This window comes from Pavona decussata, unplaced genomic scaffold, assembly GCF_977016875.1.
Source record: "Pavona decussata unplaced genomic scaffold, jaPavDecu1.1 SCAFFOLD_90, whole genome shotgun sequence".
NCBI lineage: Eukaryota > Metazoa > Cnidaria > Anthozoa > Scleractinia > Agariciidae > Pavona > Pavona decussata.
Genome location: NW_028145507.1, coordinates 560001 through 618221, shown reverse-complemented (window position 1 = coordinate 618221; position 58221 = coordinate 560001). Strand labels below are relative to the sequence as shown.

The window sequence follows — 58221 nt, the reverse complement described above, 5'->3', positions numbered from 1 at the left end:
GCTTCTTTGGTAAACTTAGCCTGCGAGCAAGCTCTCTTGGGGAGAGAGCTTCCAAAAGAGCTTGCTCGCAGGTTATGGCAAACTGCCTATACGGGGGCAAGCGATTGACACTACCTAAAGAGTTCGTCACGTGTTAATAATTTTTTTAAGTTATTTATTTACATTTTTTAAAATTTTTTTAAGTTATTTATTTTATTTTTTTACCCACGACTTTTACCCACACCCACGAACCACGACATGCACCCACGACCCACGACCCACGACCCACGACCCACGACCCACGACCCACGACAGATAGTCATACTCTTGCTCGGCTGCTTATAAAAGCATTACCAGGGGCTACGGAATCGAGGACGTGCAACATGTGACTTCACTGGCAGAGCCTGTATGAGACGGAAAGGCATTTCTCAGCAATTGTGAGGATAGAATCGCTATTCTCCCTGAGACCTTATTACCAGTGTTTTAAGCCCCCAAAACCATGTTTCGTGGTGAACATGTACAGGTTGTTTTATGGGTGACACAATAAAATATTGCATGAGTCTGATAACTGTCTTAAGGCAACATGATGGCTAATCACACTATCAGTGTCATTGACTCACTATTAAAGCCTTTAATTTTTTTAATTTTTAATTTTCTTCAAAAAACAAGGTTCATAACTCTTATTTTTCAAACATTATATGTCTGTACATACAGTGAGTTTAGTACCTGCTACTCATATATTGTTGAATTTAAAAGATGGCTCATTTTAGGATAACGCAACACAGACAATGCGCACAGTAAACACAAATAATTAGCAAGTGTCTATGGTCATAAAGAGCTCACAACGGTTTTCAAGAACTTTGCCTGGACTTTTCAACAATATTCAAGACCTTGGTCTTCCTCTGGAATATACATATAGACATCAACATGTACATCTTGCCCCATTTTATGGGGTGATACAGGTTGCAATCTTTAGTTTTGGTATTTAACTTGCATTTGATGACCTGTTATATTTTATTTGAATCATTTTATTACCTTAATTAATAACAATATTATTCATTTTTTTTATACTGCATAAATATTAACATTACTAACTTTTAATGTTATTATGATCAATATGACCATGGGTTTAAATTGGAAGTTAATTAAAGTTGTAAGAGTTCACTCAAACAGTAACAGTTTAATTTATTACAATTTTCGGATAAATCAAGTAGACTATCTTTTGTGTCAATTGTCTCAATGTTCAAAATCCTTTTACTTAAATTAAAGGAAAATGGAGAAAGCAGTGTTGTAAAAATGCCATTGGTATGGCCACTAACCATATTGAGTTAACATGTTGCTAGTGACCACAATTCCAGTCTGGTTGTTGGGTTTTGGTTTTCAGTTTGGTCGAGTAGTTGACTTAAATCAAATAGTGTTGGTCAGTGATTAACCACAATATTGTATGTAGGAGACATATTGTTGTAGTTCACCATGTTGAATGTTCAACAAAAGATCAACTTTTCCAGTTTGATGGGAAACTATATTAACAGATTAACGGTGTGGCAAAAGGATCCCCCTTTGTCCTCTTATGGCAAACACGTTTATGAGCTCCATAAAAGAGAATCTTAAGCGCCAAGACAAAATGCCCTCCTTCTACAAAAGATACTTGGACGACACACTGACAATTGTGTGAGATGTAACGGCCGCAACAGGTTTCCCAGAAATACTTAGCAATTGCAATCCGTCTGTCTGATTCACCATGGAACTGCAGTCTAACAACAAACTACTGTTTCTTGGAATGCAAATATAAAAAAAGAAAGGCTGCAGATTAGAGACAAAAGTCTACAGAAAACCAACCAACACAGGCCTCCTTTAACATGATCAACAGCAGAAAAAAAATCATTAGTGGAAAAAGTGAGTCAAGTCCAAGCAACAACCGTGGACGATAATCCTGCTGGTATACGTTGGATCAGTTATTGATCTGATCGGCTGAACAAAGACAAATGATACAAGAAGCAGAGACCGATACAACGTAGAAATACGGTTTAAAGGTTACTATATTTCGGCTGGCCAAACCAGCCTTCTTCAGGTATAATGAAAATTTACATTGGGACATACGCTTATATAGCTGACAAATATTTGCGCAATAGCGGAACTACGTTAACCTAAATTGATTGACAGTATAAAATATGAAGCAAATGAAATAATAATAACAAAAAATAAAAAATAATAAAAAGAAAAAAGCTAGTACATCTCTTCGCGAATATTAAGGCCATGTGGAGAAAGTGTTCTGCCTTTTGGGATCAAAAAGGCTTCCCTGGCCTTACGTATTGAGTCTCGGTTAGAGTAGACTTTTTCTATGGGGATTAATTGCATGTCGTTAGCGGTGTGGTTAGGAGCGGTGAGGAAGTGCGGCTGTGGTGGGTTTAGATTTAGTGTTAGGGTTATCTATGGTGCGGCGGTGTTCATTAAAGCGGTCTTTTAAGCGTCGTTTAGTCTCTCCTATGTATTGTAAATTACATCGGTTACATTGGATCATGTAGATTAGATTTTTAGTTTCACAGGTCAGGTTAGATTTGATAGGGCGCGTTTCACCAGTGGAAAAGAAGGTGTAGTTAGTGATGTTACACACTCCACAAGCTTAAACTGTAAACGACGTTTTATTACAAGTACAAACTGCGTACTGTCCGATTACATCAGCCATGAGCACATGGTTCGTCTTCGCTCTTCCCGGCATTCTTCACGGTATAGACAATCTCGTGTCACGCACCACTCACACGCGTGTCACACGCTCTACACACTCCCCCTCCAAAACAAATGGACGAACGAAACGCTAGAAAAAAAAATGACAAACTAAACTGAGAGTTAAGGTCAATGTTACATAGTCCCCTCATGCGAAGAAATCATACAAAATCTCTTATTCATAATCCTCAACCTTGGGTCCTGGATGACGCAACTGGTTTTCCCGGAATAGTCAGCAATAGGAAAGTGGTAAATAAGGCACCTGTGGCCAGGTCCAATAGTAGAAAGGTCCATGATAGGGAACAGGTAAAGCTGGTGGCGATGTCCACGGCATCTGAACGTAGTTAACTAATGGATTGACACGCTGGTACTCCGGGTTTCCTAGGGAGTTGTACGTAAAGATCTGTGGTGGCCTACACTGACGTTGTGGTCGGGTTGACACGCTCTCCTCGGTGCTGACATCAAGATCCGAAAATTCCTCGTCAACTGACCTATTCTCACTCCCGATGATGAGGTCCACATCTGTAGTGGGAACAATTTCGGCCTGGTCTAGGGGCTCATTTGGCTTTGAGCATGATGAATTTGATGATCCCGTCTCTTGTGAATATCCCACTAATCTGGTTTCTGTTAGGTCATCACTCTCGTCCTCTGACGACAGCCCATCACTTGTCTTTGGTGGCAATGCGGAGCTCGTGATGGTTCTCCTGGCCTGATGAACAGGTTCAACTACTGAGCTTCCAAGTTCCAGCGCATCACAAGGCAAAAGTAAGTTCCTGTGGAGCACCCTTGCGCGACCACGCCCATTCTCTGGCTTGAGTCTGTAAACCGGACTATCCCCTCCCAATCTTTCAGCAACGACGTGGATGGTCTCTTCCCAGTGTGATCTCAATTTTCCAGGGCCGCCCCGTTCGGCTAAATTTCTAACCAGTACTCGGTCCCCGGGTTGAAGCACTCCGCCTGACACTCTCCTGTCATAGTAATCTTTGCTACGTCTAGCAGCCTTCTTTGCAGTCTTCTGAGCAATCTGATATGCTTCGTCCATGTCTTCCCGCCACTTGCGCACATAGGAATTATAGTCAACTCGACCATTATTGTCCTGATTGAAGTTAAATATAAGATCGATGGGTAGTCTTGGATTACGACCAAACAGAAGATAATATGGCGCGAATCCAGTAGCCTCATGTTTGGTACAGTTATATGCATGAATCATCTTGTTAAGTGATTCGTCCCATTTGCGCTTCTTCAATTCGGGAAGGGTCCTGAGCATTGACAACAACGTGCGATTCATCCTTTCCACTTGTCCATTCCCTTGGGGGTGGTACGGCGTTGTGCGAGACTTGGAGACACCAGTTAACTTGTTTAATTGACGCAGGAGCTGATTTTCAAATTCTCCACCCTGGTCGCTATGGAGGCGAGCTGGAAACCCAAACCTCGGAATGTAGTTATTGAAAAGTTTTTCGGCTACAGTACGTGCTGTCTTGTTTCGAGTAGGGTAAGCCTGAGCATACCTTGTGAAGTGATCAACTACGAGTAAAATATACTCAAATCCTCTTTGGCTCTTTTCCAGGTGAAGAAAATCGATCGAGACCATTTCAAAGGGTGCTGTAGTGGTGATACTTTCCATAGGCGCCCTAACTGATGTACTTGGTTTCTTGTGCCGAATGCAGCTGCACTTGTTTGTAATGAAATAAGTGATGTCCTGTTGCATGCGGGGCCAGTAAGACCTGGACCTAGCTAAATCCAACACTCGGTCAACACCCAGGTGACCCATCTCAGTGTGTAGCTCCCGGTAAACGAGTTGTCTGAACTTTAGGGGAAGAACTAACTGTTGTCGATTCTTGGTTTTGCGCCACAGAGTTCCGTCTGCTGAAATGTGAAGATTATTCCATTCTCTTATATAAAAAAACATCTCATTGTCACTGGTCCTGCCGCCTGTCAACTTAGGGGGATATCCTTGTTGTTTGAATTGCATGATTTGTGAAATGACTGAGTCTTCCCGCTGAGCTCACTGAATTTCTCCCGGTACCAATTGTGTAAGAGTTAAGTCGCTGACAATGGGCTCTTGGTCTGCAATACTAATATTCGCAGAGACTGCAGTTAACCACGGAATCTCTTCCGCTCTCTGGTGTGTTAGTCCCTGGATCGTTGCATCAATGGCTTCCTTGTCCATTCCAGCAGTACAGCTATCCATGTACTCTCGGGGGTCTATCGGTAGGCGAGATAGTATATCTGCATCAATGTTAGTTTTCCCAGGTCTATATCGCAGGCAAAAATTGAAGTCAGCTAGCTCTGCCACCCATCGATGTCCAACAGCAGACAGTTTCGCGGAAGTTAATATGTACGTTAAAGGGTTATTATCTGTATAGACGTCAAATGATGGAGCATAATATAAATAATCCCGAAATTTTTCAGTCACAGCCCATTTAAGAGCCAGAAACTCCAGTTTTCCCGCATGCAAGTGATAGTTTTTCTCTGCTGGGGTTAGGGTCCTTGATGCGTAACCGATAACTTTCAACTTCCTGTCCTGCTCCTGGTATAACACGGCCCCCAGGCCTTCATGAGAGGCATCCGTATGCAGTACAAATGGTTTGGAAAAATCGGGAAAAGCCATCACTGGTGGTCTTGTTACACAGTCAACTAGCAAGTTTAATCTCTCCTGGTGATCGTCTGACCAGTTGATCCTGTGGTTATTTGGTAGCTGTTGTTTTCCCCCGACTGTAGCATTAGATTTACCACCTTGATTAGCACTCTGCGATACGGTCATAAGGTCATAGAGGGGTTTGGCGATGCGTGAGAAATCTGGAATGCACTGTCTGTAGTACCCCAGGAATCCGAGTAACTTGCGGATGTCCCCCACAGTGTTTGGTTTTTTCACTTTTCAACTTCTGAACTGCTTTTGTATCCTCCGGGTCCAAAGAGTAACCATCAGCTGACACGATCCTACCTAAATATCTGACCCTTTGCTGGAAGAAATTGCACTTGGATGGTTTTAATTTAATCCCATGTTCCTGAATTCTGCGCAGTACTCGCTGAACATCTCTGACATGATCTTCAAATGTTCGGCTATAAACTAGAATATCATCGAGGTATGGAATACAGATATCATCACGTAATCCGCGCAAGCATTCCTCCATGCATCGCTGAAAGGCTGCGGGGGCATTCATTAAACCAAATGGGATCCTGTTCCATTGATATAGCCCCCAAGGGGTGACGAATGCGGTAAGGGGTCGACTCTTGTCCGCAACAAAGCCCTGGTGATATGCCTTCCCTTGGTCAAGAACAGTAAACCACTTATTACCCCCCAGCCCATTCAGAATATCCTGTATCCGTGGGATTGGTTGGCGCTCGGGGTAAGTTTTCCTGTTAAGTTCTCGATAGTCAATACATAATCGTAAACTACCATCCTTCTTCCGAACACAAACCATGGGGGAAGAATATGCCGAGTGGGACTTGCTGATCCAGTTGCGATTGATCAAGTCTTCTATATAGTCCTTCACTTCTCCGTAAAGAGGTTTTGGAATGGACACATAGTTCTTTCGCACAGGCTGGTCATCACTTAGATTGATTTCCAATTCCAAATTATCAATGCACCCAACTTCATTCTCATCTCTGGCAAATGCATCAGCCTCTTCCTGTAACATTTGGCGAACAATGGATTGCTGTTCTTCTTCCAAATGGCTAAGGCCAACAGGTGGGTCCCACAATTCCTGTGCTTGTTCCTCTGATGGGGAAACATCAACTGAATCTCCTTCCTGGACGTGCTCCTGGTCTGGCGGCTTCGGAATAGGTAACACTGACTTAACCATTTGAATCTGACCTAGTTCGGTTCTTCGTTTCAGCAGGATGTCCTTATCGATGTTGTTATGTACTAAGATTGTAACCTGGCTGGATGTGCCCGGGGATATCTTACTCAGTTCCTCAGATAATTGAAGTCCCTCCGGGAGATCGCCTTCTTCCTTTGGCTCAAATATTATCGGCAATTCTTCTGCAACAGGCCCGAGGTGGACACGACACTTAACTCTTACTGACTGTCCCTTTGGAACCATAACATCTTTCTTGCCAACCCTGACTACAGACGTGCCAGCATCTTGAGTCCTTGTGCGAACAATATTGACAAATGTCGCCAATTTGGAATAGTGAACTGAGGGGAAAGATTGTCGAATTATATTTTCAGAAACACCTACGGGGTCTCCATTGTGTTTCTTCAAAATCTCCTCTATCACATTGAATCCAATAATGGGTAACTCCTGTTCCTGTTGTCCCACTAGCACTGGTACGGTCAGCTCATCCGAGTCCCCAGGTAGTCTAAATGTCACTTCGATCCAGCCATCGAAGGGAATGTCAGTCCCATTCATAGCCTCCAAACTCAACCCCTGCCCACCTTCTAACAATTCACCAACACTTTTTAATTTTTCCAGGGGAAGGTAAGCCTCCTTCCATGCCCGCGATACCACACAAACTTGGGACCCAGTGTCCCATAATGCCTCCACCTCTATTCCTTGCATACTATATTTCACTATGCACCTCTGTCCTACCAGTTTGGTTAGTCCCGCTTGCTGTTTTGGAGTTAGATGGCAAGCGAATGTCGTGTTCAAAGGTACATTTTTAGCTTCATCTTCCTGTCGCCTTTCCAGTTCTTGTATGGCCTTACAAATAACTTTGTGCTGTGGCCAATGTTCTTCTTGGCACCCCTTGGAACAATATCTGCTGGTCTTACAAGCTGCACAACGATCGAATGATGCGTGGGTACCACCCATTCTACCACAATAAGCACACTGGGACTGGTTGTCCTGTAAGATCACACCCTGTCCCCCGGCGTGACCTCTGTCCATTTCCCTGTAACCCTGTACCCCATTGACGAGATCGCGCCCGACATTCACGTGCATAATGGCCACTCATTCCACCCTTAAAACAATGATCGCAAAACCTTTCAACCCCATTTTGTTGACAAATTCTGCACTGTGGGGGTGACCTCATAGGTTGCTGTGCAAAAGGCTGTCTAGATACTCGTGATGGGGAGGCAACCCTTTCCTTGACAGCAGCAATCTCTGCTTTCAGCTCTCTGACCTCCTTGAGTAGTGCCTGATCCAAACTGGTCACTTTCCCCCCCTCTTTGACTCGATCAGCAGCAGCCTCAGACTCTTGCACTGGATTCACCTTGGGAGTCAGTCGCGAGCCAAGTTTTTGTAATCTTTCCGTCTCGTTGCTGACACAGACATTCGGTGCTTCAAATAGCTCTTCATCACTGATGGTGTCCTTTTGTAAATGGGGCTTCATATCTGACTTTATGTTTTCACTCAAGAGGCCAATGGAAAAACTATGTAAAAACATTCCATGCACTAAAGCTGGGTCATACTTTAACCCTGACTCGGATTCTTGTGATGCAAACAAAACCTTCTGTTTCAAATCCAGTAGGCGGATAAGAAACTCTTGAGGCTTTTCTGTAGCTTTTTGAACGGTTGAACTAAGCTGGTGATATAGTTCTGTTGCTGTTCTCTCTTGATAGTGAGAACGCAAAATTCGCCTCATTTTTGCAAGCGTCAAATCCGACTTTCCCTCTAAATAGCTCCTCAGACTTAAAGCAGGGTTTATGGCTTTTATCACGGCTTCTTTGATTTCATCCTCTTTGTAATCATTTCTTAACCCGTGTTCAATCTGATGTGCCAGCGATGAGAAACTTAGGCGATCTTTCTGCGAGATGTCGCCAATTTGGCCTGAAATTTTGAAGTCTCTCTTTACCTTAGAAATCGATAGGACTGGTTGTTGTTCCGTTTTTGAATCGCTTGCTTCGGAATTCTCGACTGATTCTGTTTTCACCTAGGATTCTGTCGTCTTCTCCTTCATGCCTACATACAACGCCAATTCCTTGAGTTTTGTTTCGTTCAGTTCTTCGATCTCGAGATACTTATTTAGTGCTTGAATAAACACCAGTCTTCCTTTACTTCCCGGCGCCAAAGTTATGTTTACTTTACTACAAACATCTTTCAATTTTTCTTCGCTCAAGCCACAAAACGCCACTTGCAAATTAGTCCAGTCATTTTATGAAGAAAATTCGGTCAACCTGCCACTTATTGCAACAGAAGCTATTCCAACGGTTTTAGACTCAGAAATGTATCCTTAATAACATACCAAAAGTCCCAAAAAATCCCATTTGGGGAAGTTACCAAAAAACGGGATTAATTACGAAGCTCTGAGAACCGTTTTACGACGGCATGGGAACGAGGCTGACTTATGCATTTTTTATAACGCGCGTGTAAAGATCTTAAACTTAATAAAATGCAATGAAATTTCGTGTTTAAATGTTCAATTTAATGTGTTCCTAATACTTTAAGTAACAGAAGATATTGTTTTGGTGAAGAAAAGAAAAGCTGTATTAGCGAAACGCTTAATACATTGGTGAAACTTTTAATTTTACTTTTTTGGGTAGAGTGTTGTTTTGTTTTGTTTTTGTTTTCAAGTTTACACTTGCCGAATTGATTTCGTTTATTTAAAAAAAATTAATTTAATTTAAATATGTTGAACATTATTGTGGGAAAATAAAACGTTGCGGGTTCACTAGAAGTCGGTCTTCAGGTCTTGCAGGAGCTGGCGCCTTCGCGGTTACACATGTACATTTGTGAGTGTTTGTGCTTGCCTTGCACGTTTGTAATATTTCCGTCGAGAAAAATGGCTAGAAGACGTGATTCTGCAATATTCAGTTCTGGTAAGACACACTCAAGAGTACCTACAATATTCTTTAGTTCTTATGACAGTAAATTGAATTAAGTGCACTTTTCGATCAATCCTTCTTCACACTAAACATGTGTCTTCGGAAAGAGTCGACCTGTATGAATAAATAAAACATGCACAAACACCGAGATCATTACAAAGGATACAGATGCGTAAAGCCAATTAATTGCGATTCTTTAGAAAAAGACATTGTACACTTGCGGAATATTTTCAATCAGATTTCTGGTGTTTATGCGGCGGAAAAACATGCAAGAACACATCACGTGTCCAGTGTACGAGATTCTGATGTCAAATATTCTTACAAAGCATTTTCGTAAAAACAAAGTAATTTGATAAACATTTCTCAATTAAGAGTGGCCGTCTGTAATTTTCAACTAATGTGTTTTGGGTGAGAAAAAATAAAATTCCTCAAACTTTCTCAGAAGAAAGGACTAGATAAGTAATTCACATTCTTGTAACTTTCAGGTCAATCAAATAAATATTTTAGCGGTAGGACAAATAATTTGGTTTTTCAGCTCTCGGAAGGCACTCAGGGATCATTTTACCACACATCGGTAACACCTGGATTTGGATATAAAACGTAACTAGAACTAGACGCCAAGTTAGAACTTGAAATCAGAAGACATTTATGATTAATTCAGGATGGTTATTTCCAATTTTAATAATAAGGTGAATATTTTATCGATTTTTTTACTTGTCTCTTTTGGGAGCTATTTCGGCAGGTACAAAAATCGGCTATATTCAAATGAAAATATCGCCAATGGTACATTACTAGACTTCATAAAAGTACACCCCAGTTAAAGAGCAACGTCTTCCCTTCAAATATATGCAATAAAATTTTGGGGCCAACGTACCTACGAAATTTGACAGTTGAAATTACCAAGTGCACTTTTGTAAACAAACGCAATCTTTAATTAGCTCAACAACGACGAGTCAATGACATACGGAAAGAAAAACATTACAAAATCCACTTACGTGCTGAAGATACTCTGACCTTGAGAAAAAGGAATGCTTTCAGTTACCTTCCCAGTGGGATGGCGGAATGGAAACATGTTTCTGCGTAATTTGTGGTGAAGTTTATACAGTCTTCGACAAAGAAGGCAAACTTTGACCATTCTTTGACTGTAACTCCCGCTGTTCGTCACGGAAAAACTGAATGTTTTGCGGTATTCGAAAGATCCAACGACTCTCGAGATCCTTACATTAACTGAGGTCGTCAAGCTAATGTTTCCTTTCCGACAATAGAAGTATCTTTTCTGTGGCGCATGAAGTAGCGAGAGATCTCCTGATCCAGCAGTTGGCAAGGCAAAAAAGATTGCGTTACATACACATTGTCGTCCCCAGGTCACTCGGGTCGGGAATACGTGAGTGCCGAGCCGCGCAAATGATTATCTGATATCAGTTTTAGAGAAAACGTTTTTTCATGTGAAGCTATATCAAATAAGAGGATATCAGATACAGACTACTTAGCTAAACAAGAAAGCAATCAAGCGCCTACTGCTGAAACTGAACATTCTATGTTTCCCCAAACCTGCGTTAATATATCGCCGATTTTCAGTCTGGATGTAGTCCGGCTTCAGCTGGATTTTACTAACTTTATTGGTAGCACCGCCTCGCTTTTTTTCTTTACAGGAGACTGGCAGCACATGTAGCAAGTTTCTTGGAAGGGGGTCTGAGTCATGACAAAAAATTCTGAAACGCCTTTGTTGTCTAATGACAGCCTAGTAGAGATATTCTAGTTCCGGTTCCTACATTCCGCCAACAAGTCTACATCTCTCTACGTAATAACCACGAAAGGAAGTAAAGTACAACTCGAAGGCGTGGAAGACGTGAAAATACATCAAATGCTAACTATTATATACCGTTTTGTTACAAGACTTATGCAAAGATTTTGCAATCATTTTTGGTGAAGTGCACAGCTGCACTCATGCACGAGACACCTTTGTAATTCGATGTACGGTGCCTTACATGCCTTTGAGAAATGGGTGACATCTATTAAATCAAATCAAGATTCACACATTTTGCGGAGCATGATGATCCTAAGCTTTTTGAATCCATTCGACGCGTTTAAGTTAGAGAGGTTAAATGATTCGAAAGTGACTGGATGGGATAACAGACACTGGTCAAGAATAGTTTGGCGAGTTAGTGAATAAGCAGCTTCTACCGCCCTTAGCGGCAATTATGTCTTCTTCAGGGGTGTCTTCTTGGCTGTTCTTTAGCTTGTTGAGGAGTGAGGAAATCATCTACTGTAAACCTTCTATTTCCGCCTTTGTCCTTAGCAAACCTTATGTCACATGCTACGGCTGCTGCACGAAGCTTATGGCCGGTTTCCTGTCCAATGGTAAACTTTTCATCAAGGTAGCATTCTTACTTTCAGTGAAACGTTTAGCCTGCTTTATCGTGCCCAGCCCGGCTTGTGTTTGAATCTCTTCAGCGGGGCCTCGAAGCGTGGATCTTGCCACTAGCTGGTTGAATATCAGAACCACGAAGAAGTTTGTCTCTGTAGGCGATTCTGGCCTTGTCGAATAAGTTCTCCCTTTCGAGGACAATTTCACATTTACCGTCCTGAAAATGGTTCTCTTAAGAGCTGTAACGCTGGAAAAGTTTTACATATCCGTCAACCGGGTAAGTGAAGAGCTTTGTTGGTTGATCATCTTCATCGTGGGAATCGTTTTTCTTCTCTAATTCTACTGAGTGGAGCTTTCCTTAACCTCGGGTATTGCACAGCTACTAGCAAAGATGTCAACGAAGTTGATGAACGAGCGAGGAAGGCTCGCGGGGGAGGGTAGCGAGTTAATGCATGGAGTGCTTAGGGGACCAAAAAGTGCCTACTTTGGTTGTTTTTCTCCTTCCTCTCCAGACATTTTTCGTTCATTTGGAAGGGAAACGACTTTTGCTTTTAAACTTTCCGCGCGCCCCATCATTTTGGAATTTATTGACGTCATAGTAGTTTAAAATTCAGAAAAAATAAATCTTTAGGGCATTACCCTTACAATATTAAAGTAACCATTAAACATAAATCATTTTACTCTGAAATTCGTAGCCTACGTAGCAGTCGGGGAAGGCTCGCGAGGGAATGCACGGAGAGCGCATGGGACCAAAACTTTCCTACTTTAGTTGTTTTTTCGATTCCTCTCCAGGAGTTTGTGTTCACTTCTCCTGCTCGCCTGGTTAAAATTTCCACACCTACCCGGGACACCTAAGACGATGAAACCACAGACCCTCCTCATCTCCCACCTTACCCTTTACCCCTCCCCCGGAGGGAATGGGAGTGCTACGTGAGAAGAAACATAACGCAACTCAAATAGCGGGCTAGTTTTAATCTTAATTTCTTGACCAGGTATTATGTTGGAATTGTCCTTTTTATCAAGCAGACTTGTAAATGTTTTGTTAATTAGGGATAGGAATAGTGTAACTTCAAACTATAAATTTTTTATTACCGCATTACTACTCTGGTTCAGTTGATTACCTGCTCTAGCTAGGAGTAACACTAACTGCGCCTCATTTTGCAAGGAAGCACCACGGACGTAGCATGATTTTAGACGTGCTTTTCTGTCCTTGACACCACTCTCTAGCGCTATACTCCTCACCACTGCAGGATTTGCTATTTTGCTGCACTAAAACTGCATGTTCCACCGACGAAGGTTGAGTAACCGCATGTCGCCATGACCTGTATTAAGTAGTAATTGCTTTGTGAAGGGGCCAATGATTGTCACGAGAAATGAACGCGAAATTACTTGATCATCGATGGACAGACAGGTGGGCGGACAACTTTCTGTGCTTATGTCACGCAATTCAACTTGTTGACAGCTCGTAAATTTTTGCGAGACTCAGTTACGTGCGTTTCACAGATCCTCACCATCTGGCCTCAAAAGTACCATCCACTGCAAAGGTACGTTTCTCGTAGATAGCCTATGGCTCACGTATGGAATAGAAGTCAAATAATTTATCAATTTAGATTGTTTTTGAAGCGCGGAATTTGCTTATCTTTTGAACAGGTGGTGTGACAATTAAACAATACTTTTTCAAAACTTGTCTTGTTTCTTTCAAAATTCGCGGATGATTCATCGAAAAAATGTTTTTAATCCACAAAAAATATAACAGGAAGCAAAATATTTTGTTCACTTCGGGTATTTCATGACACGAGGGGATTTTAGATTGTTTTCCTCCGCATGTCATTGACTCGTCGTCGTTGAGCTATTGGAAAATTTAGTGTTTGTTTACAAAAGTGCACTTTGTAATTTCAACTGTCAAATTTCGTAGGTACGTTGGCCCCAAAATTTTATTGCATATATTTGAAGGGAAGACGTTGCTCTTTAACTGGGGTGTACTTTTATGAAGTCTAGTAATGTACCATTGGCGATATTTTCATTTGAATATAGCCGATTTTTGTACCTGCCGACATGGTTCACAAAAGAGACAAGTTAAAAAATCGATAAAATATTCACCTTATTATTAAAATTGGAAATAACCATCCTGAATTAATCATAAATGTCTTCTGATTTCGAGTTTCAACTTGGCGTTTAGTTTTAGTTACGTTTTATATCCAAATCCAGATGTTTACGATCTGTAGTAAAATGATCCCTGAGTGCCTTCCGAGAGCTGAAAAACCAAATTATTTGTCCTACAGCTAAAATATTTATTTGATTGACCCAAAAGTTATATAAATGTAAATCACTTACCTAGTCCTTTGTTTTGAGAAAGTTTGAGGAATTTTATTTTTTCTCACCCAAAACACATTAGTTGAAAATTACAGACGGCCACTCTTAAAAACTTTAGATATCAAAGCCATTAGTTAACTACAACAAGTTAGGGGTTGCAGCTGTGCTGAAAAGCGCCCAGCCAACACGTTTTATTTTCCCGTACAATTTGTGGTCAGTAATTATTTTTCCCGCGAAACTCCCAACCGGATTGAATTCCGCGGGAAATTGCATACAGACAAATATAAATAGAAAAATTAGAAAGAAGCAGTACGACTTCTTGCATAATCATGTCGTTAAACCAGTGCTAGCTAAATTGTCTGCCCCAAAAAATAAATTTCTGACTGTTTTTGTTTTTTGGTTTGTTTTTTGTTTTTTTACACAAAAATTTTTCGAAAAACATAATATTTTCTAGCATATTTCATTGAACAAAAATGGCATCGAAAACCGCGACAAGGTCTATTAAGTATGCTTGGTACATTCCAAGTTGCATCCTAATTATTTTTTAGACCATCAAGAATCCTAAAATGGATGACGAAATCACTTGCGCAATTTGCCAAAAATCACTTGATAACGTAAAAGACGTCGTAACTCTTCGTGAGAAGGGAAGGGAGGGTATTAACCGGGCAAGCACAGAGCGCTATGACATCATTCAACCTGCTACGGTCAAAAGGTACACCAAACATGCCGCCGCACATACTGCCACCCAACTTACATCACCAGAGCTAAGAAACAGGAGAGTACCATTTCACAATTATCAAGTAGCCGCCGCTCTTTTGATCGCAAGACTGAAAAGTCCTTCAACTTTAAAAGTGACTGTTTATTCTGTGAAACGAAAGTTGATTTCGAGGAACCTGAAAAGAGAAGACAAGGGGGTGTGTTCAGGGTGACAACCCTCGAAACTAAAGATACTGTGTAACAATCCTGTTCCGAAAGGAAAAATGAGTGGGCAGAAGTAGTACATGTTCATGATTTGCCAGCGGCCGATGCCATTTATCATCAGGCGTGCAGTGTGAACTTCAGGACCAAAAAGCAAATCCCACTGCTTTTTGCCTCAGAACATCCTGGTCTTAAGAAAAGAAAAATTGGACGAATTTTACGAAAACCCGTCAAATCAGGTGCGTACCCATGGGAGGGTTCCAGGGGTTCCGGAACCCCCCTAAACGAAACCAGCTTTTGCACGCAGTTATAGAAAAGGAGGCTGCCGATACAAAGAAAACAACGCTTTTGAGTCTACACGATGGGTCGAAAGGCATGAAGCATACGAGGTATTTTTTGACACTTTACCCTCTATCGTCAAGACACTTGAGGACATCTTCCATGGACGACTGTTCCAAAACTTGTACAGCAACACTTCATGGAACTGGAATGGTGAGAGTCGAAATAAAGCGAGTTCGCTTTTAAATGCCGTATTGAGATTTTCCTTTCTCATCACTCAAGTTACTGCTATGAAGTACTTATTGTTCGTAAAGCCCCTGAGCATTAGGCTACAGAAACACGACATTGATGTGTACGAGGCATACCGCAAAGTTGATGACCTCAAAGGCGACCTCAAGCTATCCTGAGAGCAGATTGGCACCCAGTTTTAACAATGGCTTGAGACAGCTGCTACTCTTGCAAGAAAAGTCGGCATCGAACCCTCTATTCCAAGGCCGACAGGAGCATCACAGTAACGTGCGTGGGACGTGGAGGCAACGACGCCCGAAGAGTATTTCAAGAGGGCCCTTGCAATTCCCTTGCTAGATCACTTAGCTACCCAGAAGGACTACTGTCTCGATCAGCTCAAAGATGCTCTTCAGTTTTATCGCCTCAGGTCACCGACTTTGAACTCCTCCGTTGCGCCGAAAATAGCTGCAATCTTCACTACACAACGCGGTTAAAGCTCTGGCTAAATGCGAACATGATTTCTATCCCAACACTCACAAGTTGTTACGAATCCTCTGCACGCTAGTAACCTCTTCAGAATGCCAATCTTTTAGTACTCTACGCCGATTGTAGGCTTACTTACGGGCAACTATGTATAGTGAACGAGAGTTTTTCCTTGCTCTCATAAACATCCAGTATGACCAGGATGTTGACGTTGATGTTGTCATTGAAATTTTGCTCAGAAACACCCGCGACGCGTGTTTCTCGCTGACCTTCTGTCTACTGATTAAGAAATAATAACAGAATCCTAAAAAAAAAACTGTAAAAGAGCAGAACGTACTAGTTGACATGTCAAGAAATGCTTCTTCTAGTGACACGCGTATGCCTTATGAACGGCTGTATAATTGAACTTCCTTGAGTGACAGATTTCCGACGAGTTAGAAATTGAAACGTGCGTACGTACGTGTGAAATTTTCCTAGATAGTATTGCGAAAGCCTATTTTATTTTTGTCACACATATCTTGTTTATCAGTATCATTGAAAACGAGTTGTACCTAGTAGCTGGGTACTGTTGGAGAATAATGAAATGTTATAGGATTTCTTTAGTACAGACCTTTCTGAGTGAAAATTTGAAATACTGTATGGCTTTGAGCTTAATTGAGCTTACACACGTATTAAGTAAAGTTATTTACAAGGTGAAAGTTCACAGAAGTATCTGAAGTAAAATTGATGAAATTTGGATGAATTGAGTGCATTTCTGGAGATAAATAAGCAGAATAAAACCAACTTCTGTTTTTTAGCCTCGTTTCCATGTTGCACCAAATCGGGAACTATTAGTCATTAAAATTTTGACATGTTCCCGTGCTTGGATCCTTTGGGACTTTTAGTATGTTTATCTAGATACCATTCCTTAATGATTGGCGAAGAGAAACCTTCTGTTGCAATTAGTGGCAGGTCTAGCCACAAAATGACTGGACTAAATTGATTTGAAGAGCCTCAAGAGTCTCCATAGTCTATCAAATCAAAACTTCTTACTCACCAACCACTGACACACAGTCAAAATTTCTCTCCAGTAAATAGAGCACCGCTTCGTGTTTTGCACAACATCCCAGGTCAGAGGTGAAACACGGTCCAGTTATCGCCGGTTACGCTGCAAAATTAACGATGCTCGACGGTTCAACGTAGACAAAGCTCCCAACAGTCCTGGCAGGGTCGCCAATGTTACACACTCCACAAGCTTAAACTGTAAACGACGTTTTATTACAAGTACAAACTGCGTACTGTCCGATTACATCAGCCATGAGCACATGGTTCGTCCTCGCTCTTCCCGGCATTCTTCACGGTATAGACAATCTCGCGTCACGCACGACTCACACGCGTGTCACACGCTCTACACTAACTTGCTCTCGCAGAAAATGTCATGTTTACGTGATTCCGACAGCCGTTTACAGATCATTTGTAAACGAAAATGCTTTCTTCCAGGCAACAATCGATAATTTTATTTATGTTGTGTGTTTAAAGCTTTACGCAGATGCTTTTATCGTTTAATTAATTCTCGATACAATCGATATTCGTTTAGAAATTAATTTTTGTACAATATTGTTTCGTGGCCGTGTTTTTTTCATTCACACCACACGGCTCTCATGCGTTTGTAAACAGACACAAGTTTAAAAGCTCTGAAATAATTCTACCATACACCAAAGACTATTTTCCCGTATTTTCCATTTGGTTGACGAGACTAGAATTATTACTATAGGAGCAGAATTGACACAGTTTTGAATTTCCAAACCGGTAACTTGCTCCTACACAAAAAAATATTATCATGACGTGTAATTCGACGGCCGTTTACAAATCATTTGTAAACGAAAATTCTTTCTTCCAGTTCATGTATTTCCTTAGATTGGTTCTCGCAACCGTTAAATAGAGATCTCGACTAGTCTGGAAGAGATGGGGAAAACCACCTGAGAAAATCCGAGCTCGCACTGAAGTGCCTCGAGAAATTTTAGCTATCTGGCAGACAAAAAGATAGACGGAGCTTGTACATCAGATCTAGAGCCGCTTGAAAAACCGTTTAGTTTCATAAAAGATCCAGAGTTCTTGCAAGCAACAAGGCACTAGATGCGTTTGTCAAAACACTGAGGAAAGATCGTGAAATTGCTTGCGTAGTAAACAAAGAAACACTCACCCGAGAAATCGTTGAAAAGCATTTCCAGTCTTTCAGCTCGGCCCAGCTGACACAACAAATCCTTCGCAGCTTCAAAATGCTGCTTGGCTTTAGCTTTTGGTGCTAGAAATTTGTAGAAAATCTTGCCGGAGCGATTGGCGCACAAGACGGTTTTATCGGGTTTTAAAACCACTGCACGTGATGTTTTATCTACCAGTTGATAGGTCAATGGGTTATGAATTATTAATGAGTTTTTGAAGAACAGTAATTGGCAAGCCTGACATGTGGTTTTATTTCCTCAAAGGCGGAGCTTAAACGAAACATCTGTTTACTGCAAGCTGAAGTGCAAAAGAAAGACGGTATGTTCATTATAGGAAGCCCCAATGTCAACGCACGTATTCTCCTCACCCTCTTCGTACATTTATCATTGAGCTAGTTGGGAGAATTTGCCCAAAGATTAAGACAATTCATCTTTGCTGATCATTTGCTTCATTCTCATGCCCTGTGTATTGGATTAAGCAGTGATATTGTAAGGAGAAATGAGAAACTGATCACTACTAAGGTTATCACTGAGGGAAAGATGGCTTTTGAATCGTTTTACATATTGTCAGGTGAATCTGTCCAGGCTCGTAGATATGTGACAGTGATAAAAAATGGTAGTGATGACGCTCGGTTAATAGCCCATTCGAGTTTGCAAGTTTTAGCTCTTTGTTACTTTCTACTTACTAGTAAACTGTTGTATGGACAACTCTTCTCTCAAGCTACTAATGTTGAAGCATTGAAGCAGTTGTTTAAGATTCCAAGGTCAAGAATGGGCATTTACAGTACTAGTAAACTGTATTTCCAGAATTTCCCCCTATTTTTAAAATGGCGTGTATATAAACAACAAGGACACGTTAGTAAAAACTAAAGAAAGAAAAAATATTTTTAACAGGGACCTTAAGCAATGACGACGGCAACATCAACGACAATGACACAAAACAAAAGGTTTAATAAGCAAAAACAATCGCTATGCACGTGCGTTTTAAATTTTGGTGCATTTCTTTTCCGTCCCCTGCAAAACAACAACGTGAAATGACCAAATTTAAGGTTTTTTGGAGAACGTGACACACACGACGGTGAATCATTCATTCCCTTTGTTAAGTTGAGTGAGTTGAAATAATCGCGAAGTAGCAATATTCCAAAAGGAGGTTCTCAAATCACCGGAAATGGAAATACTAACAATTGTTCTGGTTGACTGATTTGAGCGCTGAGCCACGCGGGAAAAGGCGGGAAATTCGTCTGTTGATTTCATTCTAGATTAATATCGGAAAGCTGCTTTCCCGTAATTAAAGGAAAATTCCTCCAGTCACTCATAATTTTTTTCGTAATAACATTTACAAGGTTCGTAAATGTCGAACAAATTTAATTTAAATGCAGTAAGTTCTTTGTTTGTGGAGAAATTTTCAGATAAGTCTGGTCTAGTAAGGGATGTCAAAACAGCACAGCCCATTCTTAGAGAGTTTGAAACGGCTACTACAACTAAATACTGTTCCAATACGACAAGTTACCCTGGATTTGGAAACACAGGTAAGTGATTGTACATTTTTAAGAGTGAGTGTTCAACTGACGCGTTAAATTTAACTGTAAATGAGTGCAACTGATTCGACCTCGCGTCCGGCTCGGGTCATGACTATGTCTGGTTCCAATACGCTCGATTCAAATTGGGTGAATGTTTACCTTGGGGTTGGGGGGTTTGGGGTTTGAAATGGTGGAGGGGGGGGGGGGGGTTGAAAGCCACTTTCAAAACAGTAAGAGAATTTATAACACATGTTCTCTTGACTAAACTTTAGTCAGGAACCAGAAGGGAATGTTTCTTTTTATTTTTCACATTAGCAATACTGTTTCTTTATTACAGATATTAAAGCGCAGAATCATAAAGTTTTTTGGGAAGACAGTAGCGTTCCTTTTGACCACTTTCCCTTTATTGTGGTTAATCACAAAGTGTACGACTGTCAACATGGTGTGGACAGACATCTGAGCGAGAAAAGGAGAAATCAAGCGGTAGGTTTTCTTTTTACTCTTTTTCCAGCTTTCCTCGCATTGTTCTGCCTCAGCCTGACATTGCTTTGACTCTTCCCGTAGGGTGGTGACCACGCCTACCGAAGAAATGGAGGCGGAAAACTTCTCCAGGAGTCAAGAAAACTAAATTGCCCTGCACAAGTGCACATGAGGGAAATCATCAAATTCCCAGAGTCCAAGGTAAAAGTAGTATCAAAGACAATGAAAACTCGGAATGAATTAAAGAGAAGAATTAATTAGAGTTAATCTGGCGTTATACTAAGTGTTTTTGTTATGCTGTTACTTAGATACCTGAAAATACAGAGTGGCGTCGCAAGAACCAATCAAAAAACTTACGAAAGGCCATAGAAGAGGGAAAACCACTGAAAACTGAAAGATGGATACACGTCAATTTACCTTCCGTTGATAACCACACCGTACACCCAACTGGAGATGTAAGTTCACAAATTAATGATTTTCGGGAGACGGAAATTAAATGAGAAAAGCTATCCTTTTTGTTTACATAAAAGACACTAGTAGCTATGAGAATTGCATGCCAAAGGTTGACAATGATAGTGGTAGTTTGATAGTGATAGATACTGTGTTGAGGTAAATATCCGGCTGCCAATATCTTTCTCTTCCGCAAGTAACTATTTTAGTGTATACCAAACCAGTATCTACCACCCAGAATAAGTGACTTAATTTTGGGAAAATAGGTGAATCCACTCTCGTAAACTCCTGAAGGTAAAGTTCAATAGTTAATCCCACCAGCAAAAACAAAAACGACAACAACAAATACCATCCACTGGTTTGGTATTCACTAATCTGTCTGTCTTCCTACAATCTTTTTTAGGCTGGTGGTCTTTATCAACGAATCGATGAAAGGCTCGTGACCAAAATCCAGGAGTTAGTATCTGCAGGTGCGAGATCAGAGAAGGAGATTCGTCGCCATCTTAAGATTTTTGTCCAGCGCGAGTTGTATCGAGGGCAACAACTACCGCAAAAAGACAAACCGTCGGTTTTACCCCTCCAAAGCAACTATTCGTAGTCATATTTATAAGTCAGTGGTCAAAGAAAGATTCTCAAAGATCGACCAAGAAGATCTTTTAAAGAAAGTAGAGCTTTGGAAGGAAGCCTCGCCAGAAGACTCATTTACATTTCACCCATACGCAACTTACGACAGTGAAGAAAAAACTGCGCGATCGGAGGTCGAAGATGGAAGTGACAGTGACAGTGAAAATGAGGATGAATGAATGGTTAAGACATCAACAAAGGGGCTTCTGTTTGTACACCAGACAAAAGATCAGAGACGACTGCTAGAGCGATACGGAAACGAAATAAGTATGCTGGACGCTACCCAGGGGCGGGGGAGAACACTCCATAGCGCCTGGCACTTTTTTTGTATCTGAATCATCCAACAAAACTTGACGTCACATCCGGTCAATTTGGCGCCCAGCAGCCTGTCTCGGCGAAGTCGAATTATGGCGTCCAGGTCAGGCATGATTTCTTCAGATTTTTGAGCCATCAGTACCAGGAATTGTGAATTGTGGATATGATAGATGTTGTAAAGATATTGCTTCGACTTCATGAGCAAGGGTTTTCCAAAGGAGTGATTTTTTTCTATTGTTTTGACGGAAAATACGAGACAGCTAAGCGTCGTGTCATGGCGAAAATTTCACACTCTCAAAACGAGTGGCGTTCAGACTTTTGGCTCTTGTGGCTTCTGATCGTTCGAAAGCAGAAATTTTAATAGCCTATCCCGTGTGCAACATAATGGAGGAGACATCGTCAGTCATAGTTTGCAGTGTTAACGTCGGGAACCTAATTATCACTCGACGTGAAGTGTTGGAAGCCTGTTTCATTGAAGTGTTCCAATTGTCTTCGTTGTAAGGGACTCGTAATCTTCGAGGTGAGTAAATGTAGTTATCTTCATTTCCAGTTCTTTTCTGCCGACGTGAGTAACTTTACATGTGGGTTTTAGAGTAATAAGTCGGTTTTGTGCTTCGTAGTTCTTTAATAAAGACGCAAGTGACGTTTAATTAATAAATAGTTCATATCATGTTGTCCTGCAAGTGCGGGCTTGAGGAGGGGCTTGAGTCAGAAAATGTATCTGCCTGGCCTGGTTCATATTGCTACAGCTAATGTGAGACAGTTGTTAAAGTTATTGATGTCAAGCCATCTTAAACAATAAATTAAATATCATTATTGCGAATGACATTATTTCTCAAGCATTGAAAGAAACAACCCCTTCACCCTTTACTTCATCTGCACTCTCACCACTTGGGTGCTCATGGGTTAAGGCTTTTTATACATTTGTACTATAATTATGCACATGTGACATCAAACTATGGTAAAAACAAACAGTATGCCACAAGCCACAGACAAGTGGCATCACCGATGATCTTACCTTGTTTTGATGTCCTCTTTGGGTTATCAAAGGACACATGGAAGGCCAAATGGACTTTGAAAACTCTTTATGGCTGACAATGTCATTTGTACATCATATAATTATTTACCAGTTATTTCAGTTATGTTAGTTGGTGCCAAATATTTAAGGGTGGGGAATTGTCTTTTTCTCTGTGTCCAAGGTTGGGGAAGAGAGCATAAAGTAAAAAAATATTGCAAATTCCTGGAGGTTATCTAGCAGCAGAAATTGATCAAGTTCTAATAATATTGTCTCCTTTGAACCAATGAAATTCAAAGTTCATTTTGACAAGGAATTTTGATTTCTGTTCAATTCAATGAAAAATCAAAAGTTCAATAACCACACAATCAGTTCAAAAACCACTCATCAGTTCAGTGACATTAGACCTCAATATTGTAAGAATAACTATAGGTGAATGTTTTTTTTTATTATTCCAATGGGGCAGATAAGAGGAAAGGGGAGGGGAGAGGGTTTTACAGGAGCGTGGTCCGTACAATTCAATAAAAAAACAAAAATTCAATAACCACACAATTAATTCAAAAACCCACATTTGTTCAGTGACAGTAGACAAAAAATTTGTAAGAATAACTATATAGGTGAAATGTTTTTTATTTCAATGGGACAGGTAGGGGGAGAGGGTTTTACGGGAGCGTGGTCCATATTTGAAAGTAGGCAAAAAGTACAAGTAAAACTAACAAGTATCTATGTATCAAATAATGGTAACAGGCTCACATGCATTTAAAAATCTATTGCTTACTTATCCATCACCCATTGTTTGTCTTTGTAATTATATTTGGCATTACAGCTGCCCGATAATGTAGCTTTTTCTTGTACATAGTTCTACTTCCTTCTTGTCAATGATGCAGATTAGTGGCCTGTTGGTAAATTTGTAAAAATCTAGAAGTCCTATGGTTCATTGAAAATCAAAAAGTCAAATAACCATAGCAACAGTTCAAAAAAACACACATCAGTTCAGTGACAGTAGACCTTAAATGTAAGAAAAACTATAGGTGATGTGTTTTCAACTTTCTCTCCTTCATGGTTGTCAAGGATGCAAATGAGAGGCCTGCTTGTAAATTTCATATTAGTTCAATTCAAAGAAGGCTTAAAAATTCAGAAAGTGGAATTATATAAATGTGTATATATTTATTAACCACTTGGCCCCAGTTGTTCAAAGAGTGGATAATTTTATCCACTGGATAAGTCACTATCCAGCAGAGTACATATACTCCAATCAATGCTTTTGGCAGGTTTTCCACACAATCCCATTCTTAAATTTGACATATGCTTCTACTCTATTCACAAATTATAGGACTATCATGAAAATCTTGCACACATTTTATCTGCTGGATAGCAAACTATCCAGTGGATAAAATTATCCGCCCTTTGAACAACTGGGACCTGAGTGATAGCAGACCTCCAAATTAAGAAAATTTACTGGTGTGGGTGTTTTTATTTCAATGGGTCTTGCAGGGGGAAAGGGAAGGGAAGTGGACAAATCTGTTTTCATTATATTAGTAGGTTTATACATTATATTACCATGGTTGATAATTTTCCTTACCTAGATGAAATTTTTAGGGATTTAATGTTTTTAATTTTTCATTTCAATTCTTTTATTTTTAGAGATTTAACCAAAAACTCAAAAGGAAAGAGACCGGCAAATCCCCCCAGACATGGCAAGAAAGGAAACAGACAGCGAAAGAAAGAAAGCAACAAGACCGGAAGTTACACTATTTTAACACACCCCATTCTTATCCTTCGTACCTCGCTCTCCCTGTCCCCCTCCCCTCACACACACACACACACACACCCCCACACAAACACCAAAAAAAATGGGGTGTGTTGAAATACCGTAACATTCAGCCTGTTTTTTAGTAATTATAATATTGTAGTATAAAATGTACTGTTTGTGCTTGTTACGTTGTTGAAATAAAATAACCCTTTAAAGAAATTTGCAACAAAAAAAATTAAAAAAAAAAAATTTCAAGACCGGCAGTAACTGAGATTGCATGCAGTTAGCAGAAGAAAAGGAGGAGCTTGCAAAAAGGGAAACAGGGATTGTGGCACTTGCAAGAAGAGTCGAAAGACAAGAGTCAGTTAAAAAGTAAACCGAAAAAAAAAAAAAAAAAAAAAACAGCAATGGAGGCCAAGCAGGTGGCTGCCCAGCTAAGTCTTATGGCTGGTCAGCTTGGCTGACCAAATTTTGGATCATACGAATACGCCAATGTAATCAAACACGATGCTGTACACCAATGTGAAAATTATTGTCAGCAGACATTTATTAGACTTTGACACATAGTAAATTATAATAAATCATATAGCTAAGCGGCCATTGCAGTTACTCCTGGTCTTGTCGCATTCTTTCTTTCGCTGTCTGTTTCCTTTCTTGCCGTCTCGTGGGGATTTGCCGGTCTCTTTCCTTTGTAGTGTTTGTTTAAATCTCTAAAAATAAAATAATTAAAATGAAAAATTAAAAACATTAAATCCCTAAAAATTTCATCTAGGTGAGGAAAATTCTAAACCATGGTAATATATTTGTCCACTTCCTTCTCTTTCCCTACCTGCAAGACCCATTGAACTAAAAACACCCACACCAGTAAATTTTCTTAAGTTTGAGGTCTGCTATCACCCAGGTGGTTAATAAATAAATAATATACATTTATATAATCCCCTTTTTGGGGGGAGGGGTGGGAGGTTTGTTGTTTTGGTGTGGTGATTGAATTTTTAAGCCTTCTTTGAATTGAACTAATATGAAATTTACAAGCAGGCCTCTCATTTGCATCCTTGAAAAGCATGAGGGAGAGAAAGTTGAAAACACATCACCTATAGTTTTCTTACATTTAAGGTCTACTGTCACTGAACTGATATGTGTTTTTTTGAACTGTTGCTATGGTTATTTGACTTTTTGATTTTCAATGAACCATAGGACTTCTAGATTTTTACAAATTTACCAACGGGCCACTAATCTGCATCATTGACAAGAAGGAAGTAGAACTATGTACAAGAAAAAGCTACATTATTGGGCAGCTGTTACCAAATATGATTACAAAGACAAACAATGGGTTATGGAAAAGCAGGCAATAGATTTTTAAATGCATGTACAGTGTAAGCCTGTTACCATTATTTCAAGTTGTAATACATAGATACTTATTAGTTTCAATTGTACTTTCTGCCTACTTTCAAATATGGACCACGCTCCCGTAAAACCCTCTCCTCCTACCTGTCCCATTGAAATAAAAAACATTTCACCTATATAGTTATTCTTACAATTGTCTACTGTCACTGAACGAATGTGGCTTTTTGAATTGATTGTGTGGTTATTGAATTTTTGTTTTTTTATTGAATTGTATGGACCACGTTCCCGTAAAACCCTCTCCCCTTCCCTTTCCTCTTATCTGCCCCATTGGAATAAAAAAACCATTCACCTATAGTTATTCTTACAATATTGAGGTCTACTGTCACTGAACTGATGTGGGGTTTTTGAACTGATTGTGTGGTTATTGAACTTTTGATTTTTCATTGAATTGAACAGAACTCAAAATTCCTTGTCAAAATGAACTTTGAATTTCATTGCTTCAAAAGAGACAATATTATTAGAACTTAATGTATGGGTCAATTTCTGCTGCTAGATAACCTCCAGGAATTTGCAATATTTTTTTACTTAATGGTTGTGTTTTCACTAGGCCAATTTACTAGCCGAACATTCTTTCTTGGTGGTTGTTTACAGACTGACATTAACTAGTTAAACATGGTATCTGTTTTCATTGTGCAATTTAACCCGGAATTTGAGCCGCTAAATTAAATATTCAACTTACAAAAGCGCGCAACTTTCAAAAATGGCAGCAGGCGAATTATGTTGATTCTCACTATATTTATGCCAAAAAGAAGGAGTTTCTCTCAGAGGATACGGTTAACATCTCTACAGATGAGGAGGATGCGACGAAATGTTATCCAACGGCAAAACAACATTCATCGCCGTAAGTGCTAGGCCGTGTGGGCTTATCCGGCAAGACCACAGTTTTGGTTTTGAGGTATTGTTGAAGTCATCTGTCGTTTTTCTGTTTCGCAAAGTGAACCACATAGTCGAACTGAAACACAAAACTAGCGTCTAGCAAATAATATTGCCAAATTACTTGACAGGCAGCTGTCACTACGTGCAATGTGATTGGCTGCAGTATTAACCAGGGCAAGTTATACCATCTCGCGAGGTAGTATAACTCTGCGTGATTTTCTGGTCTTAAAGGCGAGATAATCTCTTGTTTTCTCTCGTGAAAACAGCTTGCATTTTTAACTCGCTAAACAAGAGACAAACTGTTTTCACCGTATTTCCGGACTTTTCCGGCTTTATCTAGCTAAAATTGTCCTAGTGAAAACACAACCAATGTTCTCTTCCCCAACCTTGGACACAGAGAAAAAGACAATTTCCCACCTTTAAATATTTGGCACCAACTAACATAACTGAAATAACTGGTAAATAATTATATGATGTACAAAAGACATTGTCAGCCATAAAGAGTTTTCAAAGTCCATTTGGCCTTCCATGTGTCCTTTGATAACCCAAAGAGGACATCAAAACAAGGTAAGATCATCGGTGATGCCACTTGTCTGTGGCTTGTGGCATACTGTTTGTTTTTACCATAGTTTGATGTCACATGTGCATAATTATAGTACAAATGTATAAAAAGCCTTAACCCATGAGCACCCAAGTGGTGAGAGTGCAGATGAAGTAAAGGGTGAAGGGGTTGTTTCTTTCAATGCTTGAGAAATAATGTCATTCGCAATAATGATATTTAATTTATTGTTTAAGATGGCTTGACATCAATAACTTTAACAACTGTCTCACATTAGCTGTAGCAATATGAACCAGGCCAGGCAGATACATTTTCTGACTCAAGCCCCTCCTCAAGCCCGCACTTGCAGGACAACATGATATGAACTATTTATTAATTAAACGTCACTTGCGTCTTTATTAAAGAACTACGAAGCACAAAACCGACTTATTACTCTAAAACCCACATGTAAAGTTACTCACGTCGGCAGAAAAGAACTGGAAATGAAGATAACTACATTTACTCACCTCGAAGATTACGAGTCCCTTACAACGAAGACAATTGGAACACTTCAATGAAACAGGCTTCCAACACTTCACGTCGAGTGATAATTAGGTTCCCGACGTTAACACTGCAAACTATGACTGACGATGTCTCCTCCATTATGTTGCACACGGGATAGGCTATTAAAATTTCTGCTTTCGAACGATCAGAAGCCACAAGAGCCAAAAGTCTGAACGCCACTCGTTTTGAGAGTGTGAAATTTTCGCCATGACACGACGCTTAGCTGTCTCGTATTTTCCGTCAAAACAATAGAAAAAAATCACTCCTTTGGAAAACCCTTGCTCATGAAGTCGAAGCAACATCTTTACAACATCTATCATATCCACAATTCACAATTCCTGGTACTGATGGCTCAAAAATCCGAAGAAATCATGCCTGACCCGAACGCCATAATTCGACTTCGCCGAGACAGGCTGCTGGGCGCCAAATTGACCGGATGTGACGTCAAGTTTTGTTGGATGATTCTGATACGAAAATTTGACGAGTCTTCTGCCCCGCCCCTGACGCTACCTACAAGACCACTAGATACAGCCTCCCTCTTTTCTTTGTTGTTGTCAAGACCAACGTTGACTATCAGATCGTTGGTTCCTTCGTCGTTCAAAGTGAAACGAGCGATGCAATCTATGATGCCCTGTCGGTTCTAAAGACATGGAACCCCAACTGGAACCCTTCGCACTTTATGGTGGATTTCTCGGAGGAAGAAATGTCAGCAATTGAAAGGTTGTTTCCAGGTAAATTAAATAAATATTATTTTTTTTTTAAGTTGTTTTGACAGTGCGGTAGGAAGTTGTGTCCAGCACGAATTCCCCCTCGCCACTCCCCCCACCCCCGTCCTGCGACAAAGGCGATCAAAATTCCTTGTCATTTTTCAGAAGAGTTGAGAGCTTCTATTCAAATTACTTGAAGTGAGATCAGTGAGGTAATATCGGGCAATGCTCACTTAAACTTACATCTACAGTCGAAGAGATCTTAAGGAAACATAAAACAAAATCCCCTAATTTGCTGAAAATATTCTTTTTCCATTTTTTTTGTAGAGATTCATATCTTCATCTGTGATTTTCACCGTGAACAGGCATGGGAACGATGGCTTGGAAAAACAAGTAATGGTATGTTGGGAAGTAAGCCAAAAGTACTCGCTAAGCTACGAGCAATAGCCAGGGCCAGGACGGAACAAGAGTACACGGAGAAATTGAGCGAGCTGAAGGACAGCGAGGAATGGAAGTCAAGCACTAAATTCCAGAACTATATCACAAAGACATGGCTCCCGCAACACAAGGTATCACAAGAAATTAGTTTGAGCATTGTTTTCTACTCTGGAAGCATTTGACTTTCATTCGTCCGTCGAAAACTAATTTTAGACATGCAAGTTCTGTTATCCTGTTAGCTAGCTGCTAGTCGACTGTATATTCTTAGAGTATGCAAGTATTATGGGTACACTAAAGATCAGCTTAGCAAACTCTTCGACTCTTTAATAATGTCATTATTTCTGTATGGATTAGAAGTGTGGGGCTCTGTCTATCAACGCAAATATTTAGATGGGATTGACACGTTTTTTTTCGGCGAACCTATCGTTTTGGCTATACAAGTAAGATCATTTTGATATCCGATGTAATTACGAATAGGGACAGTGATCTTTTCAATAGAATCACAAATGACACTGGTCATGTAATATATAACTTGCTCCTTCCCAAACGTACAAGGGTTCTTAGAGAAAGGGCTCATGACTTTACATTTCCCAAAGTAAAAACCGATCGATTTAAACGGGCCTTTGTAAATAGATGTTTTTTTCAATTTTGTAATGCGTATGATTGGTTATTGATTGTAAAGACACACGTATGTTGTCACTGATTTCTTAATAAAGACTTCTGCTACTACTACTTCTATCCTTACAGAAATGGGTATGGGCCTTTCGAAAAGACCGGTTTCTTACCACAGTCAACACCAACAATGGCGTCAGTAGAGAGACAGAACAAGGCCTTTAAGTACGACTACTTGGAAGGGCACAACCATTCAACTTTAAGTGGGATGTTGACTGTCCTACTTGAAGAATTCCTTCCTGATAAATATCTCAGGTATGGACCGTTTTTTGGAGGAATGAAAGGGCGAAGTAGAAAGAGATAGAGAGAGCGACAGACAGACAGAGAGACAGACAGACAGACAGACAGACAGACAGAAAGATAGAGACAGACATGATCGATACGTTTCACGTGTTTCTTTTAAAACGTTCTCAGTTGCTTGGTCCTTCTTCTCCCGTTCAAAAAAATCTTTGAACTTCTAAGAAAGCTGGGTTGGTCACTTGTCTACTTCAGATTCACAGTATAAATAGGCAAGGAAAAGCATCGCATCCCAGTGATACAGTTAGCTTCCAACCAGTTGGAATATTGTACCGTGACCACATATGAAAAACATGAAAAAAATTACCGAACAAAAGAAACAACAACAACAACAAATTTGAACAACTTGGTGACATATAGGCTTAGTGTTTACCATCAACATCATCAAAATCATCATCATCATCATCATCATCATCATCATTATAGCAGTACATGTAGTAGCAGCAATAGTAGCAGCAGTATGATGATGATGATGATGATGATGATGATTGTTAATATTATTTACTTATTTTCATTTTATTTTTTTTCCTTGAAAATAACTAACACTCAATGAAATTAATATTTTTCTCCTAGGTACGTGGAAGCAAACACGAAGCTGCAAGCAGCCTTTCGCCGCTATAATCCGAACATCCCTTCTTATTTGCGAGAGAGGCCACACCATATTATAAAGCATTGTTTGGAGAAACGTTCTCTTGCAGGGGCAATTCCCAGCGGTCATGTCGAGGTTATCGACATCACAAATGGAGTGTTTTCGGTGGAAAGCCAGAGTAGTTTGGAGGATAAGACGAGCTACCGGGTGGAGTTTGGAACAAAGCAGCCCAGTTGTGAGTGTTTCGACTGGGAAAGGCACAGACTGCCGTGCAAGCACTTCTTCGCCGTGTTTACTCACGTCCCGTTGTGGTCCTTTGACAAACTCCCGAGTGCATTTAAAGATTCTCCTTTCTTCACACTGGACGAAGAATTATTCATGTCTGAAGGTATAGAAGAAACAAGCGAAAGCTTCGAACAAGTTCCATCACAGTGCCAGGCTGGAGAAACTGTTCCAGAGGTTGTCGGCTGTTTAAAAGAAGAAGTAACCTTGAATGATCTTCCTCGAAAAGCTCCACGGACGCGAACCAGTGCTGCAAGATGTCGCGAATTACTGGGGCAGGTTAAAAATATGACATACATAGTGGAGGGATCGGAAAATGGAGAAGTCCTGCAACAAGTAACAGAAAAGCTAGAAGAATGTCACCATCTTCTTTTGAAGGCCGCCCCGAAGGAAAATGGTGTCATTCTTGAATCTCAAAAGTCAACCCAGAGAGTAGTTAAAAAAAAAGCCCCGAAGGAAAAAGGAGAAAAAACTTGCTTTCAAGATCTTGCCGGTACCTCCAAAACGAAATCCATATACAGGACGTGCCGGAGAGAAGGCAAACATCCTAAAGAGATGCTACAATGTCACTTTGCGTGATATTGAAGGAGTGCCGGCAAAGCAACCTAAACTAAGTACAGATGTGAAAGTCAAAAAGGAAGAATCTAACGAGGCCTATGGTCATGATCGAGAAATATTTACCGGAGAGAAAGTTGAGGAGCATCTTAGCCGCACGAAGCCCAAAACTGATGAGAAAACACTCAGTGATGAATTAAGTGACCAAAGCGCAGGAGCAAACTCGAATACGGGATCGGACAGTGACGTCCAGTTCGTTGGAATTTTGAAAGGTAGCGCCTCAAAAAAGAGCAACTTTGTACTGGCTGAAGGAGATGTGAAGGTGATAGAGAATGGAGAGTGGCTTACTGATCACATAATAGGAGCAGCGCATTCCATACTTCGAAAGCAGTTTCCTGGTGTCGGCGGTATGGAAAATACAACTCTGGGACTAGTAAACAACATTTCAGTACAGAAGGGTGAATTTGCTCAAATTCTCTATACTGGAAGTAGTCACTGGGTATTGGCTTCCAACATCGGGTGCTCAAATCCCTCAGAGGTTAATCTTTACGACAGCTTATTCCGCGGCAGAATTCCGATATCTGTAAAGAAGCAAATAGCGTCCTTGGTTTATGAAGAAGGAAAGAAATTCAAAATCATTGTCCCCCGGGTACAGCGACAAAACAACCATGACGACTGTGGAGTGTTTGCCATCGCTTTTTTGGTTTCTCTGCTCAGTGGCCTTAATCCTACTGATCTGACGTTTGACAGTGGAGCCATGAGACAACACCTGCTCAAGAGCCTTAACGCTGCCTTTTTTGACCCCTTCCCCCTGGCTAAAGTACAAGAAAAGCGAAAGCAAGAACCAGCGTTTGTTCAAGAGGTCCCTGTTATCTGCAAATGCAGGATGCCATGGGAGAATTGTAACCAAAAGTCTCCATCTCTCTGGTGTGCTGAGTGCAGTTCATGCAAAGAGTGGTATCATGGGAAATGTGTACCTACCATTCCTCACATGATTTGCAAAGGTTCCAATGCCACCTGGTTGTGCCCAAAGTGCCAGAAGGCTCTAGAGCAAGAGGAGCATCGAAGCCCGTTTATTTCATAAGAACCTTTTTCAAAGAAACATTTTATCACTTTTTTTCCTTGATAATTTAGATGCAGTAGCTCTGATTTAGAGTGTATTATTTAATTCTGTAGATCAGAGAATGACATTTTATTTTACAATGTAATAAATTCGCATCAATATTCGTCCTAAAATTCAAATAGGAAATAAGTAAAGAAAGAGAAAGACATCTCAGATACGGTAAAGAGCAATTTCATGAAAATGGCTTTTTTGGCGAATATAGGTACAGATCAGTACAAGAGAAAATGATCTTGGCAGAATCGTTAGGAGCGCTTGTTTGTTAGCCGGATATTAATCGAACAGTTGTCTTTGTTTAGAAGTAACACAAGTAAGCGGAGACAATAGCAATTGGCGGAAAATCAGTATAAGGTACCTTTGATTGCTTAACAACGCGTCAAGGTCAAAATAAAAACTTTACAAAATCTCGCACAACAATTAAAAGATCTTGTGTCTATAACACTTTCAAGCCGAAACAGTGCAAAGACCATGGATGTACCTTTATAGTCCATATTACGAAGTACCTCCCTCCCCTCCCCCGCCACAAACACACATATACGTATACAAACACAATCCACAACACATGGTTTATAAATTATTTTTTCAACAGGAGTCAGAAAGAATGTTAAATTCGAGCTCTTGTCCTTTCCCTTTTTTTAAGAACTTGGTGAACAGAAATCTTGTGCCATATATGAGCTTCACCTGGCTTGCCCTTTGTATGATATTCAGTCTTTCCATTTCCGGTGATTTGAGAACCTCCTTTTGGGAGATGTCACGCCGTTGAAGCTGAAATCCGTCATCCGTGAACAGGAGGTTTAAGTTGCATTGAATATATGTTTTGTATCGAGAAAAGTAAAGAGATTATTCTTTTGTTCAGACGAATTTCTCGGTTAAAATATCGCTTTCAAGCGCTTCTGGGCACTATTTGGGGCCTATAAACTACGTAAATTTTGAATTTAGGCCGTAAAGGCGAAGGCGGCCTCGGAAGTCATCGGATTTCATTATCGGAGGAGATTCCGACGGGACCTCCTTCTGACGGATTGCGAAGCGTGCGCTCGGCCTCTCTCTTCGCCGTCCCAGTCTCCCAGCAGATCTCAAGTCACGGTCATCCGTCAACTTAGCTTCTCAGAGGGGAGGAGTGGGGACGATGCTGCTTCCGTGAGCTCTGCAAGAGGTGAGCAGTGAAGTGAAGGTCTTGGTCAAATGTTTTGGTTTGTATCGAAAACAAATTCATTTTTCACTGTAGAGTCAGTCTTATACTCCGTGTTTTTCTTAGGTTTTTGTTTAAAACTAAAACAAACAAAATTCGCAGATCCACTGATCTTCGTAGTCTCACGTGTGTTCCTGCTTTACTTTCGGCCATCAAGTCAGTTAAAGCCAGGCTTGCAAATCACGACTGCATGTATTCTTGATCTTCCACCTGTTTGACTACTTTTATTACCAATCCTCTGATTTGTGTTTTCACAGGTCAACCTGTTTTTCTTGACCTGACCTCTTTGAACCTTCTACACCAAAATACTAACTGTGTGCATTTTCCTACCTTTTGTCTCGTTAATTGAAGAGAGAAGAAGATTTAAATTGTTTGCTGAGAAAAAACATGGTAAAAGCATGCAAGTCAGTGGTGTTTTCAAGAATTCAGTCTGTGCTTGGAATTGCTCCACTCGACCATAACACTGGAATTCCAGGATATGCTGTGCGTTTAGGCTAAGCACTGGTATGGGCCATTCGAGAGGCCAATCTGCACCACGCAGCCAAGCCAACAATGGTTTTTAACATTAAGTTAGATGGACGCCCTTTTGCAGGTACTGATGTGATTTTAACTTCAAGTTTCCAAGTTTGTTTCTTGTCGATATCTTATTTTATAGCTTTGAAATTTTGCTAGTTGATATACTCTTTACTAAATATTTAAACCCATCAGCAATGAAATATTTAAGTAGATTTCACAAGGTATATGCTGCATTGCTGGCTATATTTTAAGAAGAAGCATTTGCAGTCATCATCTTTTACATGTATCTGAAATATGGACTCTCTCTGTATCGTTGCCCGGTGTTGAACATTTTGGGGTAGAATATTACATTACAGACTCTTTGAACTTTGCCATACCACTGGATCCACTAGGCTGAACGTGATTGCATCTTCAGTAAACAGTAATTCCATGTTGTTGCCAAGGTTAATTTGAAATTCAATATTTTGAAATTATAAAGGTAAGGATCAAGTGTCTGTTGGAGTTGTCGCAGTGGATGTGGATCATTCAAGCTCAGAAAGCTGTGGATCAGTTTTTCCTTTAGCCATAGGAAACTTCAAGGAAAACAGGTACTTTAGGCCTGAAATAACTTCATGACCTAAAATAAACTTCATTACTTCTAACAGCTGTAAACAATGGTGACAATAGCAAATTTACAGTTAACAACAATAATAATGGTACTAATTTTGGTGATGTCCATGACAATTATAACAGTAAGTCACTAGAACTTATAAAGAATACCTTTAAGGAAACCAGAATGATGACATTAAAGTTATCGCCTTGTATTCTAGACACTTATGGGAGATGTTTGAAACTAAGTTATCTGAGGCTCTCTCTCGATTATTCTCTCTCTTTTTTATTATTTCTTCTTTTCACATTAAGGCAAGAACTAACAAAGCTTATTTGAAGACTCAACTCAGAAAAAAATGCAATCAAAGAAAAGGGAGTTACCATTGATGGAAAGCTGTACAAGATAAAGTTTGTTGGTAAGTCTAAATCTGCCAATATTATTTATGATTTGGTCTAAATATTGGAAACCAAATCACTGATTTTCATATTACTCTATATCATATACATGACTATATTTCTTGTGATGTCTGTATTGTCAAACAATGATGCATAACTACTACTACTAATTATTTAATTGACTTTTATTCCAGTGACAGTGGATTACAAGTCGCTATTGCTTCTGATTCAAAAGATAGATGAAAATGAAGACCTTTGTCGACCTTTGGGAGGCCAAGGATTTGACATAGAGTTCTGTTTGTTTTGTACAGCATTGAGAGTAAGGGTTCATTAAGCATTTGAGTGTCTTGTTTTAAGTGAATGCCTTTTTTTCCAATTAACTTTGTGTTAAATCACACCATGTAATCTCCTGAGTAGCATGTTCATAGAATTTTATGATATCCCTAGGCCTGTAAAGAACATTTGTCTGGACGTTTTGATGAAGCCTTCCTTTCTTGCCTGCAGTCAAAAGCTAACATTGGCAAGTAAGTAAAAATAGAGTATCGTTTTACCTCAGTTAACTTGATTTGCATACTTTCTGCCCATGAAAAATATAATATTTTTTTATGAATGAAATAAATGTGATGGTATATTTCCAGCCTGGTGAATGAATGAGAATGATCGATGTATTATTCTAGAAAGTGACACAGGCATACTCGGGAAAAAAGAAATCCGAGTGCTCCTATCAGGAGTCCAACGTAAGACCTTCCAATTATTTTTCCGAGTATGCCTGTGTCACTTTCTAGAATAGTACATCATTCTCATAATTATTTTTATTTCTATAAAAATTTAGAGATGTCCATACAGGCCAATACATTAGAACTAAAATGTTACTAAAATGTTTTGAAGTCAAAACCATCACTTATACTTTTTCTTCTTCAATAATTTTGTGATCAATAGTTTATCTGATAAGAGTCTTAAGTTGCAACATATGGTAGTCTTGAATGCCACACAATAAATTACCAGTGATCTGTATCGCGTTTCACCTTCATTGGTCCCATTAAGCACCTAGAAAACCCCTATGGAAACACACTGTACATAGTACTAGTATAAAAAAGTAGTTTTTGTTTGTGTGTTCTTTCAAGATTAGGTATCGCTGCAAATTGGAAGTCTGAAATCATGTAATGAGGCAGTAGCAGTGCATGGTCCTGAGAACACCAGACAATATGACCGTATCCTGGTAAAGTTACGAACTGGCCAACAAACTGCAGTTACGAAGAGCAGTCTGGTAAGACAATTTATTGTTTTAAATATTTTCACTGGTACATGTAAATGTTGTCAGGGTTAGAGTTTGTATAGAATGTTGAATTTCTTGAGTTATGTTACTAACAATATTTTCCAAGAGTGGAAAGTTCTGAAAAAGTGACAATAGGAGCACCTCAGCCAGGGTATAGAGCTGAAATGGTGCCTCAGGCTTGATGTGTCCTTCAGAAGCCCGAGGCTCTTGAACACTGATGCGTGCATGTATTGGCGTGAAATCAGACAGCATTAATTAAACTTGATGGACATAAACAGCGTAAAATGTGATAATTTTATGCTATGTGGAAAAGAGTGCGGTGGAGGGGGTAGGGCGTGATGTGGAGTCTGTAGTTGAAACTTTACCTGCCATAAGTGCTAAAAAGCCAGTGAAGGGATGATCATTACAATTTCCAGTATTTTTAAAGACTGATTGATTGATCGATTGATTAATTGATTGATTGATTTATTGATAATTTAGGCTCTACTGAAAGAGCAGTTTTGGTGAAGGCTGAGAGTATTGTCAAGGAGTCTTTTCCTTTGGTAAAGGTCAAGCAGTACTACAGAGAAATTGCTGATGCCTGTAACCATGTTGTTCTTGGATATGAAAATGTGAGACAGGTTAGTGAGTTTTTATAAACGTTTGGTTTTTAACGTTTTACAAGTCAGTGTCATACACATTTTTGATTACATTAGGTTAGTCAGTGTTGCATCTGTCCTATATTGTTACTGTTACATTTTGTGCAATGTTGTTTTTGCTTGACTTCTGTCATAGACCTTTTTGAACAAAAATCTTCTTAATTTTTACATTCTGATACTACAGGAAATATTTGCTTGCAAATAGGATTTTTATGTGTCTTCTTCCAAGTGAGTATTTTTCAGTTCCCTGGGGGCCTGGGACTTGGGGTGGCAAGTATTCACATTTCAGCCGATACCCTTTAGGAGTTTACGCTGGCCATGTGACCAGACATCCACGTGAGTGTTACTTCAGTTCATCTTGACGGTGGTTAAAGACATACTTTTTCATTCGAGGTGAGTTTCATCATTTTTTACCCCCTTTAGTAGTTTCTCCTGGCCCATTTGTCTTTGCAAGCTAAAAGCTTTTCGTTTTCGTTCGATTTGTTTTGTTTTTTTTTAGATCTCGGTTGGGTCGATTGTAGTCTGCTTGCACGTGTGCGTAGTCCATTTCACGGGTTGTAATTTCTTAGGTTCTTTCTTTGGCTTGGTCTCTTCCATGGCTAGCTCACCTCCTGCGGTTCTTATATTGGGCCATTCATTTGTTCGAAGGCTAAGTTCAGACCTCTCATCCAATTTCGATGCTCGTGCTTCCGAGTGGGTGACGCCGTGATTCACTTGCATGGCGTTGGTGGTCGTACTGTGGAGAAACTTCGCCTTTATGACCTTGGTGTTGTTTCGGCTCGTCGACCTGATATTGTTATTCTAATGCCCTAATGTTCTTGCCCTAATGTTCTTGTTAATGATCGTCCTGAGGTTCCGAGATTGATGATTTGGTCCAATTGCTCTTGGCATCTTATTCGGTACGTGTCATTGGTGTTTGCGAGGTGATACCTCGTGTTCGCGCGCCGTTCTTCAACGCGGCGGCACCGATCCTTAATCAGTATCTAAACGGTGTTCTAGAGCTTCGCCCCGATGTTTTTTCCTGGCGTCACAGGGGTTTTAGTAATCCCACCGTCAGTCCTTATTTGTGCGATGGTGTTCACTTGAACTCTCGCGGCCAGTATCCCTTTATCGTAGCTATTGGGGAGCCATCTTGAAGGCCCTACGCCTTCTTTGATCTTCTTTATCCCTGCGGTGCTCAGATTACATTTTATGTTTGTAGTAGGACTTCGACCCCTTGTGCCTGCAGTTCATTTATTTGTGAGCACCTTATGGCCCTTATTATATTTATTCCCTGCGCTCGTGTTGTTCATGTGTGTTTTATGGAGCCCTTGTTGCTATTGCTTGTTTGTTTTGTTTTAGAGCCCTTGTTACTCAAAATTATTTATGTTGAAGCCCTTGTTGCTCTCAACAGTTTGTATATTTAACAGAGCCCTTGTTGCTTTTGTTTATTTTTATTTTATGTTGAGCCCTTGTGGTTCATGTTTATTTCAATTGGAGCCCTTGTTGCTCTTGTTTGTTTTAGAGCCCTTGTTGCTCGAATTTAATTTCTTAGGGCCCTTGTTGCTCTCAATTTTGTTCTATTTATTTTATTTTTTATTAGAGCCCTTGTTGCTCTCAGGTTATTTTGCTTAACATTATTCGCTTTGACAGGCGCCTGCGGCGACAATTTGTCAGCCATGCCTGTTTAGTTGCTTACTGTATTCAGTGCTTGTTATTTTCCATTGCAGTGTTAGTTCTCGGTTCTGGTTTTGTTTCCTTTTTTATCTGTAGATGCCTCCTCGCCGTTCTCAAAGATCCAAGCGCCCGTCGTCTCAGGCCTTGGAGGCTTTAGTAACCTCCCCTCCGCGGCGGGCCAGCAGGCAGAATCAAGTTGTGGAAGGCAACTTGCTATCCTCATCATCTGACCAACAAGCTTCCATGGTGCCGGAGGTTTTGGTGTCGACCTGTTCTGTCGCAACAGCTTCAACCGTGGCGGATACTGCCTCTACCATTCTCTCTTCGCCAGTGCTGGATCAACTTGTATCCCGGGTGACGGAGGAAGTTACAAGGAAGTTCAAGCCATTGCTTGAACATTTGGGCTCGTTGCCTTAGCCAGCGCAGCGGAGGGGGGGGGGCTAGTAAATTTAGGCTTAAATTAATTTTTGAGTAATTGTTGTGTCCTAAAATATTTCTTGATGCTGGTTTCAGGGACTTTGCATATGTCGCTAGGGATCCTGCAACTGGTAAACACAAGTGCCACGTGTTCCGTTGCCATGGTAACATGCGTATCCGGGTCTTAAACTGCTTAAGACTGGCAGCCGATCTGTCTTTGCTTGGTATCTTGGTCCAGAGTCTTGGACCTAGGTATCAAATTGAGTGTTTTCCGTGCGTTACTGTGTTAAAGCTAGGTTGATAAAAAATCTTTCTGCCTTAAGTTGTAAGTGTGGCTGTTAGTCAGAAACATGTCACAAATAGTCTGTGGACACAGAAGCCATTTTGGACTGTTAAAAATTATTGACTTTAAACTGATCGCCGTCGATTTTTCGGTGCTCTCTTCTAGAAACCTTTCAAGAAAATTAGAAAATAGTCAAGAAAGAGTGTGGAATACATTTAACAATAAAATACGAGATAATAATAGGATAAGTATTTCTTTTACATTTCAGACAAAAGCTGGTCCTATTGTCGCTGCCATTCAAGAAACTCTGTGAAGACCAAATAAAAACCAAGAGAAGATCACAGAATAATTTTTTTTGTGAGCATAAAGACAAAAGTCCACAGCATTACATTGCGCGGCAGCAAAAGAGAGTCATTTCGTCTTATCAAGGAAGAATTGTGTAAATATCGTTTGTGACAGTTTGTCAAAGTCTGAACCACAGGGAAACAAAGCATGAAATTAATCTAAGTCCTGAGGGGACCTTTAGCAGCGGAACAAGCCCTTGTGCCTGCTGTGGAAACGCCAGTTTCGCGGACAGCTGTTTCGGGAGTACTGGTAGTTGAACCTTCACTCGCTTCGGCGCACGTGGGGGTCTCAGCGCAGAATTTGGGCACCCAGGCTTCAGCCTTTCTTGCCTCACGGATGGGTTGTGGGCCTCTCTCTTCACAAGCCACAGCAGTCCAGTGGATAAACTTTGCCTTCTAAACTCCTGAGAGCCTTTGGTTTCCATGAATAGAATAGATACAAATTTCTCTTAAAGAATTGATACTTTCACTGATTTTCACTCAAACAATGCTAGTAAATGATACAATCCATACACGGTGTCATTACTGATACACGTTTTTCACATAATTGACCTTTTTTTTGGAACTGACACATGATTGTCCACACCAAAACACGTTACAAAGTATTTTCAAAACAAAACCAACAACGTGCACAGAACCCAATGTCATCGATAGAAGATAGCATTCTTTCCAGATGAGTTACTGAACCCGCAAAAATCTCTGTCAAATTCAACATATTTACTTGTAGTCTGAGGTCACACATTCTTTAATCTGTCACAGCTCCTTTGCTACCTTTGTTACCAAGAAAAACCAAATACCGCTGTGCACTGGACTGAAGCTGATGTGTCCTTTGTTGCTCTGCTAAAATGTCAGAATAGGAAGACATTTGAAGCTTGCAAAGCCCTACAAGTAATGTCTGATGAAAGCGAAACTTTGAATAACTTGCAGGGAGAACCAGAATGAAAACAAAAGAGAGAAGCGACTCCACAAATGGAGGAAGAATCCAATACCTCACTTGTTACTGAAATGCAAGATGGCGACGATCCCGAATCGCCCCTTGCCAGCAGTTGCTAAGAAGATATGATAAATAAGATTAATAAGCTTTTAGAGATTCATCCTATGATTGAAGAACTCAGAGTAACTTAAAGAACTTATTAAAGAGCAAAATGAGAAGCGATGCAATTCTCTTAAATCTTCATCACAAGAGGTGTCAAAGATGAAGGTGTTGCACAATACACTCGCTGAAGATCTGAAGAACACAAACTATCTATTGAAGGAAACAAGACAAGTATTTGGCTTGAAGCCCACTCCAGAAGGAACAACATAAAATTCTTCAATGTACAAGAGACCAAAAAAAAAGATAGCTACCTGGAAACAGAGGAGGTGGTAATAGAACTCCTTTAAAATCAGCTTAAGACGAGCCAAAAAGAAATTGATAACTTGGAATTTGAACGAGGCCGTCACAATTAGACCTGACAAACCACCAATGATTCACAAATCAAGTGTCGCCCCATTATTGCAAAGTTGAGCTTTTTCAAAGACAAAGGACTTATATATATCGAGTGAGAACTTGGTGTGGCGGATGACTACCCAAGAGAAGTAGAGGAAATTAGGAAAGCAGTGCTGCCTGTTACACAGGACAAGAAGAAAGCTTCACTGATTCAATGTGGATAAATTAATAACCAATGGACAGGTTTATCATGGACGCGACACCAAGAAGCTTCCACTCTATGCCAAGATAATGTCAACTGAGCTTAGTTTGGCTGTTTTTCTTTTTCATTTATAAATTGATCGTTAGTTAGCTTTGCAAGCTCTTGCATGGTTATATTCGAGGATACATTTAATTTAGACTGCATTATTTTCAGCTTCTTCGCCTTCTTTTACTTAGTAAAGTAGCATGGCTCCTTTTCTGGTTGAGATTTTTGTTACCATTGTTGGTTTCACCAGGTTTTTGAGCTAGGATTAAGGGCCTTTAGATGTGTGTTTGTGTTTGTAGCTTTTTCGTGTCTTTCTGTTTTTGTTTCATTCTCCATTTGTTCAAAGCTTTACCTCTTAAATAACTTGCAATTTCATACCACTGCAAATATCTTTCTGCAGTGCGACAATAATCTGCATTACCATTCAAATTATCTTTATTGTGTTTAAACGCAAGAAGCTTAAATGAAGTGTGTAAGAGGAGGCATGTTTTCGTTGGCACGTAATAGCAAGGCTGATGTTGTATTTCTGCAAGAGACTTATTCTACAAAAGATGTGGGTTACATATGGAAATCTGAACAGGGTGGCAAAATTTGCTACAGTCATGGTTCCAGTCACTCTAAAGGTGTTACGATTCTTTTTAACCCAAATCTTGATTTCAGACTGCTAGCATAGTTGCGGACAAAAACGGGAGATCTTTGCTAGTTGAGGTTACCTTTGTATAATGTAATGTTTATGCTCCTTATGACATTTCCTGTTAAAGATCATTTAATTAGTTTTGGCTCGTTATAGGTAAAGTTATTTATACATCGTATTATAGAATGTAACATGTAGCCTGCGAGTGACGCCGCCTGTCATTTCTCGCCGTCATGAAACACGGTACATGTATGTATGGAGATTAGTTCTATAGATTTGCTGATCCTTTTTCCGCGCACGTATGCGAAGAGCAAGTGGAGAAACATTTGAGTCACGTGAAACACGCGTTAGATTGCCATGGTAACACGCTGAATAAAATGGCCGTGACATAAGAACGCCAGTTATCTGACCAATCAGAGGTGGTGAACACATGGACACGTGACGAGAACAAACTTGTTAAACAAGTCGGTACAAGAGTGAACCAGTTTCTGGTGGAGGAACTGAAGGATGACCTTCCAAAAAAAGGTTTGTCAAAAAAGTGGGATGGAATATCCGGGATTTGGATACGCGACTACATTGACAAACACGTCCTTTCTCAAGGCAAACCTTCTATTTTTATCTTAGTCCGAGTTTGATAGCCATTCTTTTTTTCCATACTTTTTTCTGGCTTTTGAAGTGAACAGAATATGTCTTTAACGTGATCAGTGAAAATTTGATAGTTGGTGAGGATTAGTTTGCACTCAACTTTGTCTTCAGTTTGAAGCGCGTGCTAATAATTTTCAAAGAATGCTACGCAACAGGCTTACGCAGATGGGGTATAAGGGTTATTTTCAGTGGCAATATAGTGTTCAGTACATATGCGACCTTAGAAATGTCCGAATTCGTAGATTTGCTCTATATGTGAGAGCATGTATTCTGATTACTTCATCATTGCTTTATTTTTCCAAGGATCAATACCTCAGAGACGTCAGTTCAGCTATCCTACAAAGCTTGTTAAAACTGAGCCTCACAATGTGCTCAAGGAAAGGTTCAAAGCTAGTTGCTTCGAGGGAGCCTGAAGCTACCGAGTAAGGCAGCAACTCTAATCGGCAAAGAAATATATGTATGGGGCCTTGCGAGCGCTTTCTTACAAAGTGCAATGGATTGTGGTCGCGCAAAGATCAAAGGAACTAGGCATTGTGGTTAATTTTGTAGGCACAACAATGCAACGCGCTGCTTTGCTTTTTCCAGTTTCGGACAGAGCAAGGGAGAGAAATCACGGTAGGTATATTCTGTCGTTTTGAATGCCCCTGATTTTGCGGAATGTTTCTACTTTGCTTATATTTTCTAAACTGCATCTCTTTTAATTTCAGAACGCATTTCAGCGTGAGGTATATCCTCGAGGTAAAAGTGAAGGCACATTCTTGAAAGTTGTGTTGTTGATTACGTAAGCTTGTCTGCGTTGATTATTTCCAACTTTGTCCATTTTTAATACAAGACGTAGTCACTCAAGCTATGTATTTACAGTATAATTTGAACACTACCTCATGCGAAAAGCAAATAATACATACAAGGACTGTATTTGTAGAAGAATTATTTATGTATAATTACTGATCCCCATGAAATTCTGTTGTTCTCTCTCTGCATTAAATCAACGATTGTAGTCTTTAACAAGCATCAGATACTTAAAACGCCATTGGACCATCCAGTACGAGTCATTTACGGTCATAATTAAGCAGTTTGCATCCGAATTCTTATCCCCTCCATACGAGGGTGGGCCATTAACCATCATATTAAAAAAGCCCTCGAAATCCGTTTCTTGGAACTCGACAAAATTAAGCTTTCAAAATGTTTCAAGCTTTCAACACAGGAAACCTGACAACTCGAAGAAATAGCTAGAAATGTTACCTTTTTGTGCTTTTATCTTCTCAAAACATCAAGTTCTTAAATACGTTATTGGGTTTGTTAGTGGGGAACTTATACAGTGTAGAAGAACATTTTTTTTACCTCCTCGTTGTTATCTTGTGCTCCAGCCTCATTGTCACTCTATAAGTAGACAACAAAATGAATCATTCACAAAGGTCGTAGAAATAAACATTTTCAGGCCAGAATTTTTGGATGCAATTTTTTGTTGTAGTAAATAAGGCCGTGAGTTTTAATGTGAAGCGGTTAATTTATGGGCAATGACCTTCATTCATTGTCGAGACAGACTATTTCTCTCTCAAGTCTTCCATTAAGTAACATAATTGAATTGTTTCGCTTGAAATTCTTTTTTCTTGTTCATTATTTTTGCATTAATAGAGCTTCAAAACCGCGGCATGCATCATCAAGTTTTTAAATTGGGTTCACGTTTCTTCAAATCGCTCGCTCTTTAAAGAGGAATAGGAGGCTAGAGCCGCTTTCGGATTACAACATTGTCAGCCGGAAACTAAACAGAAGAACATTTCTTTTACCTGTTCCTGGTTGTCTTCCTGTGCAACAGTTCCATGTTCACCCTACAGGTAGTAAACAATATGAAACATTCACAAAATTGGTAGAAGGAAACATTTTCGGGCGGAATTTTTTGTTGTAGTAAATAAGGTCGTCGCTTATAATGTAATGCTTTTGTTTGTTTGTTTGTTTATAGTGGAAATGCACTTAGCTACCCAAAACTAGTTTACAGGCATTCCACTCAGAAATAACGGGAAACAAATAAAAATCAAATCATACACAACATGTAAAAATTCGCAACTTGCAGGAGGCAAACCAGCTGGCTATTTACAAGCGTGACCGAGGCTGGACTTGAACCCAGGACCTCCGGAATTCAAGTCCGGCGCCCTTACCACTGGGCCAACTTCTTAGCAACGACCCACATTGCCAGGAGAGCTAATTTCTCTCTGAGTCTTCCATCAAGTAACATATAATTATAGTATTTTGCTTGAAATTCTTTATTTTTGTTCAAAGAAATGAAAAATAACAGAATGAAGACCCCTAAGGCCGTTCAGAAGGCAATTGGCAATTACTGCCAGTATTTATATTTTGTGCACAATAATCATCTTTTAACTTACAGTTTTTTCCTTTTTTCTTCTGTCTTTCCTTTCCTAAGAAGAATAATGCGAGTTACTCTTGTTTCTGCTTCATTTCCAACAAAACTCGTTGAACAGGGAAATGCATAATAGAAGATCTATATGTACATTGCACAGCGTACACTGTGCATGTACATCAATTACATTTGCGGGCATCATACACTGTATTTTCTCTGACTAAACTGACATGAGAGAGCAGATTCAGTGGACGATTTCTGGGATTTAACATCATAATGCCTAAGAGGAAGCATATATTCAATTCACTCCAGCCGACCCTACAATCATTCTCTGGCGGTGTGCGACAAATGCAGACTGCAGACTTGCAGACCTGCAGACTTGCAGACTCAACATACTGGCCTTTCCCAATTCATTTTAAAAATACAATTTTAGTGATTTTTTTTATTTTCTAAAATATCAATGCAGACTGCAGACTTGCAGACTTGCAGACTTGTAGACTCAACATACTGGCCTTTCCAAATTCACTTTAAAAATAATATTGTGTAACCTCCGCCATTCCACATCATGCGCTGTCCGCTTAGTACGCTTTTAAGGCTACTTGGCTACTTTCAGAGGACAACCGTGAAGACTTGCGCGACCTGCATACTTCCTGATTTTCGCGACTTTGGAATTTAACGAGAATCATGTGCTAGTGTTGTTGGTTCCATGGAGTGTTGCTGATTCACTAGCTCGCGGTATTTAGTATGATCGAGGTGATATAATCCCTTGTGGAGGCATTTGTTGTTTACGAAATTTTAAAAGCTAAAATCTCGCACAGGTTTTAAATTCAAACTAACTTTGGCATGGCGACCACTTGAGCAACACGTCTACATATCTTTTTGCTATTCTAACTTTGAACTCGGATATCTCGATAACCAATCAAAATATCAGAAAAGCCTTATTAAGGGACCGATCGTTTATTACGTCCTAGGGGGGGACGGTGTTTTTTGAGGGGGGGGGGGGAAATTTTTTTAAACGAGCTCTTTTTATTGGGGGGGGGGGGTAATTTTTTTCCTTGTACGAAAAGTGAGGGGGGTAAAATTTTAAGGGCACTAATTGTCGATTTAGCAATCATTCTTCTCATCAATCATAGAGTTGGTAAAATCGACTAGATACTTCTCCATATCGCTACTATTCTTCAGAGCGACAAAGATCTTGCACGTAATCAGCGTAATAGGTTGAGTAATGACATAGACAGACAAACCGTGTATTTCATCAAGCAGTTTATCTCTGAAGGCTTGTTTATCTGGGCAAAAAAATTGACCAAAAGACGAATAGAGATGGTAGGCTTCTTCAAAATCTATATATCCACATCCTTGATCCACATCCATACATCAAATGCTCCTGTACTGCTCTCAAACCCCGAGCTGTTTTGACCTTCTGTGTACCTTTTTTTGACGACTGAATAGACTCCAGCAATAACAAAACATCGTTATTATCAAGACATTGAAGAGATATTCTAAGGTACGTTCCCTTACTTGAATTTCGCCTAACTTCTGATTGTTTCTCTTGCCAGTTCAGATTCAGAGAGCTAGCGATTACCGCATGTAACCAAGCGTAGTGCCCAAGAACTTCTCAACAATTCAACCACCAGGCCAACCATGGGGGGGGGGGGGGGGGGGGTAAAATTTTCAAACTGTCATTGCGGTGGGGGGTAAAACTTTTGTTTGAAAATTTTTTTTTTTTTTGGGGGGGGGGGTAAAATTTTTATACACTCGATTTTTTGGAAAACCACCGCCCCCCCCCCCCCCCCCAGGACGTAATAAACGATCGGTCCCTAATGTCTTTTGAATAACGCTGTGAGGCTAATTCGTTCTTGCCAGGCGTTCGATACCCGATAAATTCAATCCAACAGGCCTCGTTCGTCAGAGCGTTTACCCGATCCTGATATTTTACAATGTAAAATAATCACTAAAATTGTATTTTTTTCCAGAACTTAGCCCCTATTATGCTGTTTGCTATATAGTTTGACAACGTTTTCTCAAAAACTGGCGCACGTACGAATTTAATTCCTGAACGACAACCGTGAAAATAGCCAAGTATCAAAGCGTACCAAGCGGACAGCGCATGATATGGAATGGCGGAGGTTACACAATACTATTTTTAAAATGAATTGGGAAAGGTCAGTATGTTGAGTCTGCAAGTCTGCAGGTCTGCAAGTCTGCAGTCTGCATTTGTCGCACACCGCTTATCTGGCCTCTCATTTCACTGATAGATCCTGTCAATGCAGTAGATTCAGCTTCAGCTTGTGACCCTGGAAGGGTGTCCGTCTTAGAGATCTTAAGGTGCCCAATACTAAACAACTTTTACCATAACCACATTTTGCATAAATGTACATATTTTGATGCATTTGAACAACCTCTGTCATCCACTTTTGCCAATAAATGTATTTTTTTTTTCTGAATCATTAAAAAGTTTTGTGAATATTGTTCATGCGCATTGGGTCTACATGTACATGTAGTATACTGAATCTGCAAAGATATGCAATTTAAGTGCCTTTTTTGGGGGGCATTTTAAACAAGAATTTTCTTAAGATGTCAAGTGTCTCCTGATGCCTGCCCTAAAGTGTGTCCGTTTGGGGACTGTTAATGTAACATCGTGTCTAGATGCATACTCATCTTATTGCAAGTTTACTCACCGATTCTTTCAATTGCCGATCTTCTTCTTGGCGTAACTCTCTGTTTTGCTGGAGAAAGGCTCTGTTATGAGAGAGGAATGCTTAATGCATCAACAATCTTAAAAAAAATATATATGTACATGTACCGATAACAATGGACCAGCACTAATACATGAATGTGTTGTGAACAATAAAGAAGGTTTTAAGTAGAGAGGCACACAGTATAAAATAGGCAGTTCATAAATATCACCTAATGGAGAGTAACTAACCTGGGATAAGACTCCTAATTTGAATGGTGTATAGGTAGAAGAGAAAAATTCAGCTTTGCTAAGCTCGCCTCTCTTCGCTCTATGCGCCGCTTAAGAGCTTGTTTACAGGCTGGAGGATCACAAAATCCTGGATCTCCATAAGTGCAGTGACTCCACTTCAATGTATGATGGTTTGCGTGTGTTGTCATGGCAGCAACGTTGGGATGGCAATGTGTACAGGGGACAGTAAGATTATCTTCACTAGGAGTTAACTTCCATTCTCATGTAAGCTATGTTAACAGATTTTCTTTTGCTTTGTCCACCAACAAGGCGGTTATGCAATCCATCTGGTCAGTATAGAGAAATTAAGTGCATATTACCTTTACGCCTGCACTGCCTGCGCAGCATGACAGGCTTCTGTTACCGCAGACCCAAGATGAGTTATAGCCTCGTGTCCTAGAAAAAAGACAAGTTCAAAATAAATTTCTGTTTCCACAGTCCTAGATTAAAACACAACTACTGAAACAATACAAAAATTGTAACATCCACATTTGAAAACACACCTGCAATTATGTCCCCAACAACCAACCTTGCTGAGGACATTGTGGGCTGCATAATTCGTATTTCGATGTCCAGTGTGCCCAAGCTCCGTCTTTGTTTTCCACAGGCTATCAAGATAATTACAACATGTTTTAAAGATCTCACATTTGACTTTACAATGGCTTCCATTCATTCTATTTCTTATTAACAATGTTTGTATAGTACATGTACTTTCTATTTCCACCGTAACAATCTCTTTTTGTTTACAAGATCATTTCATAAAAATGTCACAGTAAAGTGCATATGTATGTAGATACCTTGCTCATCAAATTCCGATCCCATCAGAGCAACATGAACATTGCCATCTTGTAATCTAGTGACGCCTTCAGACATCAGCAGGGTTCTGTAGTTGGATATATTATAACAAATGAGGCAATAATTAAAAATGTATACATGACTTAAGTCTAAATCCTCTGCCTGGTAAAAATATTCACAATGACTCATGTGAATATCTGCACAATAATTTTATGATGTTTTTTTTTCAAGAGTCTCCAGGGAGTAATGTTCTTTGGACACTCAGGCACATCAATCAAGATAAGATTAAGTTAGCATGTACATTCAAATTTATATCTAATGATAACTTCTGTAAATAGTCCCATCTTCTCTCGGTTATTTTAAACGTACATTTCAAATTCAAACAAAGTACCAAAATGTCATCAAAAACCTCTTCATTAGTGAACCCTGCAGCCTTTTGTGTCAGTCTGTACCTGATTAGACAAACAGGGGTTCCATCGAAATGACTCTGGAGCCGCATCTGTTTTAATTAATAATATACTTTCATGAATATTAACACTGATTTGTCAATCAAAATAATTTAATGCATGCATTCCTATTGAATGTTTACAAATATATAAACGAAAGCAAAATACGATCCACTGGACAGTTTACACAAGCATCCATTTGTGAAATTGCATAATAAGATCACAGCAGCCCTAAGAACAGATTTCCTACAAAAAAAAACTTGAAGGCAATCCACAAAACTTTATTACAAACATAAATAGATACACGTACGTAAATATAGATCTACGCAGTCCACAGCAGTCCTCTAACTCCACTACATTAATTATTTTGTACAATACAAACAAATAAACAAACAAAAAAAGCAACTTCAGCCTGTATGCAAAAAATATGATATACTTTATGGTTGCGACTATATTTTTCTCATATCACAAGAGGTCTAGCAATGTTGTGTACAGGATGCTATAAAAGGGGAAGTATTACGCGAATTTGATGTCATTTGAAAACCCAGAAATGTTTGCCTTCCAACAGAAACATAAAACAGTAATTGTGTTGTTTTGCTATAAATTATCCTGTGGAGTAAATTGTTGATTAATGCCTGTTACCAGAGACAGAGTTGGCCGGAATAAATTATTGAAACTTGAAAAAATTAATGTTAATCTACATGTAACGTTTTTCAAGTTTTTGCATTTTTGTTTCCAAAACGTGCTACAAGAGATCATGAGTTGTTCCTTTCAATAATTGAGTTGATTTCTTTCCTCTCGTTGTTCTAGAATTATTTTGTAGCTATGTGAAGGTCTTACACTGTATTTCAAAGAGGTCAAAAACCCCATGACACTTCCCCTTTAACAAAGGGCAGCCTGGCAATGTTTTACAGATTGCATTTACAACACGTGTTATTTCATCAAGATGTTGCCCAAATTCTCACGTTGTCAGATCCAAGGGAAACGAGGCTTAGTTGGAGTTACCCAAGTTCGAGTTACTGGGGGTTCTACTGTATATGCTACAGAATGCAAGGGAGATTAAAGTAAAGATGCAGATGTTCTAGAAGGATGCATGTTGCTCCTGCATTTCGAGTAAACATGTCAGCAAGGACATAAACACGTGTAGACATACTTGTAATAATATGTTGGTGCAATTAGGAGCATTGACAAAAAAGTTGCGTGATGTTTTCAATAACGGTTGATAAGTTACAGTCAACCCAGGTCACGCGTGAACAGTATTTCCAAGAATGAAATGAACATTCGAGTTTCTCTTTGTAATGTCCGACGTGTGAATGGAATGTTGGACATTTCTCTGGAAATCGTTCCGAAAAATACGCATTAACTGAAAAAAAGATTCAAAATACTTGGGAAACAATTGTTATTCTTGAAATATTCAATTTTGCAATGTAAAGAAAACTTCATAGCTTTATACCGTCAATAAGCAAGGGGAATTTATACGGGAACTCTGAAATCTCGTTGGCGATTTTCAAAACTGACATGTAAATTTCAAAACTCCTTTCAAGTTTGAAAAATATCGTTCACGCGTGACCTGGGTTGACTGTAACATCAGACAATGTTTGCAAACGGTTAATCCAACTCTTCATGTACACTGCATGTGTTAATAGTGTTTCAAACCAAATCGCTCACTCTCCAGTCTTCAATTTTAGCATAAACCTCTAAGCTAACTGGAACAAGCCAAGAAACAACTTACCTGTTTCAGCTGCTATTAGCACGTCTGGCATCTCTTGTACTTCTCCAACTTTGCAATAAAAGAGTTGTTGTTTATATTAAACAATTATTTATATTGAAATTATTCATATTTTAAAAAGTGCTTAAGTGCTACAAAGCACTTATTGCAAATGTAAGTTTCCATATATAAGGTGTCTGCAATAACCATGTAAACTCTACTGGGAATTCCAGCAATTATAAATCCTCAGGAGATGACTTTATACATATAAATCTTTAGGTAACTCAAAGAGTTACGTTCTACACGCTTCAATAAAATTTAATGTTTTAAATGTGCATGCCACAAATGAAACTCTACCAACTGGTACAGCCGAAGGTCATAAGCTTGATCAGCAATATACATGTACTCTAAAGCAATTAAAGTACTAGAAGTTCTTCAAATATGAGTCTCGGTTAATGGTTACACAACTCACCCTCTCTAGCATCTTATCCCATGTTGACCTATCATCATCACGCCACGCGATACTGACCATGGGCACATTTTCAATTTTATCTACAAAATTGCAAACAGTGAAAGGCAACATGACTTTCTCTATCTCACCTACCACTTCATCAGACATGGACATCAATAATCTTTGTTCTGGTCTGTATACATGGCAGTTTGCTCAAGTGGTTTGCAGACTTTATGCATAAGTGACTTAAATCCCATCTAAGCTCACTCCTTAGATATGTTTCTTTACTATTGTTAGTTGCTTTCTTCTACATCACTTAAAGCTATACAGTGGTGCATTTGGATTGAATTAAATTATTGTTCCATGCTTTTTTTTCTATCTAAAATGGGTTCCAAATTAATTAGTACACTGGTAGCAACTAACAAAAATTTGACAAACTACCATTCATAATTGTGATTGTTTTGTTTTCACTACTCTTGCCAAGAAAACAGACCACTTACCATATGATCTTCGATAAAGCTTTTCCACGTCTGAAATGAAAGGACCTTCAAGAAAAATAAAAAAGCAAAGTCTGTGATTGCATGATAGAGTGTCCATACTGACTTTTGTCTTAACATGTACTTGTCTCCAACAAGTACTACCTATTACTTGCCAATAATAAAAATACTGTCTGTTGAGTGCTGATTTACCTTACAGGTGTAGTTTATGTTGTGAAGCCCAGACTGTGGCGGTTAAGTCTGCGTAGCGACTTCCCCAAGCTAAGTTCTCTAGTTCATTTCAATGACTTTTGGTAATATTGACCTGCCAATACTCCGGTCCGACCCAGCAGCGCTGGTTAGATAGGTGAGGCATGATAGGTCATTCAGTTAATTAGGTTTGCGCGTTGCTGGCCTAGATGGCAGCTCGTAGCGCTCTAGTTTTGCGACCTGCCAATACTCTTCTTGGATTGGCGCTGCTGGCCTAGTTGTGCTGCTGTTGCAGTGCGTTGTTGTGTTTTGTTGTTGTTGGCCTAGGTGCAGCTGGAAGTGCCAAAGAAGTGAGGCCTTAAAATGGTCACGCAATAGAAGTCGCCAGTCACGCCAATCGCCGAGCGGTGTCCCCCAAATTAATGCCAAACGTGTCTAGTGGTCCTTACTTTAGTTTATTACTCTACGCTTCATTAAAGCTTGTGTGTTTGGATACTCTAAACGGAACAGTGACATTAAGAAAGTTTTACAATACAATTGTAAGACGCAGTTAATGGAACGTGACGCCATTAGCCCCGGGGGGCATCTCTACGTACTGTACTTTAGACGTATCACTTTATCATTGTCACGTTGGTCAATAGTCGGGGGGCATCTCTACGTACTGTAGGGCATCTCTACGTACTGTACTTTAGACGTATCACTTTGTCATTGTCACGTTAGTCAATAGTCACATTGTAATATGTTGCAAGATTGTCTGGAGACAAGTTAGTTCGCTTTTTCTGTATGGCTAAACCAGTGAATGGTGCATTCATGTCTCGTTTGCTATGAGGTAAAGTCTATCATAAGCATAGTACAACCCTGGCCATTGGCCCTGACATTGAACGCTGTCTAGCTTTAAATGTGTGATAGAAGGTTCTAAGTCACACTTGGTTACGACGTGGTCTTATCTACTGTTACGCTGTAAAAAATGTACCCTCCCTCCCTCCCTTTGGGGGTTGATCTGTGATATAACAAATAAACTTGGGAATGCCTATCGGCGTTTGCGCTTCGGTTAAGTCTGCGTAGCGACTTCCCCAAGCTAAGTTCTCTAGTTCATTTCAATGACTTTTGGTAATATTGACCTGCCAATACTCCGGTCCGACCCAGCAGCGCTGGTTAGATAGGTGAGGCATGATAGGTCATTCAGTTAATTAGGTTTGCGCGTTGCTGGCCTAGATGGCAGCTCGTAGCGCTCTAGTTTTGCGACCTGCCAATACTCTTCTTGGAGTGGCGCTGCTGGCCTAGCTGTGCTGCTGTTGCAGTGCGTTGTTGTGTTTTGTTGTTGTTGGCCTAGGTGCAGCTGGAAGTGCCAAAGAAGTGAGGCCTTAAAATGGTCACGCAATAGAAGTCGCCAGTCACGCCAATCGCCGAGCGGTGTCCCCCAAATTAATGCCAAACGTGTCTAGTGGTCCTTACTTTAGTTTATTACTCTACGCTTCATTAAAGCTTGTGTGTTTGGATACTCTAAACGGAACAGTGACATTAAACTGTATTAAACAATATAAGAGTCATTGGGATTGGCTTGCAAAGAACTCAATATCAACTTTTAAAAGGTATCACCTACATTTTCAAATTACATCCCCCACAGTTCCAGAGATTTCTCTGGATTAGTTATTTTCAAGATTGGGTTGATCACACTGGTCTGTTATTCAATTGTGGAGCCAACAACTGTTAACATTCAAAATTATTTGGTGTTCAGAAGTGAATAGGCTTACAATCTTGCCTTAAGCCAAGTGCAATTTTGCAGAACCTTCCAAAACTTCACTTGCTTCAGGGTGGTTACACGATAAAGGTTAACTTTTAAAAGTAGGTTGGTTTGTGTATTGACGATTTGGAATACATTTTCAAACTTTTTATACACTGCACCTGATAATTGCTGCCTTGGAATCTGCGTTGATTGGTGTACATGAACGTCGTCTTCACTATCACTGACGTCAACTGAAAAGACAGTAAAACAGCTAAATACTGTTGCTGTATATGTATTTACAATGTACTGGCCTTATTGTCCATGAATGTATAGTTACAAAACGTTCTTTAAGCATTTGATTTCCATTGAAGAGTGACAGCTAGAATAAACATGTATGTTGAAACTGTAGGACAATGATGAAAGTTGTTGATTAAGTGGTCCATCAAAATTAGTTTCCACTTTGCCTATACAAAAAAACAAAATGACATGCCTATGCAGTAGAGTTATAATCTCAATGGTATTATTTAGACAATGTACCACTTTTCAAAGACATCATACAGTAGAAAGTTAACTTGTGTCTTATCACATGCATTCCAGTCTGAGTAGTACATTCACATATACTTTGAATCTTGTACTTTTAATACAGTCACTCAGAGATTTAATGTATATTTGTAAACGGATAATCTTACAAAATTACAACATTAAATGAGCAGTGCGCATTAACATACAGGTATTTATCCAATGAAAAATTATTTTATTACCTGTATCTTGCCTTGGAATTCTGTTATAACCTGCTATGTAACCGGCAAAAATAGTATGATCACATTTTGTTTTATTTTAGTTGTTTTTTTTTTTATATCAGAGATAGAAATTTATATAATAAGCACCTGCCCACTCACCTTGGTGAGTGTCAAATCATTGTAGTTGTGAATGTTTTGGTAACAAGAGGGTCCCCAATAGGGCTCTTCAATCCCGCCTTCCCGGACAAAATTTTTCCTCAATCCCGTAATCCCGACCGTTGTTTTAGCCCAATCCCGATTCCAGTCAGGTCATAATTTTTTTCAAGCCCCTTACCTCGACGAAAAAAGGCATTAGGAATTAGGATTTTTTAAAAATAAACTGGCAAATGCCCCACCGCCGGGACAAAATAGTTGTTCAAATGCCCCAGGGTGGTGGCCCAAACATGTCAAAAATGTTTTATTTTCTTCGTTTCTCGTCTTACTTTCAGTAAAATCTAAGCTAATTCAGGCCAAATTAAGTCCTAGCTGGGTCTTGTTTCCCGTAGGTAGTGCAAAAATAGGTCATTCTACAGCTCTAGCGTCCCATTTTATGCCCTATCTAGACGTATTCAATAAGAAACTTACTGTATTTAAGATGAATTTGTCAAGGGACAATGCTGTAGGGTTAAAAAAGTGAGATGGTCAAATGCCCTGGGGTAATTGGGTGGAAGGCTAATGCCCGACCCCCGGGATGGACAGTGCGGGAAAATGCCCCACTATTGCCCGGGGGAGGGGGGGGGGGGGAATGGGTACAGCTGGAATTGACTGATGCATTATTTCTTCCATTTCTTTCCGCCATAACGACGACATCGTTCATTTAACTCGCATTTTCAAAGTTTCCCGCGAAACACGTCAGTCAATAAGTCAGATAGCAATTTCTTTTTAGAGCTCGTTCTTTTTCCTTTTTTTTCTTTTTTCTCTCAATTGAATGGTGAGGGATGCCTTTCTTATCATGTTGATCCTTGGAAAACTGTTCAGCCTGGGATAATAGCCATCAAAGCCTGAAGAGCATTGCTACTCACGTACCACAACGTGGGACTGCAACAGATATTTGAAAAGGTGACAGGCCAAACACGACTCCCGCTGGTTGATTAATGTACCTTAGAGTTCTGAGTACGTTTCTGGGAGATTTTCCTTCTCGATCAAAATGTGGTGAGATCTCTCTGTTGACCTTTTGATTTTGATCATGAAGGAAACTACTCAAATTTACCGAATGGAGGTTTTCTTATCATTCAGAGCCGTTTGAATTAATTCCTTTATGCCGTTGTGTACGCTAGCTTAGGCTTATCGGCTCAAGTTAACTGCGAGGTCTCAGGGAGCACTGCAGAAATTTTATCTGTAAAGACATAGGACCCGGACGCTGACAGCTAGATTTTCATTGTACATTTTCGACACCGAACTTCCCGTATCTCGTTTATTTAGAGTAACATTTCCCGCATCCCGCTTCAGAAAATCGTCAAATCTCGCGTCCCGTCCCTATAATTCTAATCCCGAATATCGTCGCTCTTTTCCGCTAAAATCCCGAATCCCGACCTTTAAAAAAGCCAAATCCCGGATCCCGAAAAACCTATTGGGGACCCTCTAACAAGGTCAATCACCCATATAGCTAGTACTGTCAAAATTCATAGTTTCCAACCCTGTATATCATGAATGTAGTTGTGATTCTACAAGGAATAATCTTAGAAATAAGCTGACAAAGTCCAAATGTAAGGACAAAAAAGTTGTTCAAATGCTCTCAGGCAGTTCATCAAAAATGTTTTAATACTTTATTTCAAGACTTACCTACGATAAAATAGGATTGAAAATAGGTCATTTTGCAACTCTAGCATCCCATTTACTTCCTGTCTAGATGTATTCTAGAAAAAACTTACTGAATTTGCCAAAGTAGGGGTCATTGGAAGATACAACTTATGAAATGGTCAATTGACCCGGGAGTAATTACAATGTAGGTGGAAGGCTTATGCCAGATCCCCAGGATGAAAAGAATGCAAAAATGTCCCACTATTCCTGCACTATTGCCCTAAGTGAGAAAGGGGGGGGGGGGGGGGGAGGGGGTGGGCACAGCCGGAATTGACTGATGCATAATGCAAAGCCTTACTGAGTCATAGATTTATCTTGAAAATTTTTCAAATCAAAGCGGTTGTAAGTTGTTAATGTTGTTGCTAGTAACCATCACCGCATCGATGAAATTTGGAAATGTTCCAATTACATTATTTTATGCTTCAATAAAATTAAAAACATGCTGAGATTATGGTGCAATTTCCAATTTTCATGTTGAAGCATTCCGAAGACCCCCAAAAGGACAGCACCCTCAATGGTTTTTTTTTGTAAATAAGTTACATGCAATAACTTATTAACGCTATTAGTTTAAATTTATAATAACTTACTTTGGCCTGATGTTCCAGCTTGTTGATGATCTTCTTCTTCGATCTCCACTTGATCGTCGGTGACAACATCTAGGCGTACGGTAGCATGAAAGAAAGTTAGAAACGCTATCAATGATGGTTGTTCTGACGTAAGTTTTTACTGCCATAATAATGATAATAATTACTCCATCCCCTTACACTATCCTCGAGCCAAAAATGTCCACATAAATAAATAAAATAAATAAATAAATAAATAGATAAAGATATAACTAATATAGAGAAATTGTTAACACTTCATTTTGTCCCTGAACCAGCTTGTTAGTTTGCTTTAATTGGACAACCCTCTTACCTCGCAGATTTTTCTCCACTGTGCCATGGAATTATCTTGTTGGCCGTTAAGTTATTGAAAAGGAAATATTCGAGGAAATATGGCACACCATAAGTTGCAAGAAAAAACACCTCAAAATACACCTTTTATGGCTATATTCTATATAACTCCCTGAAAAATAGATGGCATTCAATTAAATACCAAGAGCACTTGCTAAAATCTACCTTCTCGGCATAGTTTTAATTTTAAACAGCGCAAAAATATCCCTGTTTTAGTAGGCACCACCCATAGGACACCCGAGTGCTAGAGATGCACAGAACGTATGGGCAGTGATAAGCACAAGCGCTATCGTATCATCGACTTTGTTGTTTTAAAAAAAGAAATTGGGGTAACCATGCATTTTTCAGAGATATAAAGCTTCGTAGTGATCAGTGCCATACATTCCTGGGGCTGTGCGGAAATCTTGCCTTATAAAGTTAGAGCCCATAGATAATTTGTTTTCCACGATTACATGCTAATCCAAAAATGCACTGAAAAGAAATCTTGCACCGGCCGGCTATGAAGAATTTCTTTCCGAGCAGAGCAGTTTCATGTCCTGTTTTGTTTTGCTGTTGTAGTTTTAACTTAAAGGTAAAGCCGTATAATAAATCCGCCTCGGTCCATAAAAACGCAAAAAAAAAAAACTTGGCCAATATCTAGCCATCTTGACCGAACAAGCTTGGTCATTAACGCATATATCTTACCGACATCGGACGACAACTTGAATGTTCTTTTCCTTCGGTGCTTCACCTTTCAACATCTTGATTTCACTCTCTAAAGTTATTGTTGTTTTCTTCCCTAATCAGTTTCACAGAAACAGGACGAGAAAAGTATCTTTTTCTGACTAAAACGTGTTGAAATTGCTCAGTCTGCGTTCCTTTGATCTCTGCAGTCACCTATAAACTAGTTTGATTTCC

The 58221-nt window shown here is 39.7% G+C and overlaps 4 protein-coding genes and 4 long non-coding RNA genes across 8 annotated transcripts; 4 read left to right on the top strand and 4 right to left on the bottom strand.

Moving 5' to 3' along the window:
* Positions 1–2809: 2809 nt before the first annotated feature.
* Positions 2810–4827, bottom strand: LOC146474320 (protein NYNRIN-like). Its single transcript, XM_085117152.1, has 2 exons — positions 4730–4827; positions 2810–4334 (listed from the first exon to the last, which is right to left on the bottom strand). The coding sequence occupies exon 2, from the start codon at positions 4325–4327 to the stop codon at positions 2936–2938; it is 1392 nt and encodes a 463-aa protein (XP_084973278.1). The 5' UTR covers positions 4328–4334; positions 4730–4827; the 3' UTR covers positions 2810–2935.
* Positions 4828–5471: 644 nt separating this feature from the next.
* Positions 5472–7460, bottom strand: LOC146474319 (uncharacterized). Its single transcript, XM_085117247.1, has one exon. It carries the CDS (start codon positions 7458–7460, stop codon positions 5472–5474), a length of 1989 nt encoding a protein of 662 aa, XP_084973373.1.
* An 11887-nt stretch (positions 7461–19347) lies between these two features.
* On the top strand, positions 19348–21554 carry LOC146474318 (calcium-responsive transcription factor-like). The gene is made up of 5 exons (XM_085117221.1): positions 19348–19731; positions 20060–20205; positions 20287–20403; positions 20511–20657; positions 21056–21554. The coding sequence occupies exons 1-5, from the start codon at positions 19554–19556 to the stop codon at positions 21248–21250; spliced, it is 783 nt and encodes a 260-aa protein (XP_084973347.1). The 5' UTR covers positions 19348–19553; the 3' UTR covers positions 21251–21554.
* Positions 21555–21564: 10 nt separating this feature from the next.
* On the top strand, positions 21565–25879 carry LOC146474317 (uncharacterized). Its single transcript, XR_014866201.1, has 2 exons — positions 21565–22111; positions 24251–25879. It is a non-coding gene; the product is annotated as an uncharacterized LOC146474317 (long non-coding RNA).
* LOC146474316 (uncharacterized) lies at positions 24883–28253 on the bottom strand. The gene is made up of 2 exons (XR_014866202.1): positions 27705–28253; positions 24883–25069 (listed from the first exon to the last, which is right to left on the bottom strand). It is a non-coding gene; the product is annotated as an uncharacterized LOC146474316 (long non-coding RNA).
* A 638-nt stretch (positions 28254–28891) lies between these two features.
* On the top strand, positions 28892–31305 carry LOC146474315 (uncharacterized). The gene is made up of 3 exons (XM_085117218.1): positions 28892–29017; positions 29634–29813; positions 30429–31305. Exons 2-3 carry the CDS (start codon positions 29689–29691, stop codon positions 31303–31305), a joined length of 1002 nt encoding a protein of 333 aa, XP_084973344.1. The 5' UTR covers positions 28892–29017; positions 29634–29688.
* Positions 31306–33571: 2266 nt separating this feature from the next.
* Positions 33572–36985, top strand: LOC146474314 (uncharacterized). Its single transcript, XR_014866182.1, has 8 exons — positions 33572–33591; positions 33942–34182; positions 34585–34693; positions 35007–35110; positions 35285–35409; positions 35538–35614; positions 36215–36357; positions 36847–36985. It is a non-coding gene; the product is annotated as an uncharacterized LOC146474314 (long non-coding RNA).
* Positions 36986–47534: 10549 nt separating this feature from the next.
* LOC146474313 (uncharacterized) lies at positions 47535–49199 on the bottom strand. Its single transcript, XR_014866181.1, has 3 exons — positions 48778–49199; positions 48301–48588; positions 47535–47754 (listed from the first exon to the last, which is right to left on the bottom strand). It is a non-coding gene; the product is annotated as an uncharacterized LOC146474313 (long non-coding RNA).
* Positions 49200–58221: the final 9022 nt, after the last annotated feature.

Coding starts and splice junctions, on each gene's coding strand:
- LOC146474318 (XM_085117221.1), top strand. CDS start 19,554: ATGTCGAACAAATTTAATTTAAATGCAGTAAGTTCTTTGTTTGTGGAG. Junction 19,732..20,059: donor CCCTGGATTTGGAAACACAG/GTAAGTGATTGT, acceptor TCTTTATTACAG/ATATTAAAGCGCAGAATCAT. Junction 20,404..20,510: donor TCAAATTCCCAGAGTCCAAG/GTAAAAGTAGTA, acceptor GCTGTTACTTAG/ATACCTGAAAATACAGAGTG.
- LOC146474319 (XM_085117247.1), bottom strand. CDS start 7,460: ATGGGTGGTACCCACGCATCATTCGATCGTTGTGCAGCTTGTAAGACC.
- LOC146474320 (XM_085117152.1), bottom strand. CDS start 4,327: ATGGAAAGTATCACCACTACAGCACCCTTTGAAATGGTCTCGATCGAT.
- LOC146474315 (XM_085117218.1), top strand. CDS start 29,689: ATGGCGTCAGTAGAGAGACAGAACAAGGCCTTTAAGTACGACTACTTG. Junction 29,814..30,428: donor CTTCCTGATAAATATCTCAG/GTATGGACCGTT, acceptor TTTTTCTCCTAG/GTACGTGGAAGCAAACACGA.